At 40.0% G+C, this 72,089-nt stretch overlaps 1 protein-coding gene and 1 long non-coding RNA gene across 3 annotated transcripts; both read right to left on the bottom strand.

Moving 5' to 3' along the window:
* Positions 1 to 19,770: 19,770 nt before the first annotated feature.
* On the bottom strand, positions 19,771 to 51,148 carry LOC116266193 (electron transfer flavoprotein subunit beta, mitochondrial). 2 transcript variants are annotated; one of them, XM_031647308.2, is made up of 6 exons: positions 50,943 to 51,148; positions 50,715 to 50,831; positions 50,277 to 50,561; positions 44,674 to 44,754; positions 20,562 to 20,656; positions 19,771 to 20,182 (listed from the first exon to the last, which is right to left on the bottom strand). In XM_031647308.2, exons 2-6 carry the CDS (start codon positions 50,781 to 50,783, stop codon positions 19,957 to 19,959), a joined length of 756 nt encoding a protein of 251 aa, XP_031503168.1. In that variant the 5' UTR covers positions 50,784 to 50,831; positions 50,943 to 51,148; the 3' UTR covers positions 19,771 to 19,956. The 2 variants fall into 2 exon arrangements, with proteins under 2 accessions (XP_031503168.1, XP_031503167.1); XM_031647307.2 differs by having other exon boundaries at positions 50,715 to 51,144.
* Positions 51,149 to 64,296: 13,148 nt separating this feature from the next.
* LOC116266195 (uncharacterized) lies at positions 64,297 to 66,726 on the bottom strand. Its single transcript, XR_004175295.1, has 6 exons — positions 66,703 to 66,726; positions 66,574 to 66,616; positions 66,079 to 66,167; positions 65,230 to 65,374; positions 65,023 to 65,104; positions 64,297 to 64,611 (listed from the first exon to the last, which is right to left on the bottom strand). It is a non-coding gene; the product is annotated as an uncharacterized LOC116266195 (long non-coding RNA).
* Positions 66,727 to 72,089: the final 5,363 nt, after the last annotated feature.

Raw genomic sequence — 72,089 nt, 5'->3', positions numbered from 1 at the left:
TTTATGCGCATTATATGGCTACAAATATGGATAACATGCACATCCAAAATCTCTTACATTCTTATAATCTGGTTGTTGCCCAAATAACAAATAGTATGGAGTCTTCATTTGAATAATGGGTGATGGCTTTCTGTTAAATAAAGAAATGTGAGAAAAGAGTAATCCCAAAATCTATATGGTAAATGAGCATGAGCAAGAAGACCAAGGCCAGTTTCAGTTATACGTCTATGGCATCATTCAACCTTGCTTGCTTGCTCATGCGTGTGAGACTAAATAGTTTTGTGCTCAATTCCATTTTCATTGGCAAATAGGATGGAGTCTTCATTTGAATAATGGGTGATGGCATTCTGTTAAAAAAAAACCATGAGAAAAGAGTAATCCCAAAATCTATATGGTAAATGAGCATGAGCAAGAAGACTAAGGCTGGTTTCAACTATATGTCTATGGCATCATTTGACCTTGCCTCCTTGCTCATGTGTGTGAGGGTAAATAGTTCTGTGCTCAATTTCATTTTCATTAAGAAAGTTGCTAAAACTCTAAATTCACCTCCCCAATCACTTTGCATGGCCTTCATTCGACACCTTAATTTATTTTTGATCAATTGTTGGAAATATTTGAACATAGAAAGAACTTTCGATTTATGCTTCAAGATATAGATCCATATGAAACAAGAATAACCATCAATGAAAGCAACATAAGAATAATGTCTTGTAAAGATGGAACTGGTGTTGGTCCCCAAACATCAGAAGATATTAAATCTAAGGAATGTTTAATAGTCTGCGATCTATTACCAAAGGGTGGAGCATGAGTTGTTGGCATGCTTCACAAACATTATTGTCTTTCTCTTGATGGGTTGGCAAACCCCATTTATTCACCACATGCTGAACTACTCTAAACGACAGATGCCACATCCTTTGATGCCACATTTGGAGTGAGGCTGTTTCTCCCACCATCACAACTGCTGATTTAAGGTCTTCATTCTTGGGCATGAGTGTTAGAATTTTCTGGTACCAATAATGTGTAACTAAAAATTTGTATTCATGCAGGAAGATAGAGAGAGAGAGAATGAGACAAGGAGAGGCTGAGGAGAAGAGGCCGTGACCAGGATGGTCTACATAGCTCATATGTATAACACCCTCAATCAGTTACAATTGTTGAACCCTAAGACTCTTCAATTGCAGAATCATAAGAGACTTCTCACATATCACAAAGAACATAGAATTCTGCAACATAGTTTACAAGAACATAGAATACAAGAACATAGAACGTCATGAGACATTGTTCAACATGCTGGATTTTGGATCTAGATGGAAGATTCGAAAATCTTATACCCGAGAAAAACCTTGTCGTTTAAAACTCTGAGACGTTATTAGTGACTATCACACACACACACACACACACACACACACACACACACACACACACACACACACATATATATATATATATATATATATATATATTCATTTATATCTCAGTCGTATCCTCATACCCAAGTTTTTTGAAAATATAGTTTGTACCACCACCCATACTGACACCTATACCTGTACTTATGTGACATAGGTTTATTTTTTATTTTGTATACCCACTTAGAGCTTGTTATGTTCTTTCTGTGTGGCCTTGGAACGATCTCCCATGTTCCACATTCATGCAAGGCATCAATTTCTTCCCTCATAGTCATTCTTCAAGGAGGTGATTTTGATGCTTGATCAAATGAAATAGGTTCTTCCTCCTTGCCAACATTTGTCATGATAGCTGAAAATCAAGAGATAAATAATCATAGCTAACCCACCTGTGAATATGATGGTGAATGAGTTGGGATCTTCTAAGATGAGGCATGTTATCTTCTTGACTGTGAACATGGTTGTTCCTTAGTTGTCGATTGTAAAGGACACCTGAATACTGATTTGAATTGTTGTTTTCTTCTTCATTATTACTTCCATGATCAATTGATGTCTGTATTGGACCCTCTTGATTTTCAACCTGAGGTACATCAGATGACTGCATTGGACCCTCTTGATCTTCACCCTGGGGCACATCATTTTCTAAAATAGGAACTACTCGAATAACTATGTACGTATCCAGAGATCATAAGATTCAATAGTCATAGGCATTTGGTTAGTACTATCAAAATTATACTCATCAAAAGTAACATTTCTTGAAGTCTTGATACGTTTGGTTGTTGGGTCATAGTATCGAAATCTTTTATATTCATCAACATATCCAACAAATCTACATTGAATAGCTTTGTCTTGAAATTTGTTCCTTAAGGCAACATCAACATGAACATAGCATATGTAGACAAAAACGTTCAATTTCTTATAATCGGTTGTTTGCCTAAGAGTGTGAAATATGGAGATTTAGACATCAAGAGTGTCATAGGTAAATGATTTATTATGTACGCAGCTATATGGAAGGCTTCAGTCCATAAGGAAGTGGGCACTTTAATATCATGCATTATGCTTATGGCGCTTTCAACTATGTGTTGAAGTTTGCTCTTAACCACACCATTTTGTTATGGTGTGTAAGGGGAGGAGATTTGTCTAGTTATCCATTTTTCATGTAGAAAATCAATAAAATCAAGCAAGAAATATTCTCTCATACCATTACATTGAAAATGCACTATATTGTATGAAAATTTGGTTTGAATCATAGCATAGAAGTTTCGAAATATATTGAGCACTTCTAATTTTTATTTCATGAAGTAAATTCAAGTGAAACGTGAGTAAGAGTCAATGAATAAGATATAATGTCATGAATCAGACATAGAATCAATAAGGGCTGGCGCCCAAACATCAGAAAAAATAATTTCAAAAGGTTTGGAAGCTCTTTTATTTATATTATAAAAGGATAACATGACTCTTACAAAATTCACAGCTCGAACATTTTTTGACACTTGAAGTAAGAGGTAAACTTGATCTTGGAACAAGACTATCTATGTCAAGTTTTTCAATAAAATGTTGACCATGATGTTTCAGCCGATTATGCCACAGATTAGATTCCAAAAATTGGCTAGAGCCTCTTACTTTTGATTGGAAATGACAAGAACTTGGAATTGATGACACATCATGAGAAATAGAAAATGTCTTCAATCCTATATCAAAGGTAAATGAATCTTTGGATAGACATTCCTTGAGGACATACGTATTCCCTTGATGCTCCTTTTAACGAACATTTTCTTTGTTTGAAAGTCCATGACATAGACAGAAGAAGGTGTGAATTTAACAAAGGAGTTTGTGTCATCAATGAGTTTAGAAATGAATATGATATTCATTTTGATATTGGCAGCAAGAGCAACATTAGACAGTGATAGAGAATAAGTTGACAATGGAATATGTGCATTTCAAACATGTGTAATGGGATGAGATTTTCCATCACCTGTTATAATTAAATTCCTATCATAGTAAAGGGATAAGTTAGTCAATTTACCTGCATTTCCTGTCACATGGGTAGCTGCACCTAAATCCAAGAACCATTCTCCATGCTCATTTTGTTTTATAGTCATCTTGGAGTGTGCGGCTACCAATAGCTGCTACATATCTTCGGCGGTGGACTTAGAATTTTGTCTTCCTTGTTTGTAATCATATCTTACCCCTTAGTTTTTGTTTTAAAGATTAAACTAGCATTGTTCCTTCATGTGTCTTTTCTTGTAACATTGAAAACAAGTCGGTATTCTTCTTGAAGTATTCAGATGAGACATACCTTCGTTATTTGGTGTTGATAAAATGCCATGGCCACCATGACCAAAGTTCCCATGGTTTTGTCCAAATTTTATATTCATGGCCAACACATTTTGGGAGTTCCCTTGGTCAGTCCTTTTCATGACTCTTTTCATATTTGTTTCATGTTGGAGGAGTTTACCTTGCAATTCATTGAAAGAGGGCAAAATAAGGACTTCAAGAGCTGTAATAAAAACATGATAATCATGCCCAAGCCCACTCAAGGTTTGCTGCACCTTTTCTTTATCTAAAATGTTATTCCCTGAGACATCAAGTTGGTCTGCAACAGCCCTAATATGTCCCAAATAATCCATGATAGATGTTAAACCCTTGGTCAAATTCTGAAATTCTTTCTTTAAGTATATAATTCGTGCTTCGGATATTTGGGAAAAGGTATCAACAAGAGTTTCTCATAATTCTTCCATAGTATAGTCATCAGAAACTGAAAGTGGCACTTGTTGAGATAAAGTAGACAGAATGTATGCGACCAGACTTTGGTTGCATCTCATCTAGACAATATATTCAAGGTTTCTGTTTTCTTAAACAGCAATGACCTCTCCTGCCTCATTTTTTTTTATTTCTTGTCGAATAGACTTTGGTGGAGCCTTTGTTGAACCAACGAGATGCCCAAAGAGGCCTTGACTCCTTATAAAAGGCATGATCTTCCTTTTCTAGGTTAGATAATTTTTATGGTTGAATTTTTCGGTAATAAGATGAAGAAAATTAGAGGACATACCAGAATGCAAAAGGTTTTCCATGAGAGTAGAAAGGAAGGTTACACGGGTAGAAGATGAGTGAAGAAAAGAGGACCAGATTTGACAAGATGTATCCCTCACCAAACAAGAAGAAAGTTTGTGTAAAAGGACAAGAATCACACAAGAGAAAAGTAACGACAAAAAAATAGAAGCAAGGGATATGAGAAACTTAAAAATCAGATAGAATAGTCTGTAAGATGAATAGTTAAAATAGAGACAAGATGGGAAAGAAGTTCTAACCAGATCAGACCTATTTGGGCATTCCATTAGATAAAGACAGCTAAACCTAGCTTTGATACCGTGTTAGAAATCTGGCACCAATAATGTGTAACTAAAAATCTGTATTGATGCAAGAAGATAGAGAGAGGTAATGAGACAGGGAGAGGCTGAGGAGAAGAGGTCGTAACTAGGATGGTCTACATAGCCCATATTTATAATACACTCAATCCGTTACAATTGTTGAATTCTAAGAGACTCTTCAATTGCAGAATCCTAGGAGACTTCTCACGTATCACAAAGACATAGAATACCACAAAACAGTTTATAAGAACATAGAATACAAGAGCATAGAACGTCATGAGACATTTGTTCAACATGCTGAATTTTGGATCCAGATGGAAGAGCTGAAAATCTTATGCTTTAACAATGAGTTGCAGCTGATACAACCCTTCAGTGCTAGTTCCCTTGAGCAACATTCTTCTTGTCTTGAGATCCTTCACATAACAAGTGTTAGGATAGAATTCAAAATAAAATCTATTATCCTCAGTTTTTTTTGTACGGACATGCTTGTTATAAATGAAGCATGAAGAACATCTTTCATAAAAAAATCAAAGGTATTGGAAAATACAACGGTATTACCAATGCTTCTTATGTTGAGACCTTCTCAATTCCCCATCTTGGCCTGCTCATTGCCATGATAATCTTCATGTATAGACAGACTTTTAAGGTTTGCGGTAACATGTTGGGTTGCCTCTAAATCAGGGTACCAACCACCATCACTCAAATAGTCAAAAGCAGTGGTATAAATTTCAGGCATTGAGCTACTGATCTCCTTGTGAAAACTATACTCTTTGCATTGAAATGGCTTCAAGTGTTTAGGGCTGTTCAGAAAGCCCCACATTCATTCATAGGCAGCTCGGCTAAGATATATGCAATAAAAATCTTCATCTTATATAGGTTTTGATGCCAAATCCAACTGATTGGGCTATGATCACCGGACACAATCGACTTCACCAGTGACGTTCCATGAAAGAGAAAGAAAAAACACAATGGTTTTACGTGGTTCAATCCAACGAGGATCTACATCCACTGTGCTCTCTCACAATGTGTGTTGTGTTCACACAACCATGAAAGGTTCCAATATATTGATAATTTGTTACAAGATCACATCTCGTTCCTTTTGTTTAAGAACAATATTTTTGTCAAGCACATCTTTCTTTATTAAATTACAATAATTTTGGGAAGTTTTGATATTACTGTTCTTATCTCAATGGTTGTCATTATCTCCTTGAGCATTATCTCCATGGTGAACGTTATCATCTCCTTGAGTTTTATCTCCATGGCTTTCGCTCTTAACCTTAATAATATGCAAAGTATTCCAAGTGTGCATTCGGGAGCCAACAGGTTACTTATCTCAAGCAGATCATCAGCTGCCAAGGGGTAAGTATGGACCCTAAAAAAATCGAAGCCAGCAGGAGCTAGAACCTTCCAGAAGGGGTGAAAGGATCGAGGGCATTCTTAAGGGATTTGGGGTCATCACTATTCCCCTAACCCGTTTACTGAAAAGAGGATGTTTTCCATGGGAGGAACATAACAAATCAGCCTTTGAGCAGCTGAAGACAAACGTTACTCAAGCTCCAGTCCTTGTGATGCCTAACTTCCAGCTACGTTCGCTGTGGAGACTGATGAATCAAATGTGGTTGTAGGAGTCATGCTTAGCCAAGAGCACTTGCCTATAGCATTTTACAGCAAAGCATTGGGGAAATGATTCCCAAGTAAATCAGCATAAAAAAAAGGAATTGATTGAAGTAGTGATGACGGTTCAAAGGTGGTAGCAGTATTTAGTAGGGAAGAAGTACTGGATATTCATTGTTCATTCTAGTTTGAAGCATTGAATGAATCAGAAAACACTAACCCCCGGTCAACAGAAGTGGGTCCTTAAACTCTTAGGTTAAGAGTTTAAGATTTTGAATAAAAGGGAGAGGTAAAACTCAGTATCAGATGGGTTGTTTAGGAAGTTTTTGAAGGAAGTATTTCTGACTCCCACATAAAAATCACTAAAAAAGGCACGTTAAGATAAAGCTGGAAAAGAACTCAATACTATCTTTCTTTCTACCAAGTGATTACACGCATGTAACAAATATTTAAAGAACAAAACAAAAAGAGAAAAACTACCCATTAATGCCACTTGCCAAAAGCAACCTCATTTTGTGGACACATAACCACTAAGTCCTATTTTTATGGCTAAAGAGAAGAAACAACAAAACCCCCATCACCACTTGACCACACGATCACCACTTTTCACATACTTGACCACACGTTCACATTAACTAACATTTCTCCCCCTTAATGTGAAAAATCTTGTACGCCAATGGCTTCTCGAAATTGAAAAATTTTGATGGTGGTAATGCTTTTGTAAAACCATCTGCAACTTGCTCTTTTGTGAAACATTGCTTCAGCTCAATTTCTTTTTTCTCAGTCACGTCTCTGATAAAGTGATAACGTAACTCTATATGTTTAGTCCTTCAATGAAATGAAGGATTTTTTACCATGGAAATAGTGGATTTGCTATCATAGTATAACTGAGTTGGATTCTCTTGCTTTAGTCGAAGATCTTTTAAAACACGTCTCATCCATCTCGATTGACATGCAGCAGCAGCAGCAGCAATATATTCAACTTCCGAAGAGGATAGAGCTGTTGAACTTTGTTTCTTTGAGCACCACGACACAACACTTGAACCTAATCCAAATACAAAATCACTTGTACTTTTCCGATAATCAACAGAACTTGCCCAATCACTATCTGTATATCCAATTAAACCAAAGTTAGTAACAGGTTTATACAAAATTCCATAGTTGGTTGTAGATTGAATGTAACGAAGAATTCTTTTTGTTGCTCCAAGATGTTGCACCAATGGATCTTGCATGAACCTTGATATCATATTTACTGAAAACACAATGTCTAGTCTGGTATGTGTCAAGTACATCAATGCACCAACCATGCTTCTAAAATATTTTTCATTTACTTTTGCCATTCCATCATCTGCACTCAACTTTTCATTAGTGTTCATGGGAGTTGCACAACCATTGCAATTCATCATTTTAAATTTTTTTAAAGTATCCAAAGCATATTTTCCTTGCAATATAAAGATTCCTTCATCACTTTGTACTACTTGAAGACCAAGAAAGTAATGCAACAATCCCAAATCAGACATTTCGAACTCCCTCATCATACAGTTTTTAAATTCTGCAATAAGGCTAGAAGAAGTGCCAGTATAGATAATGTCATCCACATAAACACTTACAATAAGTAAATGATTTTCATTCACTTTGACATAAAGAGGTGGCTTACTATTACTTCTTTGAAAGCCAATTTGATGAAGAAATTTATCAAGACAACTATACCATGCACGAGGAGCTTGTTTAAGCCCGTATATGCCTTTTTAAGTTTATAAACCTTGTCTTCTTTTCCTTTAATTTTAAATCCAGGTGGTTGATCAACATACACCTCTTCATTCAAATAGCTATTTAGGAATGCAGACTTGACGTCAAACTGAAAGTCTTTCCATTTAAATTGAGTAGCAATAGAAAGAACCATTCTTACTGTCTTAAATCTTGCAACAGGTGAAAAAGTCTCAGTAAAATCAATTCCACATATTTGCACAAAACCTCTAGCAACCAGCCTTGCTTTATACTTTTTTACATTACCTTTAGCATCATACTTGACCTTATAGACCTATTTGACTCCAATTGGTTCCTTTCCCAACGGCAACTTAGAGAGCTCCCATGTGTCCTTCTTTTATATGGTTTATATTTCCTCTTCCATAGCATTCATCCAATTTTTATCTGCTTCATCAAAAGTTGATGGTTCTATAACAGCAAAAGCAAAGGCACACTTATAAATGTCATTTAAGGATCATACCTTTCTTGGAGGAGTTTCTTCAGAAATGGATTCAATACCTTCATTGATCGTCTCCTTCAAAGCTTCATCTTTCTCTTTTTGTTCTTTGTCAATATGATTTGGATTGACTTCTTCCCCATCAACAAGGAGTTTCATGGTTTCATTCTTAACCCAATCCCAGCAAGCTTTTTCATCAAATATAATGTCTCTTCTTATAATCAACTTCTTAGTGATGGGATTATAAAGACGATAACCCTTAGTTTCACTACTATAACTAATGAAAATACATTTTTCACTCTTTTTATCCAACTACTTCTTTCACTAGGATCAATTAATGCATATGCAACACATCCAAAGACTTTTAACATACTTACATTTGGTTTGCGATTTCACCATGCTTCAAACGGGGTTTTGTTTCTGACTGCCTTTGTTGGAGAAATGTTGAGAAGATATATTGTCGTATGGATTGCTTCAGCCCAAAATTCACTTGGTATTTGTTTTTCATTTAACATGTTGCGTGTCATTTCCACCACTGTCTGATTTTTCCTTTCGGCCACACCATTTTGTTGTGGGGTCTTCCTTACTGAAAACTGCCAACGAATGCCATGATTTTTACAAAATAAATCAAATTCGTTAGACAAAAATTCTCCCCCTCTATCCGTACGCAATATCTTTATTACCTTTCCACTTTCTTTTTCTGCAAAAAATTTAAACTCTTTAAATTTATCCATTGCATCAGATTTGTGACTGAGAAAATATACCCAACTCATTCTAGTGTAATCATCAGTAAATAGCAAAAAATACTTGCTACCATTTAATGAAGAAGTTTTCATTGGACCGCATATGTCAACATGAACTAATTGAAGCGGCATTTTAGCTCTCCATGATTTTCCAGCTTGAAATGGTAATTTATGTTGTTTACCATGAACACACCCTTCACATACATCATCATGACAATCGATAAATGGCAGTCCATATACCATACCTTTTTGATGTAAGAGTTTTGTAGAAATACGAACAAGAAGAAGACGAAGAGAAACAATGATCACGATATAACGTGGAAAACCCTCAACACGAGCGAGAAAAAACCACGAATGAGGAGGAGTTGGTGCCCACTAGCAGCCAGACTCTCTCTCTCTTAAGATTATCATTAACACTTAAGGATTAGGGTTACATGACTTAAGTAGAGCCCAAAACGGGCTACAAGGCGGGTCGGGTATGGATCCGGACCCGAAACACACAATCCATCAACACTCCCCCTCAAGTTGGGCATACATATCAAACATGCTCAACTTGGATACATTCCTCTCAAATGAAGCTGAAGGAAGAGCTTTCGCCAGAACATCAGCAGTTTGGTCTTCAGACTTCATATAAGGTAAGATCAACTCTTTCGCATCAATCCTTTCCCGAATGAAGTGACGATCAATTTCAACATGTTTTGTTCTGTCGTGAAGAACAGGATTGTTGGCTAAGTTGATTGCAGACTTGTTATCACAGTACATCTTCATAGGTCCTTCAATCTCTATTCCAATGTCAGTCACCAATATCTTCAACCATAATAACTCTGACACTCCCATAGCAACTGCCCTATATTCTGCCTCTGTACTGGATCTAGAGCAAACATCCTGTCTCTTGCTCCTCCATACAACAAGGTTTCCTCCCAAGTAGACACAGTACCCTGTAGTGGATCGTCTGGTATCACCACAACCTGCCCAATCCGCATCAGAATAGCCCTCGATTTCCACAGTCTCTTGTTTCACATACAGGAGTCCCTTACCAGGATTTTTCTTCAGGTAGCATAGCACTCTGTCCACAGCCTTCAGATGTGCATCGGTTGGCGCATGCATGAATTGGCTCAAAACATTCACCGCAAAGGTGATATCATGTCTCGTGAGGGTAAGATAAATTAGCTTCCCAACCAAACGTTGATATCTTCCCTTGTCTTCTTCACAGAGAGGCTCTCCATCTCTAAGACTCAACTTGTGCCCAGTGTCAAAAGGGGTAGGAGTAGGTCTACATCTCAATTTATCAGTTTCTTCCAACAGATCTAATGTATATTTCCTTTGGTTTAGTACAAGACCAGTACTAGACCTAGCAACCTCCATACCAAGAAAATACCTTAGCTTGCCAAGATCTTTGAGGTCGAATTCTGTAGCCAGTAACCCTTTTAGCTTGATAATCTCCTCCTCATCATCTCCAGTAACAATCATGTCATCTACGTAGACGAGCAGGAGAGTAACCCTGCTCTCCTTCTTCTTCACAAACAGAGTGTGATCTCCATTTCCTTGTTTGTATCCATGACGTATCATCACTCTTTTCAGTCGTTCAAACCACGCTCTGGGCGATTGCTTAAGGCCATATAAGGCCTTTTTCAGCTTACAACACTTTTCTGGTTCTTCATATCCTGGAGGCATATGCATATATACTTCTTCTTCGAGGTCACCATTGAGGAATGCATTCTTAACATCCAGTTGATACATCTTCCACTCATTCATCACAGCTAGGGATATAACCACCCTCACAGTCTTCATTTTCGCAACAGGAGCAAAGGTTTCCAAGTAATCAATTCAATATTTCTGGCTAAACCCCTTGGCCACAAGTCGAGCTTTATATCTTTCAACACTCCCATCTGGTTTGTACTTGATGGTATACACCCATTTGGATCCAACTAGGTGAGCGGCTTCAGGAATCTTCACCACTTCCCATGTCAAGTTTCTTCTTAGGGTATCTATTTCTTCTTTCATTGCATCAGCCCACTTGGAGTCACTTTGAGCTTCAGCGACAGTCCTGGGAATCACAGCCAAAGAGAGAGTAGAAACAAAGCACTTGTAATCTTTCCCAAGTCTGGAATAAGAAACAAAATTACCAATGGGGTGTTGAGTACATGACCTGACACCCTTTCTCAGGGCAATGGGAAGATCGTCATTCTTCTTTTCAACCTCATCATGAGTCTCCACGGTCTCCTTGGTAGGACTTGGTTCATCTAGGGAAGGAGTGGCATTGGGATTGGAAGTAGATCTAGCATCACAAGTCATCACCTCTGCCCGAGTACCTCGTCTAGAGTAGAACTGTCCAAACAACTAAGGGCCTTCCTTCTCAATGCTATTGTCACCACTTTCCTCCTTCTCATGCACATCAACAGTATTAAGTGATTCTGCTTTCTTGTAGTCCAAAAAATCTATAAACTGAAGTTCCTGTCTCTGAGAATACTCTTCCCTGCCCACAGACTGCTCCCCCTGAAGAGGATTCGCACCAAAGTAAGAGGCATGTTCCAAGAAGGTAACATCCCTCGTAACATAAGCTCGACCAGTAATAGGATCAATACATTTGTATCCTTTTTGCGTAGGGGAGTATCCAACAAAGACACCTTTGATAGACCTAGGATCAAGTTTCTTGACATTTGGACTGTGATCATGGATAAAACATACACAACCAAAAACACGAGGAGGAAGAGGAAATGGTGGACGACTTCCAGGAAGCAACGAGTGGGGAGTCCTACCATTCAAAACACGACTGGGCATACGGTTAATAAGATAGGCACTAGTAAGAACTGCATCACCCCAATAGTGTTTAGGAAGATTTCTCTGAAACAAAAGAGCCCTGGTGACATTAAGAAGTTGACGATTTTTCCTTTCAGCTACCCTATTTTGAGGGGGGGTGTAACTACAGGATGTCTCGTGAACAATCCCCCGTTGTCTAAGAAACTCCTCAACAGGCTGACACATGTACTCACGGGCATTATCGGACCTGAAAGTTTTAACATTCGCACCATACTGGGTATGCACAAGAAGAATAAATGTCTATATGATGCGAGGAACCTCACTGCGGTCTTTTAACAAGTATATAAATGTAGCACGAGAGAAATCATCAATGAAAGTGATAAAATACTGGAAACCTTGACGTGTATGAATGCCCGAAGGTCCCCATACATCAGAGTGAATCAGGAAAAAAGCTTCATTAGCACAACTAGAAGAAAGAGGGTACGAAGCCCTCACATGTTTGGCAAACTGACAAACATCACAAGAAATGGAAGACAAATCAAAGGAGGAACACAAGTCTGGAAACAAATGTTTCAAAATCCCAAAAGGTAAATGCCCAAAACGTTCATGCCAGTACATAAAAGACTGAAGGCAATCTTCTCTTCTCTTATCTGTCTTGCGGATCGCTGTCAACAGAGCAGTAGCCACACGTATGGGAAGACGATATAATCCATCAGAAGCTAAACCAATCCCAATCCTCTTCCCTGTCACCAAGTCCTGCAAAACACAACGATCGGCAGAGAATATAAGTTCACAATTCAATTCTTTAGTAAGTCTACTGACTGATAAGAGATTTAAAGGAAACTGGGAAACATGTAAAGCGCCCTGCACATGAAATTTGTCCAACAAGGACAGAGTGCCTTCACCTGCCACACAGGTAGAGGAACCATCTGCAAGAGAAACACGTTCCTTTCCCGAGGACAACTTATATTCATGAAACAATTTTGGATTACCTGTCATGTGATGAGTAGCACCACTATCGACAATTCATTTCCCCACAGAAGAGTTACCTTGATTGCCAATAACCGCGAGAGCATGATTAGCTGTAGTTCCTTCTGAGGTCTCAATCTTGTTGACATCGATTCTGCCCAAATAAGCCCTTAGTTCACGAAGCTGGTCAGCAGAAATGGAGACTTTTTCTCCACTGGATGCTTGCACCTCAGACACAGGCGTTCTCCCAATCGAAGATCTCCCTTTGTTTCCTTTCTTTTCTGGATGAAGATCCCAACAATAATCCACCGTGTGACCTGATCTAGACGGCCCAGGACCACGACTCACCAGAGCGGATCTCTCGTTATAGGACACAAGTTCCCTCTTCCCTTCTTTTGTAACAAGCCTCCTCTGTTCTTCCGCTTTAACACAGGAGTACACATCTTCAATACTGGACACCTCCCCTGAATTCAGAATCTGGCTTCGAACACCTTCAAACTCATCATTTAAACCTGTTAAAAATAGGAACACCCTGTTTTCCCATTCATGAGCAACATAGAGCGCCTGATCATGGGGACAATGCCAAGGAATATCAGAATGATAGTCAAGCTCTTCCCACTTGGCTTTCAAAGCCCCATAGTACTCTGCAACAGACGAGTTCCCTTGTCGAATGCCATAGACTGTCTTCATTACTTGGTAAGTACGAATTGCGGTCTTCTTTTGGCCATACATTTGCTCGAGGACCACCCACATGTCTCTAGCAGTCTTCTTCCGAAGGATAAGGGGCTGAATATCGGCGGAAACGGAATTGACAATCCAAGTTTTCACTTGATTATCCTCAAGAAACCAAGTATGCCACACATCACTTGTTCTTGCTGGTTCGGGGTTGCTCCCATCAATATAGGCCATGCGACCATGGCCAGCAATCCCCATAGTCATAGCAAGCGACCACGAGAAATAATTCTCCTTGGTGAGGCGAAGAGTGATGACCTGCATGGGAACATTCTCAGTTCTAAAAGCCCCTATTTCAGTGGGATTGGTGTTGACGGTTGACGAGGAAGAGGCTGCCATAATCACAGACCAGTCTAGCTACGGGTGAAGCCCAGTAGGCAGCAAGGGCAGCAGGGAGCAACAGCACAATACAAGACCAAAAAAGGCAGAGAGCAGGCAACGGACAAAACGGAGAACGCCTAAACCTCACCGACGGAAGAGACAACAACAAAGAGGCAGCGCCGGAGAAAAAAAACGAAGCAGAGCAGCGCGGCACTGGGCAGAAACAGACCGCCGGAACCAGGCAGAGCGGCGCACCGGCGGAAGCAGACCGCCGGAAAAAGACACGGCGGTGGGCGATGCGTCGGATGACAGAGAGGAACACCGCTGGACAGGGCATCGCTGGGCAGGCCGACGCTGGGCGGAAGCGACTGAACAGGAACGACGCTGATCAGGGCATCGCTGGGCCGATCGTCGCTAGGCTGAGACGGTGGAATCCTGAGCGGCGCTGATCAAGGCGGCGCTGGGCGGAGACGGCGGCGGGGCGACAGACGAAGAACAGTGCCGGGCGAGTCAATGAACAGTGTCGGGCGAATCCTCCTCCAACACGGGCAAAAGACAAACCAGAAACGCCGGAACTTCACGGCTCTGATACCATGTAGAAATACGAACAAGAAGAAGATGAAGAGAAACAATGATCACGATGTAACATGGAAAACCCTCAACACGAGGGAGAAAAAACCACGAATGAGGAGGAGTTGGTGCCCACTAGCAGCCGGACTCTCTCTCTCTTAAGATTATCATTAACACTTAAGGATTAGGGTTACATGACTTAAGTAGAGCCCAAAACGGGCTACAAGGTGGGTCGGGTATGGATCCGGACCCGAAACACACAATCCATCAACAAGTTTCAACCCATTAAAATGAAGATGCCCATATCTCACGTGCCATAGCTTGGAATCATCAATTTTTGTCATAAAAGCATTTGCCTCAAGAGGAAACATTTTATTTCGAACCATATTTACTTTTGCAAGAACTACACCACTTTTATTTTTAATTTCACAAGCATCATTTTCAAATAAAAGTGTGTACTCTTTTTGAACCAGCTGCCCAACACTAAGCAAATTTTGAGCCAACCCGGGAACGTAATACACATCATTAATAAATCTTTCCATACCTGTTTCTGATTTGATGATAGCAGTTCCTTTACCCTTCACACTTATTCTATTATTGTCTCCAACCCACACATCCAACTTTATAGTCTCATCAATATCTTTGAAAAAACTCTTGTCACCCGTCATATGATTACTGCAGCCACTGTCTACAAACCAAACTTCACTCTTGCAACGGTTAGCATCCCTTGTTGTAAGAAATAAATTTTCATTTTCTTCTACAAAGCTAGCTTGTTGTTTTGCCTTTTCAAAACATTTAGCTTCAATATGACCAAACTTCTTGCAAAAATAACATTGTATTCCTCTAAAGTACTGATTTTGATTACCTTTTCCTATTGTGTCACGGGTTTTATGAGAACTTCCATAGAATCTTCCACGTCCTCTACCATAGCCATGAGTGGCTCCTCTATAGCCTCCTCGTCCTTGACTCCTTCCTTTATTTCTTTGTTTGAAAAACCTGCTCCATTCCTTTTTCTGCTGACCTGTTCATGCGTTGCTCATGTGCTAAAAGAGACCCCATTAGCTCATCAATAGAATAAATAGACAAATCTTTGGATTCTTCTATTGCAGTGACAACATGATTAAATTTAGAAGGAAGACTTCTTAACACTTTTTCAACCACCTTTTGCTTCTTATCACTTTTTCAACCACCTTTTGCTCGGTTATGGCTTCACTGAAACTCTTCATTTGATTTACAATAGTAGAAAGTCTAGAAAAATAATTTTGAACGGACTCACCAATTTTCATGCAAAATGTTTCAAACTCTCTTCTTAAGGTTTGAAGCTTAACTGTAGTAATCTTCTTATCTCCATGAAATTTTTGTTTGAGGAATAGCCACACTTCACTTGACTTCTCTGCACCAGCAATAGTTGGGAAGACAGTCTCTGACACAGCCTGCTGCAATACTGAAAGTGCCTTTGCATCTTTCTTCTGAAATTCCTAAACATCAATTTTCTCTATTGACTTTCCTACTGTCATTGATCCTTCAGCTTCTACATAACCATTCTCAACCAACTCCCAAAGGTCTTGTGAAATGAAGTAAGTCTTCATTTTAATACTCCAAAACTCATAGTTCTCACCATTAAAAATAGGCACTAAGGATTGGGATAGATTGAGAGTATTTGAATTAGCCATACCAGCTTTCAAAAAAAAACTCTTACTAGTATCACGCAGTTTGGAGTTCCTAGCTTCTACAATGCTCCACAATACTTGAGATGCCCACGCAACTTGGCGCTCTGATAACAAGATTGAAGGAAGTATTTCTAACTCCCACACAAAAATCACTAAAAAAGGCACGTTAAGATAAAGTTGGTAAAGAACTCAATACTATCTTTCTTTCTACCAAGTGATTACACGCATGTAACAAATATTTAAAGAACAAAACAAAAAGAGAAAAACTATCCATTAATGCCACTTGCCAAAAGCAACCTCATTTTGTGGACAAGTAACCACTAAGTCATATTCTTATGGCTAAAGAAAAGAAACAACAAAACCCCCATCACCACTTGACCACACCTTCACACTATCACCACTTTTCACATACTTGACCACACGTTCACATTAACTAACAGTTTTTAGAGGATAATGAAGAACTGGTTAGTGGGGAGTTGCACACTCTTATCAAACCATTTGCACAGCTGTGGGAGAGGTTGGAGTAGAAGCACTGTGACTGCACTTGGGTACAAGAAAAGAAAGAGCAGTTGGAAACTTCCCCACCTATGGCTACAAATGGCGTGAGCCTTCCCTACAATATCAAGACTGAGTCTACGTGCCATCCACTTCTTCACTTGTACAACATCTGAGAGAGACATATCATGATGGAGTAGAAGCTAGTCATCAACGGGTAGCAGGAACTTACAATCGGCTCAGACTGACCTTCTATTGGCTATGGATGAAGAGAGATGTCAGAAAATATGTGAAGTCATGTGACACTTGCAAAAGACAAATATGAGAGACTCCTACCTACAAGAGTTCTCCAGCCCTTACCCATACCTGCACAAATTTGGGAGGATATCACCCTTGATTTCATTGAAGGGCTACCCAAATCCAAAGGGAAATCTGTCATCTTAGTTGTAGTGGACCGACTTTCAAAATGTGGCCACTTCAGTGCATTGGTACATCCTATGTCACATGGGTGCGGGGTGCGGGATGCGGCAAGTTCCAAAAAAGATTGGGTGCGGGTGCGACAAGAGCATATATATATATATATGTTATTTGTTATATAAGTAATTTTATTTGTCAATATTTTTAAACTTTGTTTTATAAAGGTTACCTTGAATTGATATATCAATGAAAACTCGGCCAAAACATTTTTAAAATGGCCAAAACTCATTTCTGCCGTGTCGGGCAGCACCTGCACCGATGCGGTGCGGGTGGGGATGCGCCACCATGGTTGGCTCACCCGTGTGACTTAGTGTCCATCCTTATACTGCAAAGGAGGTTGTGAGAGCCTTTCAAGACTATATTGGAAAATTGCATGATGCCCAAGTCTATTGTGAGTGACCTAGATCTAGTGTTTCTAGGTCATTTCTGGCAGGCCTATTTTGAGCTACAAGAGATGAAGTTGTGGTTGCGTACAACATACCATCCTCAAACGGACGGCCAAACAGAAGCTGTAAATAAGGTTCTAGAGACTTACCTGAGGTGTCATGTGGAACATCAGCCACACAATTGGACAAGTTATTTAGCTTGGACTAAGTATACCTATAATACAACTACTCACTGGTCAACTGGAATGTCTCCCTTTCAAGTGGTATATGGCAGACTGCCACCAAACCTGCACAAGTTTCATCCATCCACTCAGATCCTTGATGAAGTGGGCTACTGACCCCAGATAAGGTCATCCAAATTCTCAAGGTGAGACTAGCTACCACTCAGAATAGAATGGTATAGCAGTACAATAGGCACCATAGAGAAGTGGAATTTCAGGTGGGCAATCGGGTCTACCTAAAAAATTTTCCCTCAGGGTGAGTACAACGAACGACAGAAAACATTCATAAAGTTTGCTACTAGAGATTCAGGTCCTTTTTGTATGGTGGAGCGTGTTGGAATCCTGGCCTACAGACTGCAGCTTTCTCCCGATACCACCATCCACCCAGTCTTCCACATTTCTCATCTAAAGGCCAGTCACATTGCCCTGGATCGACAAGCTGCTGGTGTTCCCGTTCGCCAATGACCTGATACCTCCTTGTTTACCTTTCTTGCGCTGCTGCAGAAAACTGTCAGGAAGGTTGGAAAACTTGTGAAGCTGCTAGTGGAATGGCAGGGGATTGAAGCAGTTGATCCTACTTGGGAAGAAGAAGGGCAGCTTAAGTTGCGCTTCCCTACATTGACACCTTGAGGACAATGTTTTTTTGAAAGGGAGGGAGATTGTTAAAAGTAGGAAATAGAGAAACCTTAGAGCACCTTTAAGTAAATCACTCTAAGCGGTTTGAATGTAGTAAGATGCCCTTGGGGGTCAACCCATTTCTTGTGCACACTTATAGGCACTTATATTGGCTGAAAGTACGCATCTTGGAGCATCGAGAATTTAATTAATGAAATCTTCCTTCCTGGACTGAGGAACTTACCCTAATTGCAATTTACTCTCTCTCTTTTCTCTCACTCTCTTGCTGGGCAAGGTTTAGGAGGAGTTGCTAACAATGGGTGTCACCGTTTTGATGCCGATGTGGATTAGCGATTTGTTGTTTCAGTATTACACGTCTTTTTTACGTTTGTACTTTATTTCATTTTGCTTTTACTAGCTGCAAAAAAATAAAAATTTTGTCCAACGTCTGTTCATTATAAATGTCAAGCCTAGCTTTTACATGTTTTTGCTTTATTAGCATATTCGTATGTATTCTCGCTAATATTCACCTAAATTATTGTTGAAATGCAAGGACCAAACTGAAAATGCCATGGAGGACTTTTTCATGGTTGCTGGTGGGCTGCTTGATGACATGTGACCGTTGTCATTTTCATGAACTTCAATCAAGAAAAAAAAGTTTTGTGTGATCATTGTCACCCTCAGTATGTCACTCTTTTGAACTGCAATTTGAACTGCAAATAGTGATGGAAGCTAATCCCAAGTTAAAGAGTGTAATTGTAATTCATCCAAATCCTGAAACAGTGCTAAACCTCGAGAGCAAGGTAAAGGAGTAATGTTTCAACCTCTTAGTCGGCAGGTGGGGTTCTCTCCCACTCAACCGAAATTCAAGAAAGAAAGTTCCATTTTCGGTCACAACCATTACCATATACATTAGTTGTTTATGGAGACTTGTATCCAAATATTTTCATATGATTTACATTTAACAAATTGAAAACTTACTCGTAGGTTTTTGTCTTGTTTATGATATAATGATGTTTTCTTTTATAATATGTCAATTTTACTGTAGAATCAAATTTTGATGCAAAGCCAGTTTCAGATACGATAAAATTCAAGTTCTAATGTGTTCTCCTGCATTAAATTCCGCCTCAAAGTCTGCACCCAGGCAAGACGATACTCTTTTGTGTAGGCCTACTAGACCGGCAAAGAAAAGAAGAAGCAAGTGTACAAGAACCCATCACTGCTGCTTTAAATCCACACCTCCATTTTTACTAGCTGATTTGATTATTTTGAACAAGCAAGCACCGTAAGAGAAGTTCTATTTAATAGCTCCCTCCCCCCACCCAAATAAAAAGGAGAAAAGGAAAGGAAGAGAAAGGTCAACTCAGGTTACAAGACATGAGCTTCATTTTCCAGGTCAACTCAGGTTACAAGACATGAGCTTCATTTTCCAGTTTGTCTATAAGCTCATCCACAGAGGATACCAGGACACCAGCTTTCCTTTTTGGAGGTTCAGTAACTTGGACAGGCTCCAAATCAGATTTGATTTCCACGTTCAGCTCTGATGGTTTGAATGTTTTTATCACCTTGGATTTTGCTTTCATTATGTTAGGAAGTGTTGCATACCTCGGCTGATTCAGTCGCAAATCTGAACTGCAGCAGCCACATCAGAAAAGGAAGCATGGTTAAAACAAAAGTACCAGAGGAGAAAAATAGAAAGTTTCAAGTTTAATCTCCAGAAAGTCACATGAATTAAAGGAATAAAAGACAGAGACAGACAAATTAATCAAACTAATATGCGCATTTGCCTGGTATGAAGACTACCAAGGGAAACAAAGCTAAAAAAAAAATCATCCAAGGATGAAGTTAGGATTCATCAAATTAGTTCTGCTTGGAGGGCGGGCATACCTGTTAAATGAAATTATTTCCACTTTCACAAGCAATATTCGGTTATAGACAGTTCACTGATAATAAGTACCCTAAGAGTAAATAGCCTATTGATACGCAAAACAGAATGCATTAAAACATTTACGTGATCACTGCTGGAAGATCCAAACATAGTGTTTCAAGACCACCATCAACTTCCCTTTCCACAATTGCAGTTCTCTTTTGTTTATCCAACGCAACCTGGCAGAACATGATAACAGAATGTATACAAGTATTAACTCCATGTGGTCAAAAATTAAAGTCTGTGAGACTAACTAGGATTTTAAAGTATATATAAAAGATAGAGACCAGAAAGTCCAATAATATTATAATTTGACTAATATAAGAAGCATAACTGCTCTTTGGGATTTATCAATATGTACTGCACTCTCCTTGTGTACAAGTTTGTCCAAGTTTAAACCATCCAGAAGTCAACTTGCTTCCCTCATGATGCACTATGCCTTAGCTTATCAAATTTAAAGAACATGATCAGCATCTTATTTGGTTTCACACTTTTGCTAATCTAACTTAATTCATATGACCAGTTTCTGATATTGGAACTCAATTTACTACACCAAAAGAAATTTGGGTATTTTGAGGGGGAAAAGATGGCACACTGCTAGTTTGGATAGTTTACAAAAGCCAGAACTCAAATCTTGTGTCCTCAATGGTTTGAGTTTTTTTCCATCGGAAATCTGGAATTTATTTACTGATTTTACTCTTTTTGAATCCAATAAAATGCACACGCCATAATTAAGTTGGCTTCTCCATAAAATGTTGCATATCTGCAAGAAAACACATTTTTGATAATCCAAGTGAATTAACGGTTTTTTAATGCAGAAAAAAAAAAGTAGGAACAAATCCAAGTGATAGAATAAACTGCGTTAAGCCCATTGTGAAAAGTCATACAGATCTTTTTGAATATTCATATCTTATTACATGATTGCAGAAATGTCAAAAGCCTTCTTGTATTAGAAAATAGAAATATACAAACCTTCTTACAGATTTTAAGTTCCTAAAGAATGCATATTCCCAAGTTCTATAGATCATTATCTCTGGTGTCATGTTAGTGAATTTAGAAAGTTTATGTTCATGTCCATTATCGGATTCTATTTTCTAACTTTAGGGAGAAAAATGAAGTGAAAAGAATTGCTGTGCAGATTGGGTCAGGCAGGATTCAACCCAGATTCAACTCCAATGTATTATATCAAATGGTGTCTCATTAATGGGACTATTGTAATTCAATATATCATGGTATTTCTGTGCTCTAATTATTGTAATACTCATCTAAAAACATGAAATATGTCTGGCATCCCATTGCTGCTGGAGTTTCTGTTTATTGTTGCAGCGTCTTCTCATTGTCCCTTCTCTTTTCTGTGTGAGATTGTTGGATGAACTAAATATAACATGGTATCAGAGCCTTGTTAAAACTGGATCCTAGATGTTGCCAAAAGGTATGAACAAAGAGGTATTCTAACTCTCCAAATCATGAAGTAACTGTCTTCTTCTCTGTTTTCCATAAATCTGTGCCTGAAATTCGTGCTTCTTGGTCTATTTCAAGATATCCATTCCTGCACTTGTTTTTCTATCCACTCCTGCATCTAGATCTGAAATAACCTGATCATGGGTTCTGTTTTTTCAATAATCTGAAAGTTTGTCAAAACTGATTTTCTTTAATCAGACCGTTGAATCTTCCCAATATTCTGAAAGATATCAGATCTGAGATTTCTGACCAGATTACTGGATTTTCTTCATCAATTCTGTCTTGATTTCAGTCTTATTTAATGTCATAATTTCAGTCAAGTCTTCTATTTAAGTCTGATTGTGTATCATGTTCATGTTGTCATGTCCTTTAAAATTTAAATCATAGCTAAAAGATTTTCTGGTTAACCGGAGAGATTTTGATTTTTCTAGAGAATATCTTGGCAATTTTTACAAAAACAAAAAAAAAGTAAAAAATAGGTAAAAATAGAAGACACAGGAAGTAACTAGATAAAATGATAAGATGATGAATAATTTGACCTAAGTTTAAAGTTTAATTTGTGAGATATGTTAAAAAGAAAAAAATCAAAAATGGAAAAAAAGGGACACAAAAAAGCAATAAAAACATCATAAATTTATTTTCATGTTTTTCTTTTAGTGTGCTCTTTCATGTTTTTCTCCTTTTCTTCTTTCTAATGTAAATATCACATTTTTTCTGAAAAGAATGCAATACTTATGGCTATACTTTGACTATTAGATTGTGTCATCCCTACTTTTTAGTTCTGATCATCATGTCATATTATTTTCTACAAATTGATCATCAAAATAAATTTTTCCTTGATGTTTAATATAAATAGATTATAAGGGATTTGCAATTGAAGAGAACCAAAGTTGAGACACTTGGATACATGACCTACTGATTCACGAAAATCAGTACTGAAGAGTTGTTTGGTGGAGGGTGTGTGTGTGTGTGTGGGGGGGGGGGGGGGGGGGGGGGGGAGTGGTTGCGTCCGCTTTTTAGGTCTACAATTCAAACTTCTTGACATAGGAAGAGGCAGCTATTTAAAGAGTCAAGATCTCCATGGCTGTCTAGCAAAAATATTCTAGTCCGTCCAAAATTTAATCAGGGGAACAAAAGTATAAATTGGGCATCTTCCTCTATGTTCAGTAGAAATCATGGATATGTTGCTTGGGTCAAGAGGGACCAATTGGCGTTTGCCTATATCACCTGTACACTATCCTCAGCCATGTGTCTTTGCATCTCGCTATGTATGTCTTCTCTTCCTCTTTCCTCCTTTTTTCTTCTATTTTTGGCATTGATAGGCCCTGAACCCATATCAGATCGACATGGGTGCAGCACCAAAAGTATTGCATCCATGGATCATAAGAGAGGTTTTTGTGAAGATCATGGAGTATTGAAACAAAATGAACAACATGACAGATCAAATGGCCATTGTGGGTTGTATTATTTGAAGAGAAAACATGGTTCAGCAAACCTTAAGTGGATTGGGGCCTATCATGTCACGGTCACTTCTTTGTTGTATTTACAAAGCTCCCTAAGCTTGAAGATTTGTGTGCACAAATGCTTAAAGTATGAGATGACGTTGAGACTTGAGAGGTCTATTGGGCGAATCTCACAGACTGGACAAAACACAAGGTGTGCTTGCCACAAGAATGGCTTATGGTTGAGGAAGAGGAGGTTCTGTTTCACAAGGAAAGGAAAGGAATGGTCAAGAGGGTCATGCACTCCTCTCTATGCCCAACACACCTCACAATTCACAAGGTCAGAGACCCATTACTACTTATCTGCTATGCAATAAAAAGGGATACATCAAGCCCAATCATTGGTTCAACCATTAGAAAAGAGGAAATTTTTATCCAGCAGAGATAAGAAAGAGCCAGAACCAAGGTCAATGGAAAAATAAAAGAATTAACTAATCTCAGCCTTGGCAAATCAAGCACAATGATCAGGGTATGTGGTATGTTGGTTCCAAGGCAGTGATCCATGAATGCCAGTAAGCTCCTACAACCCCTGTTCGTGATTTTGGTAAAAATAGTATAGCCACTAAAGAAAAATCTCACTATCCTGTCTCTCACAGTGGAAACTCTATTACCCCCACATTAAATTCCATTCTCAAATTCTCCAATGTCCTCCATGCTCCAAATATTAAGAGAAACATTTTTTCATTGCATAAGTTGGTCACAATAATCATGTTCCCATTGGATCTCCTTCATCCTTTGTTCAAGTCAAGGATCTTTGGAAGATAAAAGTATTCACTAAAGGGAACGTAGAGAACCATGTAGCTTTTCAAGAAGATCCTTCTACTTGTCCTTGTCATGCTCGCCTCACCTTGAATGGGGTACTTTATTCCTCTAAGCAAATTCCAGTTTCCACATTTTGGAACATTGAGATTGCCATAACCAACTCAATGTGGCAGCAACTTTTTCTTTCCCATTCTTCTATTTCTGTGCTGCTTCCTTTTATTTTTTAGTCCCCTTCGCAGTGCCATAATCATTAATTAGACAGTAGACACCCGTGTCAATTATTTGCTATATCTGATAGTTGTTGCATGTACCATTAATGATTTGACATAAGATTGTATCTCACACACTATTCATGTAATATCAATTTATCTAAAGCACTCCCAATGCTTGTTCATATTAATTGGATGTGTAAAGGAATTGCAGTAACAATGTCATGATTGTCTTCATGTCTACAAATCAGTAACAGACAAGAAACGGTCAAACAGTCTGAACTCTTCTTGAAAGAAAATATCCATGTCTATGGAAGTATAGATGCCACTTGCGTGAAATCAAAAGTTACTACCAAAGAACAGGATAGGAATCCTTTTCTTATGTAATAAGTAAAAAATCCAACCAAATTTTCATAAAGAAATATCTCAAGGACTGTCATATATCAAAGATACAAGCTAATATGCTGAAAATTCTACTCAGTTCATGTAATTCTAATGAAAGTGTAGAAACAAAGCGAGTGAAGAACACAATGTTAATGTGGAAAACCCCTCAACAAGAGGGAAAAAACCACGATAGAGGAGGTCTGACGCCCACTAGCAGCCAGACACACTCTCTAAAATTTTCATTCACACTGAAATTAGGGTTTACAATAATATAAGTAGTGCCTAAACAAGAGCACACTGAACCAGGTCCAGACCCAAACCCGAACACTAAAACTCTTCAACACTCCCCTCAAGTTGGGCATATATATCAAACATGCCCAACTTGGATACATTTTTCTCAAACAAAGTAGAAGGTAGGACTTTAGTCAGAACATTAGCAGTTTGGTCTTCAGATTTCATGTATGGTAAGATTGATTCTTTAGTATCAATCCTCTCACGAATGAAGTGACGGTCAATCTCAACATGTTTTGTTCTGTCATGTAGCACAGGGTTGTTGGCTAAGTTGATTGCAGACTTGTTATCACAATACATCTTCATTGGTCCTTCAGTCTCTATTCCAATATCAGTCAACAATATTTTCAGCCATAGTAATTCTGACACTCTTGTAGCAATAGCTCTATACTCAGTCTCTGCACTAGAACGAGAACACACATCTTGTCTCTTGCTCCTTCAGACAATAAGATTTCCTCCCAAGTAGACACAGTACCCTGAGGTAGACCTTTTAGTATCAGCACATCCTGCTCAGTCTGCATCGGAATACCCTTCCATCACAGTAGGCCCTTGTTTCACATATAAGAGCCCTTTGTCAGGATTTCTCTTCAAGTAACACAAGATTCTGTCCACAGCCTTCAAGTGTGCATCTGTAGGGGCATGCATGAACTGACTCATAACATTTACAGCAAAGGTGATATCAAGTCTAGTGAGAGTAAGATAGATTAACTTTTCAACTAGACGTTGATACCTCTTTTTGGCCTCTTCGCAAAGAGGTTCTCCATCCCTAATACTGAGCTTGTGTCCAACATCCAGAAGAGTAGAGGCAGGTCTACACCTTAGTTTTCCTGTCTCTTTTAGTAAATCCAATGTATACTTCCGTTGATTCAGCACAAGGGTCGTACCTGACCTAGCAATCTCAATACCAAGAAAATACTTTAGTTTGCCAAGGTCCTTGAGATCAAACTCGGAAGCCAATAGCACCTTTAATTTTGTGATCTCATCTTCATCATCACCTGTAACAATCATATCATTCACATAGACAAGCAAAAGAGTAACCTTGCCCTCCTTCCTCTTCACAAATAGAGTATGATCTCATTTTCCTTGATTGTAGACATATTGTCTCATCACAAATCTAAGACGTTCAAACCATGCTCAGGGTGATTGCTTGAGCCCATATAAAGCTTTCTTCAGTTTACAGCATTTTCCCGATTCCTCATATCCTGGGGGCATACACATATACACCTCCTCTTCAAGGTCACCATTAAGAAAGACATTTTTAACGTCAAGTTGGTACATCCTCCACTCATTCATCACAGCTAAAGAAATAATAACTCTAACTGTCTTCATCTTCGCAACCGGAGCAAAAGTCTTCAAATAATCAATCCCATATTTCTGACTAAACCCCTTGGCAACCAGGCGAGCTTTGTACCTCTCAACACTTCCATCTGGTTTGTACTTAATGGTGTAGACCCACTTGGATCCAACTAGATGAGTCGCCTCAGAGATCTTTACAACTTCCCATGTCCTGTTTCTGCCCAAGGCTTCCATCTCTTCTTGCATTACATGAGTCCACTTGGGATCACTCTGAGCCTCAGTAACAGTCCTGGGAATCACAACCAAAGAAAGAGATGATACAAAACATTTGTAACCTTTGCTCAGTCTAGAGTAAGATACGAAGTTACCAATCGGGTGTTGAGTACATGACCTGACACCCTTTCTTAGGGCAATGAGAAGCACTTCATTTTCAGCTTCAGTCTGAATCTCCCCAGCACGACTTGGGTCATCCAGGGAAGGAATAACATTGGGATTGAAAGTGAAATTCTCACCACTAGTCACCTCATCTGTACGAACCCTTCGCCTAGAGTAAACCTGTCCAAACAAGTTATTACGTTCATTCTCAATCCCAATAGAGCACCCTTCATCTTCCTTCTCAGTCCCAATAGAGCACCCTTCATCTTCCTTCTCATGCTCAAGCTCATCTACAACTGTTTCTTCCCACTTGTAATCCAAAAAATCTGTAAACTGAATCTCTTGACTCTGAGAATACTTTTCCCTTGACACAGACTTCTCCCTCTGAAGAGGATTCTCACCAAAGTAAGGGACATGTTCCACGAAGGTGACATCCTTGGTGACATAAACTCGACCAGTGGTAGGATCAAGACACTTGTACCCCTTTTGAGTAGAGAAATACCCAACAAAAACACCCTTAATTGACCTTGGATCAAGTTTTTTAACATGAGGACTGCGATCATGAACAAAGCAAACACAACCAAAGACACGAGGTGGAAGGAGAAAGGGTTGACGACTCCTTGGAAGCATAGAGTGGAGAGTCTGCCCATTTAGCACACGACTGGGCATACGATTGATCAGATATGCACTAGTGAGAACAGCATCACCCCAATAGTGTTTAGGAAGATTCCTTTGAAACAAGAGAGCCCTGGTGGTGACATTGAGTACCTTTTTTCGAAAGAAATCTTCAATAGATTGACACACATACTCACGAGCATTATCAAACAGAAGGTCTTAACAGATACGCCATATTGGATGTCCACAAGAAGAATGAAGGTCTGTATGACATGAGGTACTTCACTACGGTCTTTCAACAAGTATACAAAGGTGCTCCTAAAGAAATCATCAATAAAAGTTATAAAGTATTGAAAACCTTGGCGGGTATTGTTGAAGCGTGTAAAGATGGGTCTTGGGACCGGGTCTGGGTCCAGACCCGATCCAGCTTGTAGCCCTTGTTGGGCCTTACTTAAAGACTTGTAACCTTAATTTCTGAAGTGAATGAAGTTTTAAGAGAGAGAGAGAGTCTGGCGGCTAGTGGGCACCAGACCTCCTCACTTGTGCTTTTTTCTCCCTCTCGTTGAGGGTTTTCCACGTTACATCTGTGTTCCTCGCTTTAACTGTTTCTACATGGTATCAGAGTCGTGACTAGTTTGTGAAAATTTTTGCCAGCCGTGAAGTTCCGGCCCTGACCTTTCCATCTCTCGCTACTCTTATTCGACTGCCACCGCTGCTGCTGCTGCCGCCGCCGCTTCCATTGTTGCTGCCAATTCCGGCTGCTCTTGCTGCTGGTTTATGGCTGCAGCCCAGCATCGTTGCCCAGCTCACGCCCGTCGTGCTCCATCGCCAGTGCAGCCCAGCTCCACCTTCTCTGCAGTCGCCCTAAGTCCCCGTTGCTCAGCATTTGTCAGCGCCTAGCGTCGTCCATCGCTTTGCGCTCATCGTCGCCCGCCATTTTGTGCTCCATTGCTATTGCCCAAGGCCTCCCTTGTTGTTTGTCGTTGTCTGGTGTGTGCCGGTTGCCGCTATTCTCTTCTTGCCCATGAAGCCCGTGGAGATCTATCGCACTGATCTGTCAGCTCCCTGCGTCACCACCCAGCATCGTCCTGTTTGCTGTTCCCGGTTGTCGTTTGTTGTTCCTTCTTTGTGCTTGTTTCTTGGTTAGGCCTTTTTTGCTTTGGCGAACCCGACGTGGTGGCGGATTCTCATATGGGGGAGTGGATTATTGACAGCGGTGCTACCCACCACATGACTGGCGATCCTAAGGTCTTTCATGGGTATAAGCTTTCGTCAAGAAAGGAACGGGTGTCTCTTGTTGATGGTTCCTCTATTTCTGTGGCTGGAAAAGGGAGTCTCTCACTTTTGAACAAGTTCTTAGTCCATAATGCTCTACATGTTCCTCATCTTCCCTTGAACCTCTTGTCGGTTAGCAAGATTACAAAAGAGTTGAATTGTGAACTTATTTTTTCGGCTGATCGTTGTGTTCTGCAGGACTTGGTGACAGGGAAGAGGATTGGAATTGGTTTGTTTTCCGAAGGGCTATATCGTTTACTATGCGTGCCGCTACTGCCCTCATGACAGCCGCCAGCAAAACAACGAAGAATAGAGAGGACTCACTTCAATCGATTCTACGTTGGCATGAGCGCCTTGGACACCTTCCTTTTGAAATTCTAAGACAGTTATTTCTTGATATGTGTTCCAGGTTAGATATGACTATGGTGTCTTGTGATGTCTGTCACCTGGCCAAACATGTTAGAGCTTCATACCCTGTGTCTACCCATCGTTCTAACGAGGAGTTTGCCATGATTCACTCTGATGTGTGGGGGCCTTCGAGAATTCCTTCTTGTCATCGTTTTCAGTATTTTATCACTTTTATAGATGATTATTATCGTAACACCATTGTTTATTTGCTGAAAGATCGTAGTGAAGTTCCTACTGTCATAGAGACTTTCATTGCTTATGTGGAAACCAATATAGAGCATCTGTTAAGACCTTTCGGTCTGACAATGCTCGTGAGTATACGTGTCAGTCTGTTGATAGCTTCTTTCGAAAAAAGGGAATTGTTCATGAAACTTCTTGTAGTTATACTTCTCAAAACAGAGTTGCCGAACGAAAGAATCGCCAGTTACTGAATATGACTCGGGCACTTCTTTTTCAACGTCATGTTCCAAACAAATATTGGGGGGATGTTGTGTTGACCAGTGCTTATCTAATTAATTGTATGCCTAGTCGTGTGTTGAATGGGCAGACACCTCACTCTATGTTACCAGGGAGTCGTGAACCTTTCTCTCTTCCACCTAGAGTTTTTGGATGTGTTTGTTTTTGTAGAAATACGCAACGGAAGAGAGAAACAGAGAAGAAACACACGATGTACCTGGAAAACCTCAAGAAGAGGTGAAAAACCACGGAGAAGCTCTAACCTAGGGGCAAAACCGCAACCCTAGGAGAGAGAAAATTAATTCCACTTAATCAACAGATTTACAATAAGTGGAGATTATAAGAGAGAGAGGTAGAGAGCCCACCTAGGGTACCGAGCCAGCCTCGATATCCGTGCCCATGAGACCGGGTCCATATCCGGACCCGGTTCCCTATTACAAGATATTCTAACACTCCCCCTCAAGCTTGGCATACATGTCGAACATGCCAAGCTTGCTAACATTCTTTTCAAATTGAGATGTACATAGGGCTTTAGTTAAGACATCTGCAACTTGATCTTCAGACTTCATATAAGGCAGGATCAATTCCTTTGAATCTATGCGTTCTCGTATGAAATGGCGATCTATCTCCACATGTTTGGTTCTGTCGTGAAGAACAGGATTATCAGCTAGGTTAATCGCAGACTTGTTGTCACAATACATCTTCATCTTCTCTTTCATTTCAACCCCAATATCTGCTAGAAGAATCTTTAGCCATAACATTTCTGTAACCCCCATAGCAACTGCCCAGTATTCGGCCTCAGCGCTGGATCTAGAGCAGACTTCCTACCTTTTACTCCTCCATACCACCAGGTTACCCCCCAAGAAGATACAGTACCCTGTGGTAGACCTTCTAGTATCTGTGCACCCTGCCCAATCAGCATCAGAGTATCCTTCAATATTCAGTTGGTCCTGCTGAGTATACAGTAACCCTTTCCCTGGGTCATTCTTCAAGTACCCCAACACTCTTTCTGCACTTTTCTAGTGACAATCAGTAGGAGCGTGCATAAACTAACTCAACACATTTACAGCATGAGTAATATCAGGGCGAGTAAGAGTAAGATAAATAAGCTTACCAACCAGCTTCTGATATCGTCCTTTTCCTTCCTCATCCAGGATATTACCAGTTTTGATACTTATCTTTGTACCAGACTCCATTGGGGTTAGAAAGGGCCTGCATCCCAGTTTACTCGTCTCCTTTAAAAGATCCAGAGTGTACTTCTTTTGACTCATAACAAGTCCTGTCTCTGATCGAGCAATCTCTATTCCCAGAAAGTATCTTAATTTACCTAGATCTTTAAGATCAAATTCAGCAGCCAACCTCTCCTTCATCTTCCTTTTCTCTTCTTCGTCGTCTCCTGTGACAATCATATCATCAACATATGCAAGAAGAAGGCTCACCAGACCATTTCTCTGCTTAATGAATAGGGTGTGATCACTGTTTCCCTGTTTGTATCCATTAGTCTTCATTACTACCCTCAGTCTTTCAAACCATGCTCTAGGAGATTGCTTTAGTCCATACAAGCTTTCTTGAGATGACAACATTTTCCACTTTGGGCATACCCAGGAGGCATGCTCATATAGACATCTTCCTCTAGATGGTCGTTCAAGAATGCATTCTTGACATCAAGCTGGTCCATGCTCCACTTCTTTTGCACTGCTAGTGCTAAGATGACCCTCACTGTCTTCAGTTTAGCAACAGGAACAAAGGTCTCAAGATAATCAATTCTATATTTTTGGCTGAACCCCTTTGCCACCAGACGAGCCTTATACCGTTCCACAGTACCATCAGGTTTGTACTTCACATTAAACACCCACTTGGAACCAACTAAGTGAGTCCCCTTGGGAATATCAACCACTTACCAAGTGTTGTTCTTTGCCAAGGCATCCATCTCATCTGTCATGGCCTGTAGCCATTTAGGATCCTCTTTAGCATCTTCCACACACTTGGGAATCACAGACATAGACAAGGAAGTAATAAAGCATTTGTAATTCTTGCTGAGTTTTGCATATGAAACAAATCTCTGAATGGGGTGAGAAGTACATGACCTGATTCCCTTGCGTAAGGCTATGGGAAGATCTTCATTTAGTGGACTTGGTTCATTCGGGGAACTCATAGGATTGGGATTGGTTGCATCAACATCTTCAAACACATCTTTCTTCTTCCTGGTGTACACCTGGCCAAACAAATGATCACGGGCAGTAGGCTGTTCATCCCCAGAGCCCCCTTCCACATGACTGTCTCTATCACCTCTAACTGTGTCTGCCACACTGTGACTAACCTTGTAGTCTAAGAAATCCATAAACTGAATCAGCTGGTTTGAAGAATACTCTTCTACACTGTTGCCTATACACTCTCCCTGAAGAGGATTCACAGGAAAGTACGCCTCATGTTCATGAAAGGTAACATCCCGGGAGACATAAATTTTGGAAGTGACAGGATCAATACATTTGTATCCCTTCTGAGTGGAGGAATACCCTAAGAAGACAACTTTGATAGACTGAGGGTCAAGCTTCTTGAGGGCAGGACTGTGGTCATGGACAAAACAAATACACCCAAACACCCGAGGAGTAAGAGGCCAAGGGTTATGAGTGGGCATGAGCACAGAATAAGGGGAACGAACATTCAACACACGAGTAGGCATACGATTAATAAGGTGGGCACTAGTGAGAAGAGCATCACCCCAGTAGCGCTTAGGAACGTGTCTATGAAACATAATAGCCCGGGTGACATCTAATAAATGGCGATTTTTCCGTTCAGCCACGCCATTTTGGGGAGGTGTGTAACTACAGGATGTCTCATGAACAATACCCTTGCTCCTCAAGAAGTCATTTAGGGATTGGGAGACATACTCTTGAGCATTATCAATGCGAAAAGCCTGAACAGATGTCTGAAATTGGGTCTCAACAAATGCAACAAAATTTTTGACAATGACAGGAACTTCACTACGTTCTTTCAACAGGTACACGAACGTACAACGGGAGTAGTCATCAATAAGAGTCATAAAGTAATGAAAACCACGACAAGTGGGTACTCCCGAAGGACCCCAAACATCAGAGTGAGCCAAAGCAAACGAACGAGTGGTTTTATTGAAAGAAATGGGGTACGAAGCCCTGACATGTTTAGCCAACTGACAAACTTCACATGTGAAAGAGTCAATAGAAACAGAAGAAAAAAGCCTTGGAAACAACTTCTTGATCAACTGGAATGGGAGATGTCCAAGACGCTCGTGCCATCGCATAATGGTAGACATGTCTTCCACGCTTGACAACTGTCCACTAGTGGCTGAAATCAAGGCAGACGCAACTTGCACGGGCAGTCTGTAGAGTCCATCAATAACCGAACCAATCCCAATCTTCTTCCCCGTCACCAAGTCCTGCAGGGAACAATGATCAGCAGAAAAGATTACATTACAATTGAGTTCTTTGGTAATACTGCTGACAGATAACAAGTTCACAGGAATATTGGGAACATGAAGAGCATTATGAAGACGATATTTATTCAACAAGGACAAACTCCCTTTTCCAGCCACAGAAATACAAGACCCGTCAGCCATAGACACGCGTTGCTGCCCTGAGGATAATTTGTATTCTTGAAACAGCTTAGGATCCCCTGTCATATGATGCGTAGCCCCACTGTCAACAATCCAATCACCAAGTGAGGGATTACCTTGATCGCTTGTGGCAACAAGAGCTTGAGCTAACTTAGCTCCCTCGGACGTGAAAGTTTCCTCTTGCGTAGTAGATAGCCGGCTGTTATAAGCTTGCAATTCCTTTATTTGATCGGAGGAAAGCTTTGATTTTTCAACAGTTGACGAACTGACGAACTACCCTGACTAGAGTCAGGCACAGAAGGACCCCACCGACTGGAAGGAGGACGACCACGAACAAGTCTCTTCTCAGGATGAATATCCCAACAGAAGTCCACAGAATGTCTCAACTTGTTACAATGACTACAACGTCGAACAGGACGCTGTCCAGTCCCTGAGGCACGGCTAACAAACGCTGAGGGGGAACTCCCATGGTTAGAGTTAATATGCATAACTTGGCGACGTTGTTCCTCAGATTCCACCCGGGCATACACCTCCTCAATCCCAGGGATCTCGTTACAATTGAGAATTTGGCTCCTAATGGATTCAAATTCATCACGTAAGCCTCCAAGGAAAATAAAAGTCCGGTCCATCCATTCTTTTTCCCAGTACAAGCCATGATCAGAACCACAATGCCAGTCATCATTCACATGGTAGTCTAGTTCCTCCCATTTAATCTTCAGGGCTGCAAAGAAAGATGCTACAGACAAGTCACCCTGTGTAAGAGAGTAGATGCTACGTTTGATTTGGTACGTACGCAATACTCTCTTCTTACGGCCATACATCCGCGCAAGCACAGTCCACATGTCATATGCAGTCGACTTACGCAAGATCAGAGGCTGAATATCAGCGGACACAGAACTAATGATCCATACTTTAACTTGACTATCTTCCAATGCCCAAGTCGCCCATCGCGGATCCATTCTAGAAGGCGTAGGTTTCTCCCCAGTAATATAGGACAGGCGACTGCGGCTGGTTATCCCGATTTCTAGGGCAGCAGACCAAGAGAGATAGTTGTCTTTGTTCAGCCGGATAGAGGTGACTTGAACAGGCAAGTTCTCGCTCTTGGTATTACTGCCCGTGTCAAAGGCAACATCTATCTTGGGAGTCATCTCTTCTGCCATCACAATCACCAAAGAGACGCAATACCCAGCACAAGGAGACGCGGCACCAGTACCAGAGACGACAGACAAGAGGCGGCGCTGGAACAGGCGACGGCGTTGGAATGACGCTGGAACAGACGACGGCGGCGCAAGGAGAAGCAGTGGCGGAAAAACGACGGCGGTGGCTAATAAAAACAGCAGCAGCGGCAGAAACACACGATCACAGAGCAAATCCAACATGCGCTGGCTCTGATACCATGTAGAAATACGCAACGGAAGAGAGAAACAGAGAAGAAACACACGATGTATGTGGAAAACCTCAAGAAGAGGTGAAAAACCACGGAGAAGCTCTAACTTAGGGGCAAAACCGCAACCCTAGGAGAGAGAAAATTAATTCCACTTAATCAACAGATTTACAATAAGTGGAGATTATAAGAGAGAGAGGTAGAGAGCCCGCCTAGGGTACCGAGCCAGCCTCGGTATCCATGCCCATGGGACCGGGTCCATATCCGGACCCGGTTCCCTATTACAAGATATTCTAACAGTTTTATTCACAATCACAGTCCTAATATTAAAAAGCTTGATCCTAGGTCGGTTAAGGGTGTTTTTCTAGGTTATTCCCCCACTCAAAAAGAATATAAGTGTCGAGACCCTTCCACAGGTCGTGCCTATGTTACCAAAGATGTCACCTTCCTGGAACATGCTTCATATTTTGGTGAGAGTTCTCTTCAGGAGGAGAGGTCTACAATGAGAGAAAAGTATTCTCCCAATGAAGAGATTCAGTTTCCAGATTTTTTGGAATACAAGAAGGAAGAGATTGAGGTTACTAACCCTCTAGAGCACAATGAGGATGATGGATGTTCAACTGTGGATAAAGAGGGACATGACCGTTTATTTGGGCAGGTTTACTCTAGGCGAAAGTCGCCTGCAGCATGACCCACTGATGAAGCGATGCCCTCTGGTGACAAAAATCCTACTCCAAATCCTAATGCTACTCCTTCCCCGGATGACCCAAGTCAGTTGAAGGTACTCAGGTAGAGGCTAAAAGTGAAGATTTACCCATTGCTCTTAGAAAGGGTATCAGGTCATGTACTCAACACCCTATTGGTAATTTCATATCTTCAAGGATTACAAGTGTTTTGTATCTTCTCTTTCTTTGGCTGTGATTCTCAGGACTGTTGCTGAAGCTCAAGGTGATTCCAAGTGGGCTGATGCGATGCAAGAAGAAATGAAAGCCCTGAGAAGAAACATGACATGGGAAGTTGTAAAGATCCCTGAGGCAGCTCACTTGGTTGGATCCAAGTGGGTCTACACCATCAAATACAAACCAGATGGAAGTGTTGAAAGATACAAAGCTAGACTTGTGGCCAAGTCAGAAATATGGGATTGATTACTTGGAGACCTTTGCTCCAGTTGCGAAAATAAAGACAGTTAGAGTTGTTATTTCCCTAGTTGTGATGAAGGAGTGGAGGATATACCAACTGGATGTTAAGAATGCATTTTTCAATGGCGATCTCGAAGAGGAGGTATATATGCGTATGCCCCCAGGATATGAAGAACCAGAAAAATGTTGTAAACTAAAAAAGATTTTATATGGCCTCAAGCAATCGCCCAGAGCATGGTTTGAACGACTCAGACGAGTAATGTAACATTATGGCTACAATCAAGGGAATGAAGACCACACTCTGTTTGTGAAGAGGAAAGAAGGGAAAGTCACTCTGTTACTTTTTTATGTTGATGACATGATTGTTATAGGTGATGATGATGATGAAATCACAAAGCTAAAAGTGTTACTGGCTGCCGAATTTGATCTCAAGGATCTTGGTAAACTGAGGTACTATCTATTGAGATTGCTAAGTCCAGTACCGGCCTTGTGTTAAATCAAAGGAAATACACACTAGATCTATTGGAGGAGACCGGTAAGCTAGGGTGTAGACCAGCTTCTACTCCTCTTGATGTTGGGCACAAGTTGAGCCTTAGAGATGGGGAGTTGCTCTGTGAAAAAGCCAAAGGAAGATATCAACGTCTTGTTGGGAAGTTGATTTATCTTACCCTCAGTCGACCAGATATCACTTTTGCTGTGAATGTACTGAGTCAATTCATGCATGCCCCGACTGACGCTCACTTGAAGGCTGTGGACAGAATATTGTGCTATTTGAAGAGAAATCCTGGCAAGGGGCTCTTATATGTGAAACAAGAGTCTGTTGGGATCGAAGGGTATTTCGATGCCGACTGGGCACGTTGTGCTGATACTAGAAGGTCTACCTCAGGGACCTGTGTCTACTTGGGAGGAAACCTTGTTATCTGTAGAAGCAAGAAACAAGATGTGTGTTCTCGATCTAGTGCAGAGGCTGAGTATAGAGCTATTGCTATGGAAGTGTCAGAGTTACTATGGCTGAAAATATTGCTAGCTGATATCGGGATAGAGATTGAAGGACCTATGACGATGTACTGTGAAAACGAGTCTGCAATCAACCTAGCCAATAACCATGTACTACATGACAGAACAAAGCATGTTGAGATTGATCGCCACTTTATCCGTGAGAGGATTGATGTTAAAGAGTTAATCTTACCTTACATGAAGTCTGAGGACCAAACTGCTAATGTTCTAACTAAAGTTTTATTTTCAACTTCTTTTGATAGAAATGTATCCAAGTTGGGCATATTTGATATGTATGCCCAACTTGAGGGGGAGTGTTGAAGCATGTAAAGATGGGTCTTGGGACCGGGTCTGGGTCCAAACCCGATCCAGCTTGTAGCCCTTGTTGGGCCTTACTTAAAGACTTGTAACCCTAATTTTTGAAGTGAATGAAGTTTTAAGAGAGAGAGAGTATGGCGGTTAGTGGGCACCAGACCTCCTCACCCGTGGTTTTTTCTCCCTCTCGTTGAGGGTTTTCCACGTTACATCCGTGTTTTTCTCGCTTTTACTGTTTCAACAGGTATGAATTCCCGAAGGCCCCCACACATCAGAGTGAATCAAAGAAAAAACTTCATTGGCACGACTAGTGGAAAGAGGGTACGAAGCCCTAACATGTTTAGCAAATTGACATACATCACAAGATATCATAGACAAGTTCAAACTGGAACATAAATCAGGAAATAATTGTTTCAATATTCCAAAAGGAAGATGTCCAAGGCGTTCCAGTAAATCAGGCCCAAACAAGACTCTGGAAGCTTCCTCCAACACAACAAAGTAACACTCAAGAGGTCACACCCAAGAGAAACAAAGAACATATATTGATTCCAATAAACAGTACAAGAAGTGGCTAAAAAGCCATAATAAGACACTAGAGGATGTACACTATTTATAAGGAAGAGAACAAGAGAGAGGAGAAGGCTAGCCGTTGGAGACTAGTTCCAACGGCTAGAATTCTAGCCGTTGGGACCAGTCTCCCCTTGAGTCCCCTTTGGATAAAAGTAGAAAGCGGCAGGGGTAAAAGAGGAAAAATACAGAAAAGAAAAAGACATAAAGAAGGTAAAAAATTACATAAATATCTTAAGTACCCAAACCTATAAAATACATATATATATATATATATATATAAGACACATATTGGATGACTAATATATGTAATGTATATACATATATGTATATGTATAGAAGGGATACATACATTCTAACAGCCCCCCTTAAACTTACGGTGTGATCACCGAAAGTTTGCCAATGAGAAATTGAAACCTGGCAGCCGCAAGAGCCTTGTGAAGAAGTCACCTAGTTGATATTCAAATGAAACATAGGAGAGATCAATATTCTTCTGAAGGAATTCTTCACGAACATAATGACAGTCCATCTCTATATGCTTCGTTCTTTCGTGAAATGTGTGATTGCTAGCAATATAAATTGCACTTTTGCTGTCACAACAAAGCTTGACAGGATTTTTAATATGAATTCTCATATCTTTCAACAAACTCTTGAGCCACACTATCTCCCTTGTTGTAGTTGTCATTGCACGATACTCAGCTTCTGTTGATGATAGTGAGACCTTATTCTGTTTCTTGCATCGCCAGGAAATTAAGGATTCACCTAAAAACACATAAAAACCAGTTGTGGAGTGCCTATTATTGGGATCTCCACCCCAGTCAGCATCTGTATAAGCAACTAATTCTAATACAGAAGAGGAAGACAGAAATAGTCATTTGTTGGTAGCGTTTTTCACATAACGGACAATCTGCATTGTCGCTCCCATGTGCACTGAGGTGGGTCTTTGTTGAAATTGGCTTATAACATGCACAGCATGAGAAATGTCAGGTCTAGTGATGGAAAGATAAGAGCGAGCACCAACTATTTGCCGAAAAAGAGTGGGATTCTTTAATATCTCTCCATCATCAATTTTCATTTTTACTCCCAGGGCTTATGGAGTATCCACAACTTTGTCATCTGAGATACCTGTTCTGTCAATTAATTCACTAGCAAACTTCATTTGAGAAAACAGATAACGTTGTTTGATATAAACAACTTCAATTCCAAGAAAATACGTTAGTCTTCCCAAATCAGTCATTTGAAAGAATTTCTTAATAAAATGATTTACCTCTATAATCCCTTCATCATCACTCTCAGTAATCAACATACAATAATAAAACAATTACACCTACAGAGGTGGTTTTTACAAACATGGCAGTATTAGAGTAGCAAGATTGAAAAACTTGATTAAACATGACACTACTAAACTTGTCAAACCAGGCCTGCTTGTTTTAAACCATAAAGAGCTTTCTTAAGACGTAAAACTTTGTTTTGAAGTAGATCAAAACTAGGAGGAGCACTCATGAAAACTTCTTCCTGTAGGTGACCAATTAAGAAGGCATTTTTAACATAAAACATTTGCAACCAAAGACTTTAAGTCTATTGTAATTAGGTTTAACATGGTGAAGTTTTCAAAAGGAGAAATATGTTTCAAAAGTTTGGTAGGCATTCTATTAATTAAATAGGTTGAAGTCAAAACAGCCTCAGCCCAAAAGTTTTTGGAAACATTTTTAGATAAAAGAAGAGCTCTAGTTGTTTCAATAATGTGCCTATGTTTACGCTCGGCCACTCCGTTTTGTTGTGGAGTGTTAGGACAAGATCTTTGATAAACAATGTCTTTTTCTTTTAGAAATTGTTGAAATTCATTTGACATAAATTCTCCTCTTGAATCACTTCTAAAGACTTTGATATTTGAGCCAAATTGGGTATAGATCATGTTGCAAAAATTCTTAAAGTTTGTAAATACCTCCGATTTGTGTTTGAGAAAGTAAACCCAAGTATGCCTAGAATAATCATCAATAAAGATCACATAGTACAATAATCCTCCTTTTGACATAATAGGAGCATGCCCCCACACATCGGATGAATGCACCAAATCAAAGGATTTTTGGACAATAAAATTTCTATTATCAAAAGGTAAGACTTTCATTTTTGCCTTAATACAATCATTACAATAAAAGTTCTTTTGACAAAATTTCTCCATGAAGGGAAGATGAGACATTTTTTTTATATTGGAATGTCCAAGTTTTTTATGCCAAGTTTGAATGTCACATTCTTTGGAGATATTGCAAGATGGTCTTGAAAGGTCCAAAAAACTCTATGTAGTAGAGATCATTTGTTCTAAAACCTTCCTCAATCGTCTTCTTGGATACACGGTCCTGTATCAAACATTTGTATTGTGAGAAGAATATATCAAAACCAAGGTCGGCTATTTGAGAAATGGATAATAAATTTAAGTTAATTTAGGAATGTATCTTACTTGAGGTACTTTTAAAGTTTTGGATAAAAAAGTTTGCTCAAGATTTTCAATAAAATCAATTTCAAGAGAAGTATTATCCGTTGTTTTCACAAAAGAATAAGAATCATTTTTAGTGCATTCGGTGAGAAGGGATCCACAAGGAGTCATATGAAAAGATGCACATGAATCAATAATTCAAGAATACTTACTTGAAGAAGTAGATGCCACGATAGCGCCCAATGTTGAAGGTGTGCCTCCTCCCTTTAGTAAAGGTTGAATAGCTTCAATGAGCTTGGGTTGAAGAGCACTTATGAGTTGATCAAGTTGAAATGAGCTTACTTCTTTCCTTTCTTCTTGAATTGGAGCCGCAATGATAGCAAATAATTTTTCTTCTTGCTCCTTCATTTGTACGATTGAAGTGAGGAGGTTTATAAGGTCTCAAATGGGCCCCCGGCCTAGATGTGGCAAGCACATTGTTGACTTTCACTTTATCAAGACAAAGTCGATTTTCTTTCATTTGAAGCTCCGCAATAGCCTCATTCATAGATGGTGTTTTAGAACGATGGAGTAAAGCGGCTTTAACACCATCAAATTCGGATCTAAGACCTATGATAAACTTATAAAACTTGTCACGTTATATTTGCTTTTCTCTAAAAACAAGATCTTGTGTCCAATGTGGTTCAAAGATACTTAATTCATCATACGATTGATCCATTTCAGCCACATAATCTTTAATGGATATATCTCCTTGTTGGAGATTGTGAATTTTGAGTTGAACATTATGCATATAAGCGACATCTCCCATGGTATGAGTTTTCTTTAGATACTCCCAAGCCTCTAGGGCAGAATTTAATTTAGAGATTTGTCCGCTAGTAGCATTGTCAACACAAGTCAAGATCCAAGTAATAATTTTGCGATGACCAACACTTCATTCTTCTCATTTCTTGTTGTATTCAGCCACTACTTTCTCTTTTTTGGTTCCGTCCAATTCCATAGCTCTTCCATCAACAACTTTAGTAAGGACTAGTTGTGGTTCAAGTTTTGTCCCATCAACTAGTCCCCAAAGACTTTTACTACGAATAAAATGTTCTATAGTTCTAGCCCATTGTATATAATTTGTTGATGAGAGTTTGGGAAATGGAAGAGAAGAGACTTTGTCATCTATGAGCACAATCAACAAGGTAGATCCACTTACAAGTTATGACGAAGCTAGCTTCCACGTGAAAAGAAGTCGATGGCAAAAATCTTAGCAATAAAAGAAACCAGTCACCCTTCTTCTTGTGTAAAACTTGTATGTTTGAGATGGCGAAAGAATGAAAAAAATAGCCACAATCTTCACCACCAATAAAGGCCAGCAAAACAGCACCTTCTTGTGTCAAATCTCAGCCAGCAATAACGTCGAGCACTTGGAGTGCTTCACGGCTCCAAAGGAGTAAGAGATGAAACTTCAAACTGAAGGACAGCAAGATGAATAGCCAAAACGTGGCTCTGATACCATGTAAATCAAGCCCAAACAAGACTAATGCTTCAATAATGTCACACTTGAAGCTTCCTCCAATACAACAAAGTAACACTCTAGAGGTCACACCCAAGAGAAACAAAGAACATATATTGATTCCAATAAACACTACAAGAAGTGGCTAAAATGCCATAACAAGACACTAGAGGATGTACACTATTTATAAGGAAGAGAACAAGAGAGAGGAGAAGGCTAGCCGTTGGAGACTAGTTCCAACAGCTAGAATTCTAGCCGTTGGGACCAGTCTCCCCTTGGGTCCCCTTTGGATAAAAGCAGAAAGAGGCAGGGGTAAAAGAGGGAAAATACATAAAAGAAAAAGACATAAAGAAGGTGAAAAATTACATAAATATCCTAAATACCCAAACCTATAATATATATATATCTATATATATATCTATATATATATATATATATATATATATAAGACACATATTAGATGACTAATATATGTAATGTATATACATATATGTATATGTATAGAAGGGATACATACATTCTAACAGTTCTTGCCAATACAAAGACAACTGAAGTCTATCATTTCTCTTCTCCTTTGTTTTGTTGACAGTTGTCATAAGAGCGGTGGCCACACGGATGGGTAAACGATATAAGCCTTCAGACACCAAACCAATCCCAATCCTCTTCCTTGTCACCAAGTTCTGCAAAACACAGCGATTAGCAGAAAAATATGAGTTCACAATTCAGCTCTTTTGTAATTTTGCTGACAGACAAAAGATTCAAGGGAAGATAAGGAACATGTAAAGCACCATGCACTCAGAATTTGTTTAACAAGGAGCCTTTTACTGCCACAAAGGTAAAGGAACCATCAGCAAGGGAAACGCGTTCCTTTCCCAATGAGAGCTTATACTCATGGAAGAGCTTAGGATTGCCCGTCATGTGGTGGGTGGCACCACTGTCAACAATCCATTCTCCCATACAAGAATTACCTTTTTCTCTCGAGATGGCAAGAGCATGGTTAAACTTCACATCATCTGACACTTCGGCTTGACCAACATCAACCCGACTTAGATAAGCACGGAGCTTACGAATCTGTTCAGCAAAGATAGAAGTTTTCCCTCCACTAGAGTTAGTAGTATCAAAGATAGGCTTCTTCCCACTAGAAGACCTCCCTCTACTATTCTTCTTTTCAGGATGCAGGTCCCAACAAAACTCCATGGTATGACCTGTTTTCTTGCAGTGTGTATATTTCCGAGGAGGTCGGGCAGCCCCCATAGGGGCACGGCTAACTAGAGCAGACCTTTCATTATGTGAGATATGATCCCCTTTCCTTCCACTTACAACTAGACACCTTTGCTCTTCAGCTTCAACACAGGAGTAAACATCTTCAATACTACACAATTCTTCCGAATTAAAAAATTGACTCCTTATACCTTCAAAGTCATCATTAAGACCAGCTAAGAACAAGAAAACCCTATTCTCCCATTCTTTGGCTACATGGCGTACTTGGTCTTGAGGGCAATTCCAAGTATCATCAGAATAGTAGTCAAGTTTCTCTCATTTGGATTTCAAAGCTGCATAAAAGTCTGCCACAGAGAGATCCCCATGCCATAGTGCATAGCATAGACATCTTTCTTTAGTTGATAAATTCGAACAATCTTCTTCTTCTGGCCATACATTTGTTCTAAGATAACCCACATATCTCTTGCAGTCCTCTTACGAAGGATGAGGGGCTGAATATCATAGGATACAAAATTGACAATCCACATTTTTACTTGGTTGTCCTCAAGAAACCAAGTGTCCCAAGCAACACTAGTCTCTGCCGGTTCAATCTTCCTCCCATTTACATAAGCAATTCGACCCCGACCAGCAATTCCCATAGTAATAGCAGCGGACCACTGAAGATAATTTTCCTTGGTAAGTCGAATGGTAGTAACTTGGACAGGAATGTTTTCTGTTCTAAAAACCCCAAAATGGCAAAATCAACCTGACCAACATTAACAGTAGAGGAAGAAGATTCAACCATGATCACGATCCAACCCAAGAGCAGCCTAAGGAAACACACTGCAAACAAAAACAAGCAAGTCGGTGGCAGGCGTTGAGAGACTAAGGCAGCAGTTGGAGGTCGCAAAAGGCACACACAGAGCAAATGGACAGAAGGAGAGGCTGCAGGACGTTGAGCAGAGCTGGGCAGCGACGATACAGGATGTTGTTGCAGGAAACCAGCATGGAACAGCGGCAGCAAAACACAAACACTGTGGAGCCAGCAGCGATGACAGAGACACAACGAGAGAGGACAGCGAGTAGACTGTTGGGTGTTGACGGAGGTGATCAGACGATGGCAACACAGGCAAGAGCAAGCGACACTGGGCAGAGCAGGCAGAGGCAGCCTAGGGCAGAGTACGTAGCGCTGGGTGGAGGAGGCGACAGCGGCCAGGTCAGGTGGAGCTGGGCGGAGCAAGTGACAGCAGCAGGGTCCCACGACAGACGGAAGAGGGGAGAGGCAAGTAGGCGACGACGACCAGAATCCCACGATGTTGGAATTTCACGGCAAAAAAAAAAGCAGGGTCGGGCCCGGTAACAGTGACAGCACGAACCTGGGTAGCGGGCAACACAGACAAGAGCAGTGGGTGATGTAGGCAGCAGAGCGTCGACGCTGGGAGGCTATGCCGGGCGACGATGCTGGGCAGTGACGCAGGAGCCAACGGCAGAGAGCGGCGGAGTCAGGCAACGTCGCTCCACTGTTGACGCACGGGAACCCCACGACAGGCGGTCGACGGCAGAGTTCCACGGGCTCACCGGAACCAGGATCAGGCGAACTTGACAGCGATGAGATCCAATCCAAAGATGAACAGTAAATTCAGAACCACTTTGGCTCTGATACCAAGTAGAAACAAAGCGAGTGAAGAACACGATGTAACGTGGAAAACTCCTCAACAAGAGGGAAAAAACCACGATAGAGGAGGTCTGACGCCCACTAGCAGCCAGACACTCTCTCTCTTAAAATTTTCATTCACCCTGAAATTAGGGTTTACAATGATATAAGTAGTGCCTAAACAAGAGCACACTGGACCCGATCCAGACCCAAACCCGAACACTAAAACTCTTCAACAGAAAGTAAAATCGACAGGCTTCCAAAATGTTCCCGTGTACCAAAAGAAAGCCAACAAAAAGTGACAATAAGCAATAAAAGAATGCTAGATAAGGTTAACACTGATCAATAGTCTAATCTTCTCTGCTCAACTTTGATGACCTCACCTTGGATGCAAAGGTTCCTTGTGGCCAACCCAGTAGTCCAGCTACCATTTGTCCTGTCTGATTGCAATCATCATCAATTGCCTGAAACAAATACCATGTATCAATTATGCAACAAATAACATGGCACTAGCAACACATGCAGAAGGCACATACATGAATGAAAACATGTATCCTGTTGCTTTACGACCTTTTTTCATTTTCCTTTTTTCTTTTTTTCCCCCTTTTATTTTGACAACTAAGCTACAGAAGTGCCCTAGCTATGTTGAACTATCTTATCATGAATAGAGAATAATTACCTTAATCACTCAATACTCAATAGAGCAAATAATCTATAGACCAGTTTCCTGTTCATGTGCCATCTGTTGTACATATTGTTCTTGGATCTCTATTGTGCAAGGTTTTTTCTCAGATACTTTTTGATAGACTTACTTTTCTTGAGAAATTTCAGGAATCGAAAAAAACTCACAAAAATTTCTACTCGATTTATTTCAGAAGTATTGATAAGTCTTCAAAACAGTTTCTCAAATGTTAAAAGAAACAAAAAAAAAAAGGATATATTAGAACAGACTTTCCTTTAGAAAAGGGAAACATTTCAACATATTGCATCATTTTGCCCTTTTCATCTTATTCCATTTTGATGATATCATCCCAATATATTGGAAACATCAATGGTATTTGTGACAATAATGCAAACACATGAACATCATTGGGGTGTCAAAGTCGTAGTTTGCCAAACTCATCTTGGACCAAGTAGGAACTCCAACTCCTATGAAGCAGGAACCTATAGTCATTAGGGATCCTTCTTGGATGATACCCCGTCCCAGGTCTGGGAATCCACTTCTTCTGTCACTTTAATTTGGCATTTAGAATCATCTTAATTTTGAGAGCTTTTGATTATTTTTACTTCTTTGGATTTATTTATTGTCTTTTTTCACAAGTTCACATATTGTTTCGTCAGTGGTTCTCCACATGCTTCCCATTGACTTCCTATTCCTGAATCATCTAAAAGCTTAAAACGACTGCTCCCTGATTCTGACTGTTGTACCACTTCTTGTTTCCAGTTTCTGCACTGACCATGGTCTAAAGGTCCTAAATCAAGTAAATGTCATAAGTAGACAAATAACCTTTTATACATTCAATGTCCCAGATATGGACTTCTTGTTTGGCTGTTCCAGGTGAATATCCAAACTCACCAAGAAAATTGCTGAATTAAATATATAACTAAATGACATTTCGTAAACAAATATATGACTGGAGGCAAATGGTACAACATGATTTGAAAGTTCAATTTTCAAACACGGTGGCTTGTTTTTTGCCAACTTATGTGTCTGAAAGTGGATATAATTCAAAATGAAAGCTTCAGCGGGTACAGAGTAAAATTGGGCAAAGCCCTCGTCAAAAGAAAGTGAGTCTGAACCACTTTATCGCAGAAGAAAGGCTAGAGAAATTTACTTGGCTAACAACTGAATGCATATCTGCAATTCAAGGACTTATTTTCCCGTTCCTTTGTGCTTATGATGTTTATGTCATTTGATGCATAATTGCATCAATTGACTGTTGGAGTTAATCATGTTCATTCAGGCTTTTAGTCTGCTAGCCTACACTAACATGTTTCCTGATATAATTGTTCTGATTTCTGAACTAGGTTTACTTAGCATTCAAGAGCGTGACCAGTCTAGCAATCTATAGACCCTAGCATGATGATAATGCCAACTTAAGGTAACTGTTGATAACAGGAAAATTTAACTTAGTTTCAAAACATTAAGAAAAGAAATCATGAAATATTGCAATACTATCTAACATATTTTTATGAGAATTTGAAAGGACATTAGTTTTAAGCTGTGTCGCATGAGTACTGCTGTACGAGCCTGAATGGACCTGGGTATGCTCCAGGTATGGTCAAAGCCATACTAGGTACAAGATTTCCAGATATCAATCAACTTTGATGCATCACAGTTCACAATATGCAGAAAACAGAGGCTAAGGAAGAGAAGAATGCACAACGGCAGGGGCGGAAATCAAACAAAAATGCCTCCAAGCCCTAGACTATTAAGAGCACATCATCATACCAATGACTAAAAGTAAAAAAAACAACAGAAAAAGTTACAAAATATGACATTAATGAATACCCCCAGATTGAATGGATCAGATGTGCATCTGGATCTGACCCAGATCCAGATGTCTATTGAAAGGTCTATTTCAACACAGGGTACAGTCAATGTACCCAGGACCGTAGTCGTCCATTTTCAGACTCAACCAAAGTTGACAAAGTCTTTTTCTGTCTGAAAACTAAGATATTTTGAAATTTTAGTATATTTGTTACTTTCATACTTTGTTCATTAGTTTCTTCTTCAGAATCAATAAATTTTGGATCATGAATGTGTTGCTTTATTTGTTTAAAATCTTACTTTTTGTTTTATATTATATTACAATATATATATATATAAAACAAAAAGTAAGATATATATATATATATAATATATATATATATATATATATATATATAATAGCCCTGTACCCAAGTTTTTTGAAATCCTTCATACCATCGGCACCGATACCCATACCTATGTGATATAAATGCTTTTCAAGTAAATAATTTTCCAATTTTGTCATTTTCATATTTAAGGTATATGTTACTTTTTCTTCTGTATTTATAAGAAATTACTGCAAAACTAATCCTTCATTTCTTATCGTACCATTCCATTGACATTTTAAAACTACCAAAGCTTCAGAATAAGTCACTTTTCTGAAAGAAAGAAACCCCAGCATAAGACAAAATTTCAATGAAATAAAAGAAGTGTTTTAACTGTGTGAAAGATCACTTGGTAAAGATTCTGTATATGGAAATGCCATAATAAAGATTCTAACCTTCATTTCATTTAAGGACTGATTTTTGTTAGGAATCTTTGTGCCTTTTGCAGAAAATTTCATGATAATATGTTAACATAATCATCGATTGTGGTCAGGGTTGCTGAGGAGACAGGTCAGTGGCTCAGTATCGACATTTTATCGCGAGCTTTAAGTGTCAATGAAGGCTGTTCAGTGATATGCCATACCTCCAGGCCATTATTGATAATTTATGGTAAGTTATGAATGCTACTAAAGGCCTCTATTGTAAGTTACTAAGTTAATTGTGTCACCAGAGATCATTAGTAGCAATCAAATTGCTGTTGTATAGAAAGTCAAAAACATAAAAAATGATGATATTTTCTGGAAATATAGAGATCGTTGTCGTTAAATAAAATTTTGATACATTGACAAGTGTAACATAGTGCAAAAACACATTCACACCACATGTATCAATCCATAAGAAAGAACATACTGGAATCCTTGAGAACAATAATTTCAGGATAAGACATTCTTGGTTACAAAATCTCAACACCAAGTTGAGCACCACTGACAATATGAACACTAGATAAGCCACCAATTCATGCATCAATTTGCTCAATTCTGGCAGTGCTAGCATGAGAGAAGCTCTTCCATTTCACACAGGCTCAAACCACTAGCTGTCCTGCTCTTCAGGACCCTACCACTTGGGTGCTCCAATAGCTACATGAGTGTCCCAGTGAGGTTTAAAAATTTTCGGTGGGGACGCGAAAGTATTGCAAAGGAATGGAACACTGGTTCTGCTTCCATCATTTAAGGTAGAGCTCAAGCCCACTCCCTACTTTATGCCCAACCGAGACCTGTAAATTGTCATGCTTAAATAAAGATATCAAACTGTTATGTTATATACTCAGACTTTTTCCAATTGAAATAAAATTGGAGGGAACATAAAACTTAGCAAAAAAAATCTGTAGTCACCAATTTCAAGTACTGAGTGGCTTCCTGGAAAAAAAAAGATCTTCACCAATCCAGGTGAAGATGCAACCATTTAAATTTTAACATAAGGTAGTCGGGTTGCAGTGCATTTCTTGGAAGCATTTAGGAATGAATTATATCTCAGAAGGTGGTCAGGGTTGCTAAGGAGTCATGTCCATGAGCCAAATGTCAGGTCCTAGCTAAGGCTTGGAAGTGTCTATTGCAAGTCTAGGAAGTCGAGAATATTCAGAGATCTCCAACCACAAAATTGAGTTATTAAAAGATGACATTCTGACTGTAAGGGAACTCTTTGTTGATTAATGGCAATTATGAAGGAAAAGTGGTCCTTTACTCTCTCTCGGAATCAAGTCCCCTAGCCAATCAACTATCTTCCTTCATCAAGAGTCACCTCCTCTGACCAGTCAACTTGCTGGGTGCATGGTGTTGACCTAGGCGGTAGTGATGCCTAGAGTGTCTCACTACTGACTTAACCACTCTTCTGTTGAGATGCAAAGGCTTGCTTAGTCATAAACACTCACACATTGTTGGCTTATACCCTATCGTAGATCCTGAGTCCCTGACTCATGTTCCAGAATTTGAGGCCTAGACATGGGCATTGAAAGTTGACAGTCATTTGTTCCTCTGAGGTACTATGAACTCTTTATCAGGCCACTTACTTTAAGCTAATTGTCAATTTTTTACTCTGCAAACTAAGAAGCCAAGAGATTGCATAAAAGGCATGGTTGTAACCACTACAGAACATTTTGAAGAGCCGAAACAGTAGGTCTCAACGGTATTGACCAATTACATGCAGTTTGGCAACCCATGGTGACCCAACCATATTGACTACAAGAATGAGAAAGACATGTAAGGTGAGAGAAATGTGGTAAAAATAACTCTTAGCTAATTTGTGCTTCTTAATTTTTATTCAGCCCCTTTACTTGAATAAAAAATTCCACAAATGTATACATAAAACCCCATAAGCTGCTCTCCTCCAGTAATATTCCTCTTAGAGTCTTATTTTTATGTTGAATTGCCTCCATGATTGTGAAAGAAGATTTGCCCTTGAAGACCCTTAGTTCAGCGTGATAGAATTACCTCCTAATTCAACTTTAATCCTCTCAACATTATTTGAGTCCTTAAAGATCCTTGGGTTGTCCCTGAATCAGATGCACCGCATAAATTTGAATAACCATCATGCTGGACAAGAACCATTCTTCCTATGTTTGTAGCCAATGGAATTAGGACGCAACTTTTCCTACGTACAAGGACTATTTGAATTAGCATAATGTGGTGGTAGACAATATGGATACCTTTTGCAATTTCAGTTTAACCATGTCTAATGGCACAGGAGGTTTCTTACAGAATAAGCATTATGAACTCTTATCTCCAAAAAAACTGATCATCTTACGCACCACGATGAGATCAACAGTTGACATATTTCTTTAAGCAACTAAGGCTTGTTCTGGCTTTGCGACCGCGGAAATACTAATTTGACGGTGATAGTTCTGATGGCGGCTGAAGACCATTCTATATGTATTATCAACTGTAACCTTATTGCGGGAAGAGCGTAATAGATTTTCTCTGCACTGGTATGAACAAAATGACTGATCGTACATATGTTTCTGGGTTCAAACAAAGAAATTCCTCGCCTGGGCTGACTAGCGGCACTGCAGGACGTTGAAACGTGCAAGATAGAGCAAGAAAGACAAGCGCCTCAGATCATCAGGAGACTACCACAACGAAATGGTAAATTGTCATCACAACAAGGAGAAAGAGGGCAAGGAAGAGGAGGAGGTTACCTGTTTGCCGAGGAGAAGAAGCCCCGGGTTCTCGATGGCAACGATCGCCTTGAGAAGCTTCGACACCGATAGCGGATACAGGGGCTGTTGTTCGACGGAGACGTAAATTCCTCGGTCCGCGCCCATGGCCAGTCCAGTCCTCAAGGTCTCCACGCACTGCTTGTCCCCCATGCTCACGACCACCACCTCGGAGGCGTTGCCCGACTCCTTGATGCGGAGAGCTTCCTCGAGAGCAATCTCGCAGAAAGGGTTCATTGACATTTTCACGTTGGTGTCCACCCCCGTCTGGCATCATCAACCCAAGCATAATTGGTGGCAGTAAAGGCAATAACAGAGTAGAGATGATGAAAACAAGATGGTCAAGGTAGTCCTAGTGCTGATGCTCTTAGCGGTGGTGATCAATAATGGGCGGCGGAGAAGGGGGGATTTCTCACATACCTTGTCTGGTTTGACTCTGATCTTAACTGCATAATCCACGACTCTCTTGACAGCCACCAGAATCTTCATCCCTGCAACAAGATAACTCCGTAGAAAGTTGGGGATGTCTCCTGAATTCTGAATGAGGAAGGGAGGAACAACCAGGCTTCACTTTCGAGCGCATATGGTAGTTCAGAATTGCAAATGAGATCGAAAGGAATTCATGGGTAGTCTTTATTCGGCGTTTACACGATTCAGGGCGCTTTGGACGGAGACACGTAGTTTCACGGCATCCTGCGGCAGTTCCGTGTGAGTTCCGATCGGAGAGGGCTGAAGTTCCCCCTTCCCCTGCCTCTCGTGTCATAGCTTACGTGGACAGCATGCCATTTTCAACTTGATGAAACTCACGCACTCAAAAAGTGTGAAAAATGAAAAAAGTAATACTGATCAGAATCGGGGTCAATACGGTATGGCGTCTCCCACTTCAACCAGCTAAGCTATTGTACCCCACTTCAACCAGCTATTGTACGCCATTTGAAACAACCTGTGCAGTTAATCTCACCATATTAAGACTTTCTTAGCTTATAGCTGGAAAAGGGGCATCAGGTGCAGATCAGAAAACATAGAATATATTAGAGAGAAAGCAGGGAAGGGAAAGAAAGGAAAAATGCATAGAAATAATATATATATATATAGATATATATATAAAAGAAAGACAAAAGTTCATGTGCTTGTCGCCGCTTAAAAGTGCGTTTCTAATGCTTGACGAATTAGAGTTCATATATACAAAGGGATGTTCAATGAGCGAGCAGAGAGCTTGGCTCGCATCACATGTTGATCAACTTGAGCTCGAGCCTTGAGCCAAGACGAGCTTTATGAGCTGAGCTCGAGCTCGACTTTATGAGCTGAGCTCGAGCTCGACTTCATAAACTGAGTATGAGCTCAAGCTTGACTTGTTTAAGTTCATCTACATGCAATCTGAAATTCCTTTAAGCTCGTAGACTCTCCATGTCAAATTCCATTATTTTTTCAAACAACCAAACATGTATCCATCATAATCTCCTTCTAATGTGCCCAACTTGGGTTGAGCTAAAAAATTCAACTCCAACCCTTAGAAACAAAAGAGAGAAAGCATGCTGAATAGAGTTGAACTCACACTGAAAGGAATGAACTCAAACCAAACTAAGGGAGTATTGATTTATACATCTCAACTTGATTTCAACTCACTCTACTGGATTGAGCTCAAATTCAGCTCAAACCTTTAAAATCATGAAAGAGAAAGCACTCAGAATTGAATTGAACTCAAACATGGATAAATGAACTCAAACCAAACTAAAAGAAACTTGATACATGATAAACATGGCCCTAGCTCAATTTTAACTCATTCTATCGGGTTGAGCTCAAATTCAACTCAAACCTCTGAAAACAAGAGATAGAAAAACCCAATGGCAACTTAAAATTTAGTCTAACACTGAAACTTGGGCTACATGTGATGCAAAATAAGAGAAATAAAACTTTTATCTCTATTAAGGTGAACTTGTTTTGACTTGGTTGAGCTAAAGATCATAATTTTGAGTTTTGATGAGCTGATTTGAGCTATTAGTGTAACGCTCGACTCGTTTTGTAGGTGGGCCGGATCGGGTCCAGACCCGAACCCGAATCCAGTAGCATGGGAGCCCGACGTCGCCCTCTTCTCCCTCGTCTTTCCCTCGTTTCCCCTCTTCATCTCTCCCTTTGCTATGACCACAACGCAGAGAAGAGGAAAACGGAGGTCGGTGCAGCGGCAACGGAAGTGGACGGCGGCGGCGGCGGTGCTCAGGTGAGCCATCGGTCTCTCTCTCTGTCTCTTCCTCTCCCTTCCGTGTTGTTTCCCTTTTCTGCCAGCTCTCTCTCCCGCACTCTCTCTCTGTCCATGCTCTCTGCTCGAGCCTCTCCCCTTTTGTCCGAACCCTCTTTGCTCGCTCTCTCTCTATGCACGCCCTCTTCCTCCCACGCATCCTTGCACTCTCTCTCTCTGCCTGCACTCTCCCCTCTCCGTCAGTACCCTCTGACCACGCTTTTCCCTCTCTCACAGCCCCTTTTACAACTACTATGGGCCTCTTCTAACGACAAACACCTCTCTCTTAAACCTCCTTTTCGTCGATTTTGATTCTCTTATCGTTATTTGATCGGATTTCAGCTTGGTGATGTGTTCTTCCCCCTCATAACAGCGGCTAGAATGCGTTGGTGGTGGCGGCATTGAGGGATTTTAGCCATTTGAGGACCTCTCGAACTTGTGAGGTGGCTGCCGGAAGGACTGCAGCAGTTCAGACTCTTAAATTGAGGTGAGCAAGGCCTAATCGAGCATAGATTGTTGTATATTTGTTGTTGGAGCATGTATAATTACTAATGAAGCATGCTAGATTTAAGATTTGATGAATTAGGATGCTTGTTAACGACGTTACTATTTTGGGGAAGGTTTAGGACTCATGTGGAGGAACGATGATCCATATCTACAATGATCTTATAAGCATGATGGGTTGATTTTCGAAGCAATTAAGAAGCATGGTACAGATTGTATTGTTGTGGAGAAAGTTAGAATCGTTTTGGTGAGCTTAGGGAAATATGCTTCTATTGAGGTGCTTATACGTTGTATGTTGAGAATCTTATGGTGGGGAAGACACCTCAACTAAGGAAAAATAGAGAGAATCGTACATGTGATAAGTCGAATATAAGTTTTGAGTTCTGATCGTTGGCGGCAACCTCGTGGGTTGGGTAGAGACCCTTTTTGGAGGGTTTTGTGGGTCGACACCCATTTGAGGCGAAGACAGGCCTCGATGACGGTATTTTCAGATTTGTATCGATTGTAAGCGAAACAAGTAGAGAACTTATCATTTTGTTATGTTTGCAGGTACACCAGGCACGTCAAGGCCTTGGCAGCATTCCAGGCAAATCCCTGCATGGGCAATTGTGTTAATGTGTGTTCTTAGGATCGTGGGATCCTAGGATTGTGATGTGATTGATGGATTATTTTGTGAATGAATGTGTGTATGCATGCAAATTGTTTGATATGCAAATTGTTTGATATATGATATGATTTGTTTTGAAAGGCTATGAGAAGCATGTTTTGAAAATGTTACGCATTTGCATGTGCATGCTAAAATTGATAACTGCTTAGGACAGATGAGGTGGGGTATCGAGTCGAGTATCTCCTCGACCCCAATTATACATTAGAAAGCATCCTAGAATGATAATTGTCTAGGACAGATACGAGCCAATCACGGATCGAGACTACTCTCCGTGGTTTGGCTAAGTTTTGAAAGGTGTGATTGATGTGTGTGATTGTGAATGATTTGTCATGTGACAAGTTCTGTTTTGAAAAGCTATTAGAAGCTTGTTTTGAAAACTGTTACGCATTTGCATGTGCATGCTAGAATTGACAACTGATTAGGACAGACGAGGTGAGGTATCGAGTCGAGTGTCTCCTCGACCCCGATTATGCATTAGAGAGCATCATAGAATGATAATTGCATAGGACAGATACGAGCCATCACGGATCGAGACTACTCTTCGGGATTTGGCCAAGCTTTGAAAGATCTAATTGATGTGTTTGATAAGATGTGAATTTTTATGAATGTGAATGTTGTGAATTGTTGCATATGTATTGCCGTGGGCAATAATGCAATTGATTGGAATTGGAGGGTAGTTGTACCCGTATTGTATGATGGCTAGCTATAACTATTAATGTTATGTGTAGACCTCGTGGGGAGGCAATTGAAAGTGTAGGTGCACTCGTGAAGTGAACCAACCTCATGAGCTAGCCGGTCATTTTGTAATTGAGCAATTATAATGATAATAATGAAAGAATAAGAAATGAGAGGCCAGTGGGTTGTGGCATTGTGTTTGAGAGACGTCCTGCTTTCGCCACTGGTCTCGCCTATTCGGAGCGCAGGCGATGCAGGGCCCCAGGGTACTGTTGTGTGTTGTGCTTGGAGCGTGGGCTCCCGCCTTCCCAACCTGGGTGTCCTAGGGAAGGCTGAGTATCTCTCCTTGAAATTCACACATCCATGGATGAGTGCTCTACCGCTACAGCGGATGAATTGATCCATACTGTTTTGGCCACTACGGGGGTTGTCTCTCGGTTATGGGCCACCCGCGGTGTGCACGTGCCTGTGTTTGCACCCACAGGAACTCTCAATTCGCTAAAGCTAATGAAAATGAATGTATGTGAATAAAATGTGTGTGAACGAATGTATGTGATTGATGGGCATGTGAATGCTATGACTAAAATAAAATGTTTAAGCATGCCTTGCATGTGATTGAGATTGTGTTTCTGTGGCCCTTGAGTGGTTTTTCATGCCGTGGTATATGTTAGGGGTTTTCTTGACAATTGATGTGCCTATGCCCTATCACGACATGACGATAGATTGTTTTTATGATTGTTCTCAGATTTGAGCCCTACCTAAGAGGGTTTGAGATTTTCCTGGCTTGTTGCCATACTGCGAAGGCTAGGCCTTCAGCTATTTCTTTTTCAGGTTTTGGTGGACCTGGGGCAACAGGTTGATCAGATGACTTCACTCACATCCTACTGGAGAGGTTTTGGGTCTTTGGTAGTGCCGGTGCATCATGGTTTGGTCTTTTTGATGTCTTATTTGTGTTAGGCATCGAAGTTGTGGTTTGGGGCATTTTTGTCATACACATAGATGTGACTTTGTATGAATTGAAATTGTTACATAAATGAAAGTTTGCCTCATGGTTTCAAATGACATAGCTCCATCTTTTTTTGAATTGTTGTGTAGTTGCACCTCAATGCTTTATATTTATAAAAAAACAAAATTTGTTTGAGGGCCAAAAGGTTGGGGTGTGACAGTTTTGGTATCAGAGCTTTGGCAAACCCCACTATAGATATGAGTTAAGGCCTATCTGTGAAGCCGTGTTGTCCAGGTACGCGTTTACTTGATTGAACTTCTATTGTAATTTTGATCTTTTAGTAAGGTATATGTACAGAAGGTGATTGTTGTTTTGAGTGATTGATGTTTTGAAACTTTGTGCTGATGCACTTCAGTGAGTTGACTTGAAAGATCAGTCAAAGATTCTTGTTTGTACAGATGGAGTACCCATGTGGGGTTAAGAAGCGAGTTGGGTCGGCTACAGAGGCACAAAGAGAGCTTAGTTTGGCCCATTCTGATGGACATACCCTATTGGACGAGAGCACGTCAGGGCAACAATACGCCTAAACTTGTATGGGTGCTCAAACCCTATCAAGGCAGAGGAATAGATTGAAGAGGGTGAACGCATCTTTGAGCTCGTTAAGATGCCAGAATGTGACAAAGTTAACTATAGTTCGTATTTGTTGAAAGGTTATGCCGAACGGTGGACGTGGAGACCCACCTATTTCACTTACGTACACAGTTGATAATTCATAAGTTTTAGTGAGCTTGATGTTATTTTGGGCATGGATTAACTTAGCACACATTGTGCCACTATAGATTGCAGAGAGAAGCAGATACGATTGTGGACAAATGAGATGAAACCAGTAGATTTCCAAGCACGAAAAGCTAGTCGAACTGATAAGATAGTGGTGTCTGCATTGAAGGCCAAACGTTTGATAGAAAATGGAAGTGTTGCTTTCTTGGACAATATGTTAGCCAATGAAACTGAACCGATGAGGTTACATGATGTTGCCGTTGTGAGTGAGTACTCCGATGTGTTTCCTGAGGCACTGTCAAGTTTGCCTCCAACACGAGAAGTGGAATTCAAGATAGAGTTGTTACCAAAGACAACTCCTATTTCTAAGGCACCATATCGAATGACACCGACAGAATTAGAAGAATCGAAAAAGCAATTGCATGAGCTGTTAGATAAGAGCTTCATTCGACCAAGTGTGTCACTTTGGGGATCGCCCGTGTTATTTGTTAAGAAGGAGGATGAGACAATGCGCATGTGTATAGATTACCGCATGTTGAATCAAGTCACATCAACAATAAGTATCTGCTTCCTAGGATTGAAGACTTGTTTGATTGATCAACTTAAGAATGCAAAAGGTATTCTCCAAGATCAATATGAGGACAGATTATTATCAACTCTTGATGCGGGAGGAAGATGTTTTTATGACTGTTTTTCGAACTAGATGTGGTTACTATGAATTCAGGGTCATGCCTTTTGGGTTGACCAATGCTCCCTTTGCGTTTATGGACCTCATGAATTGAGTTTTCCAAGACTACTTGGATTAGTTTGTGATTGTTTTTGTGGATGATATTTTGGTGTACTCAGATAGTGAGGCAAAGCACCGAGATCACTTGAAGAGTGTGTTGAGTTTTTTTTTGCGCAAGCACAAGTTATATGCCAAATACTCAAAATGTGAATTCTAGCTAGAGAAAGTGAACTTTCTTGGTCATGTGATCTCAAATAATGGAATTTTCGTTGATCCGGCGAAGGTGTCGGCTATACAAGGCTGGAATACGTCGTGCAATGCAACTGAGGTTAGAAGCTTTTTGGGATTGACTGGATATCATTGCAGGTTTATTCAAGACTTTTCGAAAATAGCTACACCCATGACTAAGCTATTAAGAAAAGGAGTGAAGTTTGTTTGAAATGAAGAGTGCGAAAAGAGTTTCCAATCTTGGAAGGACAAGCTTACCACCGCCCCTGTTCTGACGCTTCCGTCGGGTCAGGATTTGTGGTGTACACCGAGGCATTGGGAATCGGTTATGGATGTGTATTGATGCAACATGGCCGTGTAGTGGCTTATGCATCGTGACAGTTGAAGGTACATGAGCAACACTATCTCACTCATGATTTGGAGTTGGGAGTGGTTGTATTCGCATTGCAGATGTGGAGATACTATCTCTATGGTGCAATTTTTGAGGTATTTACAAACCACAAATCATTGAAGTATATATTCTCTCAAAAGGATCTCAACTTGAGGCAAAGAAGATGGATTGAATACGTAAGAGATTATAATTTCAAGATATCATATCATCTAGGAAAAGTGAATGTAGTGGTTGATGCTTCGAGCAGACATGCTAAGGCAACAATGTGCAGTATGTTGACTCGTTCTTGGACATTGTTGCAAGGTATGATAGCTTGACAGCCTCACCTTGGTGACGAGAACAAAACAACGATGACTGCAGTGATACGACATCCTTCGATGGAAGAGCTTATATTGAAGCAAAAGGAAGATCTAGATTTTGCTATGAACATGGAAGAAAGCAAGAAGGCAAATTCTTCCTGGTATCAATATGAAGATAGTTCATTACGGTTTCGACACAGAATGTGGGTCCCTATAGATGAAGGAGTGAAGCGTCAGTTGATTAATGAAGCTCACAAATCTAAGTTTTCTATACACCCTGGCAGTACAAAGATGTTTCAAGATATGAGAAAGAATTTTTGGTGGCCTGAAATGAAACGTGAAATTACAGAATATGTAACAAAATGCTTAGTTTGCCAGTGGGTCAAAGCAGAACATCAATGGCCAGGAGGCTTGTTGCAAAGAATTGATATCCCAGTGTGGAAATGGGAAGACATTCGATGGGTCTTGTGGTTGGTTTGCCTCACACTAGAATACAACATGATGCCATTGTTGATCGACTTACGAAGTCCGCTCATTTTCTGCCAATAAGAATCAGTCAGTCCTTAGAAAGTCTCGCAGCGTTATATATTGGCGAGATAGTGAGATTGTAGGGAGTGCCAAAGTCTATCATTACGGTTTGAAATCTACGTTTTACCTCTAGGTTTTGGGGGAAATTACAAAGGACATGGAGTACTAAGCTTAAGCTAAGCACAACGTTCTACCCCCAAACTGATGGGCAATCTAAGAGAACCATTCAAACCTTAGAGGACATGTTACGTGCATGTGTCTTAGAGTGGAAAGGAGAATGAGATAAACATGTTGAATTGGCAGAGTTTGCATATAATAACAATTACCACTCTAGTATCGAGATGACACTTTTTGAGGCCTTGTATGGAAGGCCATGCAAATCGCCAGCTTGTTGGACCAAATTGGATGATGATAAGATCAAGAACCTTTTTGTATTGCAATGTTACACCGACCAAGTACAATTAATAAGGAAGAAGTTGTTAACTACTCAGAGTAGACAAAAAATCTATGCCGACATTCGATGCAGAGAGTTGGCTTTTGAGGTGGCTGATCATGTGTTCAGAAAAATTTCACCTACTAAAGGTGTTTTTCGATTTGGTATTAAGGAAAAGTTGAGCCCGAGGTTCATCAGACCTTTTGAGATATTAGAGAAGATTAGAGAGGTGGCGTACAGATTGACACTACCACCTGACTTGAGTCATGTTCATGATGTTTTCCATGTTTCCATACTTCGAAAATATGTACCAGATCCGACACATGTGATTGATTTTCAAGGTATTCAGGTGAAAGACGATTTGACACTAGAAGAAAAACCCATTAGAATTATGGATCAAAGAACGCAAGTGTTTCGCATGAAGAGAATTCCTTTAGTGAAAGTGGAATGACAACACCATGGGTTGAAAGAGAGCACATGGGAACTCAAGGAGTATATGCGAGAGAAGTATCCACACTTGTTCTCGCATTGAGGTATGATCTAAATTTTGAGGACGAAATTTCTTTTAAGGAGGGTAGGATGTAACGCTGGACTCGTTTTGTAGGTGGGCCGGATCGGGTCCAGACCCGGACCCGAATCCAGTAGCGTGGGAGCCCGACGTCGCCCTCTTCTCCCTCGTCTTTCCCTCGTTTCCCCTCTTCGTCTCTCCCTTTGCTATGACCACAACGCAGAGAAGAGGAAAACAAAGGTCGGTGCAGCGGCGATGGAAGTGGACGGCGGCGGCGACGACGCTCAGGTGAGCCATCGGTCTCTCTCTCTGTCTCTTCCTCTCCATCCCGTGTTGTTTCCCTTTTCTGCCAGCTCTCTCAACCGCACTCTCTCTCTGTCCATGCTCTCTGCTCGAGCCTCTCCCCTTTTGTCCGAACCCTCTTTGCTCGCCCTCTCTCTATGCATGCCCTCTTCCTCCCACACATCCTTGCACTCTCTCTCTCTGCCTGCACTCTCCCCTCTCCGTCAGCACCCTCTGACCACGCTTTTCCCTCTCTCACAGCCCCTTTTACAATTACTATGGGCCTCTTCTAACGACAAACACCTCTATCTTAAACCTCCTTTTCGTCCATTTTGATTCTCTTATCGTTGTTTGATCGGATTTCAGCTTGGGGATGTGTTCTTCCCCCTCATAACAGCGGCTAGAATGCGTTGGTGGTGGTGGCATTGAGGGATTTTAGCCGTTTGAGGACCTCTCGAACTTGTGAGGTGGCTGCCGGAAGGACTGCAGCAGTTCAGACTCTTAAATTGGGGTGAGCAAGGCCTAATCAAGCCTAGATTGTTGTATATTTGTTGTTGGAGCATGTATAATTATTAATGGAGCATGCTAGATTTAAGATTTGATGAATTAGGATGCTTGTTAACGACGTTACTATTTTGGGGAAGGTCTAGGACTCATGTGGAGGAACGATTATTCATGTCTACAATGACTTACAAGCGTGATGGGTTGATTTTCGAAGCAATTAGGAAGCATGGTACAGATTGTATTGTTGTGGAGAAAGTTAGAATTGTTTTGGTGAGCTTGGGGAAATATGCTTCTATTGAGGTGCATATACATTGTATGTTGAGAATCTTATGGTGGGAAAGACACGTCAACTAAGGAAAACAAGTGAGAATCGTACATGTGATAAGTCGAATACAAGTTTTGAGTTCTAATAGTTGGCGGCAACCTCGTGGGTTGGGTAGAGACCCTTTTTGGAGGGTTTTGTGGGTCGACACCCATTTTAGGCGAAGACATGCCTCAATGACGGTATTTTCATATTTGTATCGATTGTAAGCGAAACGAGTAGAGAACTTACCATTTTGTTATGTTTGCAGGTACACCGGGCACGTCAAGTAGGCCTTGAGCAATGTGGGTCGTAGTTGAAGGTGTTTAGTGGATGCGCGACAGGTATGGTGGCATTCCAGGCAAATCCCTGCCTGGGCAATTGTGTGAATGTGTGTTCCTAGGATCGTGGGATCCTATGATTGTGATGTGATTGATGGATTGTTTTGTGAATGAATGTGTGTATGCATGCAAATTGTTTGATATATGATATGATTTGTTTTGAAAGGCTATGAGAAGCATGTTTTGAAAATGTTACGCATTTGCATGTGCATGCTAAAATTGATAATTGCTTAGGACAGATGAGGTGGGGTATCGAGTCGAGTATCTCCTCGACCCCAATTATGCATTAGAAAGCATCCTACAATGATAATTGTCTAGGACAGATACGAGCCAATCACGGATCGAGACTACTCTCCGTGGTTTGGCTAAGTTTTGAAAGGTGTGATTGATGTGTGTGATTGTGAATGATTTGTCATGTGACAAGTTCTGTTTTGGAAAGCTATTAGAAGCTTGTTTTGAAAACTGTTACGCATTTGCATGTGCATGCTAGAATTGACAACTGATTAGGACAAACGAGGTGGGGTATCGAGTCGAGTGTCTCCTCGACCCCGATTGTGCATTAGAGAGCATCATAGAATGATAATTGCATAGGACAGATACGAGCCATCACGGATCGAGACTACTCTCCGGGATTTGGCCAAACTTTGAAAGATCTAATTGATGTGTTTGATAAGATGTGAATTTTTATGAATGTGAATGTTGTGAATTGTTGCATATGTATTGCCGTGGGCAATAATGCAATTGATTGGAATTGGAGGGTAGTTGTACCCGTATTGTATGATGGCTAGCTATGACTATTAATGTTATGTGTAGACCTCGTGGGGAGGCAATTGGAAGTGTAGCTGTACTCGTGAAGTGAACCAACCTCATGAGCTAGCCGGTCATTTTGTGATTGCACAGTTATAATGATAATAATGAAAGAATAAGAAACGAGAGGCCAGTGGGTTGTGGCATTGTGTTTCAGAGACGTCCCGCTTTCGCCACTGGTCTCGCCTGTTCGGAGTGCAGGCGGTGTAAGGCCCCAGGGTAGTGTTGTGTGTTGTGCTTGGAGGGTGGGCTCCCGCCTTCCCAACCTAGGTGTCCTAGGGAAGGCTGAGTAACTCTCCTTGGAATTCACACATCCATGGATGGGTGCTCTACCGTTGCAGCGGATGAATGGATCCATACTGTTCTGGGCCACCACGGGGGTTGTTTCTCTGCTATGGGCCGCCTGCGGTGTGCACGTGCTTGTGTTTGCACCCATAAGAACTGTCAATTCCCTAAAGCTAATGAAAATGAATGTATGTGAATGAAATGTATGTGAACGAATGTATGTGATTGATGGGCATGTGTGAATGTTATGACTGAAATAAAATGTTTAGGCATGCCTTACTTGTGATTGAGATTGTGTTTCTGTGGCCCTTGAGTGGTCTTTCATGTCATGGTATATGTTAGGGCTTTTCTTGACAAATGATGTGCCTATGCCCTGTCACGACATGACGATAGATTGTTTTTATGATTGTTCTTAGATTTGAGCCCTATCTAAGAGGGTTTGAGATTTTCCTGGCTTGTTGCGATACTACGAAGGCTTAGCCTTCAGTTATTTCTTTTTCAGGTTTTGGCGGACCCGGGGCAGCAGGTTGATCAGATGGCTTCACTCACATCCTACTGGGAGGTTTTGGGTCTTTGGTAGTGCCGGCACGTCATGGTTTGGTCTTTTTGATGTCTTATTTGTGTAAGGCATCAAAGTTGTGGTTTGGGGCATTTTTGTCATACACATAGATGTGACTTTGTATGAATTGAAATTGTTATATAAATGAAAGTTTGCCTCATGGTTTCAAATGACATAGCTCCATTTTTTTTTGAATTGTTGTGTAGTCGCACCTCAATGCTTTATGTTTATAAAAAAAACAAAATTTGTTTGAGGGTCAAAAGGTTGGGGTGTGACAATTAGGGAGTTGGCTTCAAACTGTGATAACCCTAATGAGCTACTCTGGTAACTTCTGGGGTCATGTAAAGTTGAGAAATAGTCTAATTGCTTAAATGTTAGACAATTCTTGAAAATTTAGTGAAAATTCTTACTTTTTAGGTTGAAATGCTAGGATGTGGGGGCAAAATAGTAATTTCTAACTTGAACACTAGTCATTCTGAGTCTAGGTATTCAATGTTGATGTAAAAAGTGTTTGTTTTACTCTACAATGATCCTTTGCTGTTGCAAGTTGGTCATTGAAAATCAATTTGGAAATCTCATGGTGAATGGCAAAATGGTTATTTGGACTTGTGAAACTTTTTGGAGTTCACAAAGTTGTGATGCATGGTCAATTAATTTGGTGTGGGATCTCATTCGGTTGGGTATGCACCCACCCTAGAGGTTCAAAATCATTCAAGATGTCGTGCTCAAGAAGTTCAGATGGTAGATGGACTTGTTGATGATTCCCCCACTGAGGCAACATTGCTATGCATCAAATGTCAACCTAAGGATTATTCGGAGGACTCACACCATATAAAACATGTGCTCAGGTGCATATGGTAGATGGACTTGTAGATGAGTCCCCCACTAAGGCTGCATTGCTATGCATCAAATTTCCTTAACCTAAGGATTAATTGGAGGAGTCCCACCATATAGATAAGCAGCAAGTTGAGTGCAAAGATCTGCAATGTATATGAACTTCTTCAAAATATTGTTGGGCATGATTTATGTGTATCTAGTCTCCTACAAGCATTGTACAGCCAACGTTCAGAAAACATAATATGATGGAAATGCCTAAATCAATTTTTTAGAAAAATTGTCTCAAAAGACCGCAATTTTTGGGCAAGAGAAGTCGAACAATAGTACTTCCTAGGTAACACACATTTTTAACATCAACTACGACCATAAAAAAAAAGCAATGAAAAAACAGGAATCAATTGAAATTAAGAAAAGGAATGCTAAACAAAAAAACTCCATTGGCTGAATATAAATCCTAAACATGGTAAAATAGAAAGTTCTACTTTTCACTATAGTGTAAAAAAAAACTAAAATTTACGTGCTCGAAAAAACTGTTCGATAAAAATTACCATGATAAACCTGTTTTTTATGTAACAAATCAGTAAAACATGCTTGAGTTTTAAATCAAAATGTTGAGGGGTCCCAGAAAATAAAGGAAAAGCAAGCAAACACTACCAAAAGAATGAAAGAAAAAAAAAATGTAATAGACAAACAAAATATGTGCAAATTTTCAAGCTACAAATTGAATAGCATGAAAGGGAAAGGTCAGCTACATTAAATTGTAGAAATTATTGCTTTATGCACATTTGTAAACCTATCAACTTCCAGCAAGCAACTAAAAATAGTAAAACTTGTAAGCAACATGATAACTTTTGCACTGCCCACAATTCAATCTATGAACAACCATCACCAAAAATTCTGAAATAATTTAGCAAACTATGTATTAAATAGCTTCAATATCCATGTGAGGAACTACGCAAAGCAAGCCTTTAGTTAGCAAAGAGTTATGATGGTTCTTACCATACATGTAGATAGTTCAAGTTTGGAAGGTTCATCTTGGCAATGTGGTGGTGGGTGAGTCACAGAAGCATAATGTCCAAAAGCAATATAGTCAAATCCCAAACTGCTAATTGCATCCATAAAAGCAACTGAACAAGTGAAGATCAAGAAGTAAAGACCTTTGTCCATCAGATTAGCCAACATTTTCATCATAAAGTTAAATGGTAAAAGACACGTTTTTGTCCTTCCTCTACTCTCGAAACCCAAACTATACTTTGCTGGATGTCGATATACTAACTTTAAGTGTCTATGTTCCATATAACCTGAGGGATTGTATCATTTCTGATCAATTTCATCCTACACCAAACAAATTTTTACTGAAAAATGCCAAAGCGAAAAAGAATTTCCAGTAGAAAAGATAAAGAAAGACCTGCTTGCACACTGCTTCTGCATACTTCAAACCTTGTCTGAAGGGCATGCGAACCAAAAATTCTCAAAGTCTTCCTACATTAAGAAGAATAATACTCATGAAAAAGAAAATCAGTGTGACTACCCTCGTCAAGCAATTTTTATATGTATTAGAAAAGTAATTGAGAAGAAATAGCAATAACTACTGATTGAACTAGCATAACCAGTGCAATGGGCCATCTCTTTTGAATTTGCCCATGGTTTCCTACATACAATTTGAGGATGAATAAAATATGTCAAAATAGAAAAATATTGAACAGGGACCTAGTGATGGGTCCCAACTTTAAAACACAAGAAGACTAAATTTGCATTTGAAGCAGGGGTTGTTTCCGAACCCGAGTGCTTAGGCTCTATCTTGTAGAATGCAAGCATAGCCATTATTAAAAGAGTATGGGATAATAGACGAACCAATAGCATTAGAAACAAATAATTTGGGGAAAGACCCACCTTGAAGGCTTATGAAGCTAACATTGGGCAATTAGGCTCCCTACATTGTCGTCTACCTCGAATGGAGTGGAAGTCTTCTTAACTGCACAATAACAAACTTCCTCTTGATTACATCATCCTAAGTAAAAAGGTATAGTTTACACCAGTCAGAAATAAATCACTCATTCAGCATGCAAGTTTCCAACACATTAAGATGAAGATATTTACTGATGTAAGACTTCAATTGGCAGAGGTGATGGCAGCAAGTTGCAAGGGCAAGGCATCTCAGTTTGCACTTTGACTGAGACTGGATGGCTTCCGTGTTGTGAGATTGTTCACAAACAGGTTTGTTTGATCACATGAAAATCCAATGCTGCATTCAAGTTCAAAATTTGATAGATTAATAAAGATATAACTCTTAAATAGCATATTAACCAACACAACAAGAGCTTCATATAAATGAAAAAGTTGAACTAGCAACTTGTAGCAGTTCCACATAGATGCTTCCATACTACTAGATATGGAACACTGCTCAAAAACTCAAACCAAATTCAATTCTTCAACTGCAAATAATTCAAATTATTGAAATTCTTAGATAACCAGTGTACAAACATTTGGCTTAAGAAAAATCCTTGGATGTCAAATTCTCATGAAAAATTAAAACTGTTAGACAAACTGGTATACTTGATCCCTCACAATTTCAAACAACGCTGATTGCATGACTAAAAGCAAATGCACGTTCAATCAAAACTCTGAATTTTAAGTTAATGATGTTTGTTAACAGATTAAGCATATATATGATACCAATACTAAATCATTCCATAGTACAGCTCTATGGACGATCAACCTTACACACACACACACACACACACACACACACACACACACACATATATATATAGAATGATGATACAAGATATTTCATCAAAGTGATTAGGTAGAGAATCAGTTCTTGCGTCAACAGATCAATTAACCTCCTCTGCCAATAGCAGCAGCAACAACAACAACAACAACAACAACAACAATAATAAATAATAAAGCCTTACAAGTGATTTTATCAAGAAGGCTATGAATTACCTTCATCTTCTCTTTAATATGCAATGTGAATATGTCGACATTCGAAAACGAATTAAACCAGACAGGCTGCTATTATTCTGCTGAATCTGCTGCAAATTGGCAACGAAATTCATGACCATATTCATTTTTGAAATAAACAGACAAATATCCATAATTTAACATAAATGTTTTAAATATTTGAAAATAATAAATTAAAACAGTGGGCTATCAACCCATCAACCAAATCGCTTCAAGGGAAAAAGTGCAACAAAGCTAGAAGGCAAATGTCGACTACATTCAGGGCATTCAAAACCTCACGAACCGCTAGTAAGTAGAATCAAACACAGGCTTGCAATGGAGGACACAGCAGAAATTTACTAAATTCTCAACGATGAGATGAAAAATGCATATGTTAATAGAAAAGGAGATAAGAACACTGATATCTGTTTAGGAAGAGAGACATTGAAAAAGAAGATGTGACCTATCAAATGAGGGAGGAGAAGAAGTAGTGCCTACTAGGAAAGTTGTCGTCGCTGAAGGTTGGAAAATCAGATGTTCTCTTCAAACAATCAAAGGCAAGATAGAGGTCAGAAGAAAATAAAATAGGATAATGTTGCCAGATAGAGAAAATCAAAAGCACCATACCAACATGAAATGCGAGAGAAAATTTTTAGCAGAGAAACATTAGAGATGAAATGAAATCTATTTGGGAAGCTAGGTTTCTAAACCCCTTTTCCCAAAAACATATTTAGTCCACAACTTTTTTGAAAATTCATAAAAACACCTTCATTTGTCTCTCTCACGACGACCCATTTGGTCGCTAACTAGAAGGCGCATGGTGACCGTCAAACTTATGGTCGTGTTTTCCGCCTCTTGGTGTAGTGCCTGCCACACTCGCATCGCAGTGTAGTCGTTGCTAACCGAGAATCAGACCTACATGTGTGAGCTTGAACTTATATAGGACATGAATGGAAAAAATGAATGACCACTCTTTTAGCATTTCAGTCGATGTATGCTTCACGCTCATACAGCCAATCTATTCCCAGGATGACACCAAACTCATTCAAATCGAGAATAATTAATTTAGTAGGAAAATGCACTCCTACAATCTGTATCTGTACATCAAGCGCATAAATGAACACAACAATTGTGGAACCTAGTCACAGTAGCTACTTGCAACTCATAAGGAGCGTATAGAGCTGATAAACCAAGCAATGTAGCCAATCTATGAGATATGAATGAGAAGCACCCAAGTCAGATAACACATGAACAAAAAATTATTGAACAAAGTGAGTACTGTTTACGTGCAAATTTTTTTCAAAAGAAACCATGCATGCATCATTGATGGAAAATATAGTCTCACCTTGAATCCGATTGAAATGAGATGGAACCCGTCCTATCGGTAATAGGGTAATCATTGCAAGGTCCAAACCAACAATGCTTAACACCTACTTTTCTAAATGTTGCACTTCCTTGTTAATTAACAACTGTAAACACACCAATTTTTTCCAAACTTTTCCAGTGTCACTTTGAAGATTTTACAAAATATTTTAAGCATGAAGTACCCGATCCAATTCTAGGCTTGAGTCTAGGGATCCATCGCAATTTCAACTCTAGTTCAAGCTAGAGTCTTGACTTGTAAAATCCAAATTTCCAATCGAATTTGCAAAAAGATTCCAGATTCAAATCAGCTAAGATAAAGGTTTAAGATCAATCCAGACCAAAGTTAAGGAGTTAAATCCAAAATTGAATTTCAATTTTAAAACCCTAATCTTAACTAAGTTAGAAATTTAACTTAGTCAATTTATCTATCACTAGAAATTTGGGTCAAAATGACCATCTTGTATCATAGATACCATAATATAAGGTTGTTTGAATCAGTTTCTGGTGTGTGATTGCATGTCCCAATTCGAAACCACGCTTAGGAAAAATCTGCACTCTAGAACGAAAATGACCAAAATTGAAGTCTAGTCAAAGCCATGATGGGCTATTGATAGAGTCTAGGACTGCCTAGCCCACACATATGCTTAGTCAGGTCAGTGAATTTCAAAATCTTAAAAGAAGACTTGGTCTTCTTAATACAAAATCTAATTCAAAAGTTTCCAGGTGGAGAAAATAGATTTTCTTGAATTGGATTCCATCTGAGAAAATGATTAAAGAGAATTAGAAAATAAATTCTCTTTCTCCCAAAGACTTCACCTAAAAGTGAGATTAACCCAATTAAAGACAGAGTTCCATTTGGGCTATCTTTCTTTCTTTCTCTCGAATCATTTTAAGAATTTTAATGAGAACCTCATCTAGACAAGGTCCCCTCTTTAAGATAATCTTTGAATGACTTTAACAAAACCAGCTCATTTAAAGCTGGTGCATTTTATAAAAAAATTAATTAGATCAGCCAACATGGGCATACTCTTTTCTCTCTATCTTTAAAAACATTTCAATTAAAAGTAAAACCAGCTTAACCAAAGCTGGTATGTTTCCAAGACTCACTCAAAGCAGCTAACTCCTGGCTTGCTCTCTTTTACTCTCTCTGTCTTGAGAAAGAGTGCTCCAGAAAGGACTCAATTAAGAACCAAGTAGCTTTATTGAGTTAGCTGAGTTCCAAAAACAAAAGAGAGAGAGAGAGAGGGAGAGAGAGAGAGAGAAAAAAAAAGAATCTAAGCTAGCTCTATTAGAGCTGATCTAGAGGGGCGAGTTAAGGAGCTGTCCCTATGGGCATGCTCTCTCTCTCTCTCTCTCCATCTTCTTCCTTAGAATCATTTAAAAAAAATTAATCAAGAAGAAAATAATCTGAACCAAGACAATTTGGGGATAGCTCGCTGGGAGTGAGATCTTCTCCATTTTTAAATTATTTAAACGATTTTAAAACCAACTTAAAAGTTGAGGTGCTCTAAGTTTGGAAATTCTAAAAACAGCTTGTAAAAGCTGAAAAAAAATTCTCAAATTCTAAAAACAGCTTGTAAAAGTTTTGAACAGTTTCCAAATTCTTTTGAAAAATCTCAAGATTTTAACAAGAGTAGATAATCTCAATTAAAACTAACAATGTTCAAAACTGATTAAGAAACCTCCTAAGGAGACGTGCTTCAATTCTCTTTTCAAAACAAAAATTGAAAAGGTTCTAGTCTTAACATGATTAGCTCACTTGAATTCATTTCCAACCCCAAATTAAAGAGCCGCCCAAATGAGCTGTGCTCTCTTTTCCTTTCAAATATTTCTTAGTTTTGAAACGATCTTAGAGTTAAAAACTAGATCAAAAATTAAGGCTGACCTGTTTTTCAAAAAGAAAATCAATCAAAATGCCACCGAAAAGGGGGCGTGCTGCTCTTTTCATTCTAAGGTCTTTTAAAAATTTTCAATATTGAGGAAATTTAAATCAGCCTTAATGGAGCTGATCTCTATTTTCGAAGAATCCAATCAAGGAGCAGCCCGAGTGGTGCCATGCTTCTCTACTTTTTAAGAAAATCTTCTCATGTTTTAAATGATTTTAAACTTAAGCAAGATCAGCTCAATTAAGGCCGACTTCTTTCTTTTTTTTTTTTTAAAAAAAAAAAAGAAACAAAGGAGCAGCTTCATGAAGGCGTTCTCTCTTTCTCAGTTCATATCTTTTAGAAAAGATCTTAGTAGATCAGCTTTGAAGCTGATCTACTTCCAAGACCGATTACGAAGACAGCCTCTAGCAGGCCTGTCCTTCATTGGTTGGGAATTTAAAAGGCTAAATATGTTAGCTGTTAAAAAAAAAGAGAAAAATTAAATAGCAAAACCTGTTTTCGGCATGTTCTAATGCTACTTTTTTAGAAAATATCTGGAAAATCAGAACAGCTCAACTAGAGCTAAACAAAATATAAACAAAAGCCCCCCAAATAAGCATGCTCTTCTCAATTTCAAATATCTTATTGATTATATATATATATATATATATATATATATATATATATATATATATATATATATATATATATATGAAACTCAAAGTAGATCAGCTCAATTAAGCTGATCCTTGTTCAAAAAAGGAAGAAGAAAACAAAGGAGCAACTATTTGGGGCGTGCCTTTTTTTGAATCTCATTGGGAAATTTTCAAATCTGAAAAGTAGATCAGCCTAGTCAAGGCTAATCTCCTTTTCAAAATCCATTGGAGGGTTAGCTGCTAGCGGCATGACCTTTCTTTCCTTTAAATGCAACCTGCTAAAGAAAGAGAGGAGAGGACGATGGATCATTCAATGGAAAGGGGTGCAGCCCAGCTGCCATAGCCCTCCCTCCCATTCCTTTTTCAGTTGAGAAGAACAGCTTTCAATTGATTTCACTTGGTCCATAAGCTGAAGGGACCAAGTTCCAAAAAATTTTGTGATTATGCACAGCTAGAGCTCTATAAATAGAGCATGGCTGCTCAAGGGAGGGATCCGATCTTAGGCATCTAATCTTCAGGCAGGGAGCTCTGTCAGACTTGCTTCAGAATTCTCTCAGCAGCAGCTCCGGCAGCAGTTCCCTCTGTCGCAGCTCTCCCTTGAACACCCCCAGTTGATGCCTACTTCAGTCAACGTCTCCGGCTGTTGCTTCTTCAAACAGCATTATATGTGGCAGATATTCTCTTCTAGCCGGCGTCACCTGCAATTTCCCTATTGCCATCCCTGCGACTTTCCAGACAATGGGTACTTCAGCCAAGGTCTCCAACTGAGCTCTCATCCCGGCTCACTACCAGCAGCTAGTCAGCCAAACAGCATACCCGCTGCTTCTTCAAGACGCAGCATTCAGCTCTTAATCTGCATCAGCATCCAACCAACGTCCCCATTTGGACAACTTCACGCAATTCCAGCAGCTATGACTCTAGTCGGTGCTACAACCTGAGTTGCGTCAGCTTGCTCCAGCAGTCCTCCTCAGTTCGGTGCAGCAAAAGCTCCTGTTGCTTCCCCAACCGATGTCTTCAGGTGGCCATCAGCTGAAGCAGTTCCTAGACGATTTGCAGTTTACCCTCAATTGGCTTCTGCCCCTGCTACTTCCCCATTTAGGTTAGCTCCTTCCAAACTGCTAAACCTAAGTTTATTTGAGTTGTTCACTAGTCAATGGCATCATATTGTTCTTGGAGACAGCATCATTACTGTTCTTGATTCTAAAGCCTGAGCACCCCCAACCGCTAGTTGTTTTCTAGCTGCAGTTCTATTGCTCTTGGTCAGTAGCTTAGTTCCTGGTCCTTCAACCACATCAATTTTATTATCCAAAATAGTTGCCCCTGCTACTCACTGTCGTAGTAGTTTAAACCTGCTTCAAACATCCTAGTTAGCAGCCTCGTTGCTCACATCGGCAGTCCTACTGTCCTCTACCACAGCAGCCATGTTGCTGCTCCTTCGACCGCAACCCAAAATTTGTATCCTAACTGGTAGTCTCACCACTTCCTCTAAGGCGTTCCAAAGTTACGCCTAATATAGTAGCCGACCTGCTACGCTTTTAATCCACAGCTATCAGTGCTGATCCCGATTGGTGACCATTGTAGCCGATCCGCAATCTACAGCACTCCACCAGCTGCTCCCAATCCCCAGTACTTGACCAGCTGCTCCAATCCGTAGCACCCAACTGGCTATTAGGGCCTACAAACCCTTGAATTGCTTTCAATCTGCAAACAGCATGCTGTATATTGCCTCATTCTCTAGCGGCATCCGCTTGAATCAAAACAGCAACTTTGTTGTTCGTTTACAATAACCTTCCCACTTGTTGATCATAGTGGTTAAGTTTATCAATGAACCAATAAAAACAATGGTCTCGCTGCAAAAGTTAACTATCCCCCAATCAAACTCTGTCCCTCCCTAGGATTCGCTCAGCCCCTTTGATTCAAGCAAAGGTAAGCATTCTATTTGATGTTCATTTTTTTTAATCTTCTTGTGCATGATAGATGAAAGAGTCAACGTACGAGATGGGAATTTCTGTTCATTCTATTAAAGCTGAGAAGGATGTCAAGCCGGGTTGCCACGCATAGAAATGTACATGTTAAAGCATCTATGCCTGCATTCTCACGATTTCGGCAATCACCCAACCAAAGGCCC

This window comes from Nymphaea colorata, chromosome 12 (genome assembly GCF_008831285.2).
Source record: "Nymphaea colorata isolate Beijing-Zhang1983 chromosome 12, ASM883128v2, whole genome shotgun sequence".
Classification (NCBI taxonomy): domain Eukaryota; kingdom Viridiplantae; phylum Streptophyta; class Magnoliopsida; order Nymphaeales; family Nymphaeaceae; genus Nymphaea; species Nymphaea colorata.
This window is presented reverse-complemented; position numbering and strand designations above follow the sequence as displayed.

Bases quoted from the DNA above. Each gene is read 5' to 3' on its own strand.
- LOC116266193 (XM_031647308.2), bottom strand. From the start codon at position 50,783: ATGAAGATTCTGGTGGCTGTCAAGAGAGTCGTGGATTATGCAGTTAAG. The intron at 20,657-44,673 runs GTGAGGTCATCA...ATGTTCTGCCAG, and splicing joins AAGGAACCTTTGCATCCAAG to GTTGCGTTGGATAAACAAAA. The intron at 20,183-20,561 runs GTAAATGTTTTA...TGGCTGCTGCAG, and splicing joins GATCTTCCAGCAGTGATCAC to TTCAGATTTGCGACTGAATC.